This window comes from Plecotus auritus, assembly GCF_963455305.1.
Source record: "Plecotus auritus genome assembly, chromosome: 2".
In the NCBI taxonomy this organism is placed as follows: Eukaryota; Metazoa; Chordata; class Mammalia; order Chiroptera; family Vespertilionidae; genus Plecotus; species Plecotus auritus.
In genome coordinates this window covers 20536212-20598558 of record NC_137771.1, presented here as the reverse complement: position 1 = coordinate 20598558, position 62347 = coordinate 20536212, and the positions used below count along the sequence as shown (strand labels likewise).

At 47.7% G+C, this 62347-nt stretch overlaps 2 protein-coding genes across 2 annotated transcripts; one reads left to right on the top strand and one right to left on the bottom strand.

The window, feature by feature from the left end:
• Positions 1 to 19358: 19358 nt before the first annotated feature.
• On the bottom strand, positions 19359 to 19643 carry LOC308243178 (cytochrome b-c1 complex subunit 9-like; the record flags this gene model as incomplete). Its single annotated transcript, XM_080658446.1, has 1 exon — positions 19359 to 19643. One exon carries the CDS (start codon positions 19641 to 19643, stop codon positions 19455 to 19457), a length of 189 nt encoding a protein of 62 aa, XP_080514572.1. The 3' UTR covers positions 19359 to 19454.
• A 14939-nt stretch (positions 19644 to 34582) lies between these two features.
• On the top strand, positions 34583 to 60466 carry SPOCD1 (SPOC domain containing 1; the record flags this gene model as incomplete). The annotated part of the gene is made up of 14 exons (XM_080657104.1): positions 34583 to 35932; positions 46015 to 46056; positions 46859 to 47035; positions 47544 to 47604; positions 47868 to 47943; positions 49123 to 49282; positions 49390 to 49506; positions 51026 to 51151; positions 57050 to 57359; positions 57587 to 57737; positions 58094 to 58214; positions 58762 to 58851; positions 59117 to 59303; positions 59811 to 60466. The coding sequence occupies 14 exons, from the start codon at positions 34583 to 34585 to the stop codon at positions 60464 to 60466; spliced, it is 3624 nt and encodes a 1207-aa protein (XP_080513230.1).
• Positions 60467 to 62347: the final 1881 nt, after the last annotated feature.

The window sequence follows — 62347 nt, the reverse complement described above, 5'->3', positions numbered from 1 at the left end:
CGCAGGCAGCAGATACAGAGATGCAGGGGGCTTTGAAGACACGGGGTTTCTCCAAAATCTCCTTCTGCTTCTCAAGCAGCAGATTTTCAAAGCGCTTAGACTTTTCTTCTTCTTTTATTTATTATTACTATTTTACGTCAGAATGAACATGGCCAGGGCCTTCTTTTAATGCCGAGGAAAAATACAGACAACTGGAAAGGCAATGGAAAGGAAACAATGTTACCAGATATATTTAAAAACGATGTTACCCAGCCAGTGTGGCTCAGTGGTTGAGTGAGAGGCCCATGAACCAAGAGGTCCCTGGTTCGATTCCAGGGTTGCCCACTCCATCCCCAGGAAGGGGCTTGCTGGAGGCAGCCAATTGATGTTTCTCTCTCATCCATGTTTCTATCTCACTATCTCTCTCCTTTCTCTATTAAATAAAAAAAACAACTACATATATATTTTAAAAAGTAAGTGAAACCTCATTAAAGAAAATTTAAAATCTTGAAGGATAGAGTAAGATATTTTTGAGAGTTAACATACCACCACATAAAAAGTCCATTCACTCTCAAGAGAGAGAAAGAAATAGCAGGCCATGAGGACTGAAGGGTCCCAGGTTCGATTCTGGTCAAGGGCATGTACCTTGGTTGCGGGCACATCCCTGGTAGGAGGTGTGCAGGAAGCAGCTGATAGATGTTTCTCTCTCATCGATGTTTCTAACTCTCTTTCCCTCTCCCTTCCTCTCTGTAAAAAAAATTAATAAAATATATTAAAAAAAAAAAAAAGAAATAGCAGGCCAGTGTCAGGGTCAAGAGTAGCGTTCTGCCGCAGCTGCATGTAGGTGAGGTTCTAGTGCGTGCTGGGGTTGAAGTTTCCTTCTTCTTTTAGATCGAAGCTCCATAGCGGTGGTGCCAAGGTGGCTTGTTGCATTTCCCATATCATCCCCGCCTTCCTCACTGTGGCTGTGATGCGGAGCGGCAGGATGGCAGAGAGGAGAGAGAAGAAGCCACCAGAAGGGCACTGGAGACAAAATAAAACCCCGTGCTCACTGCAGCCAGGGTTGGGGGGCTTGCCTGCTGCTTGAAGCAATTCCTAACCGAAACACTTCTCTGTGAAGTCCACCGGCTCCTCCGAGGCAGTTACGTAAAACCACATATTTTCTACGAAGTACAACTTCAAAACAAGACCCCGGGGCATCCTCCCACGACCAGATCGCTGTTTCCAGGCCCCCAGATGGACTCTGGAGCTGCCCTTGTGGTTCCAGGTGTGTCCCTTCTGGCACATGCTGCGCTCCCCTCCCCAGTGACCCACCAGGGGGAACCCGGAAGACGTTTCTCCTGAACCTGTCCCTCCACAGGTCAAGGCCTTTATGTTGAGAAGATAGCACAGTGTGGGCTTTCAGGCTGTGGTCTTGGCCCTGACACTTTAAGCATCCTGGGGAAAGTTATTGGTTTAATTATCAGTTTTCTCATCTGTATAATGGGGTTCAACACTCCCAGTGTCACAGAGTTGATTGCTGTGAGGATTAAATGAGAACCCCCCCCCCCCCCTGGAGTAAGTGCTCAGTGGGTATTAGCTCTTACAGACAGTGCTTCAAAGAAAGTCATGGTCCACATGTTGCACCCGATCATTTCTTTAGGATAAATTCCTAGAAGAGGAATTTCTGGGTTATAGTTTCTTCTAATTCAGAATTTTGACAGATACTGCTTTCCAAAAGGACCTCAACCAATGTGAGAATATCTAATTTCTTCAGAACTTCATTGGTATCATGTATTGTCATTTAAAACAATGTTTTTATTGATTTCAGAGAGAGGAAGGGAGAGGGAGAGAGAGATAGAAGCATCAGTGATGAGAGAGAATCATTGATCAGCTGCCTCCTGAATCCCCCCACTGGGGATGGAGCCCGAAACCTGGGCATGTGCCCAGACTGGGGATTGAACTGTGATTTCCTGGTTCATGGGTCAATGCTCAACCACTGAGCCACACCAGCTGGATGTCATTTTCTTTATCTTTGCTGCTTTTTCAGGCAAAATAGTCTCTCACTTTTTTCTCATTAATTTTAAATAAGATGTATAATTCTATATAATAAAAGGCTAATATGCAAATTGTCCCCTCAGGAGTTAATCTGTAGTTCGGTCGCTTGCTATGATGTGCGCTGACCATTAGGGGGTGGCAAGGAACATGGCGGGTGGCCAGCAGCAGTGGCAGGGCGTAGAGGGAGGAGGCAAAGGAGGCTGGGAGGCGGGGAACCTGATCGGCCCTGATTGCCGGCCAGGCCTAGGGACCCTACCTGTGCACAAATTTCGCACACCGGGCCTCTAGTTACCAATAAGGTTGATGACTTTCTCATGTTGGTCATTTGTATTCCTTTTGCAAATTCCTGTTCTTACCCTTTGCCTATTTTTCTACTGGAATGTAGGGGTGAGGGGGGGGTGTGAAGGTGCTGAAGTTGATTTGGGTGATTTGGTGGCAGTGGGACTGATGATAAGTAGGAGAGAAGTTTAAGAGGCAGACCAGATGGTGTTTCAGATGATGGCTTGCATGTGGATGAGAAGGAGAGAAGGCAGTTATGAATGACATCAGATTTCCGGTTGGAATGTTCGGTTAGATGGCGGTAGCATTTTCTGAGATGGGAAAGGTTGGGAAGATGAGGATGATGTTTTTCCTTTTGGTCATTTGAATGTGAGGTGCCCTATGGAACATTGAAGGCTAGCAAACAGTTGGATTTGTAGGGCTGAAGACAGATATAGGTGGGAGAGTCCTTGATCTGCCCATCGAGGCTGTGAAGGGGGGCGGACATACCAGAGAAATGGGCTATATTTGCATTAAAAATTTTAATATACGTTCTCATTATAAAATAGACAACCATGGCCCTGCAGTTAGTTGGAATATCGTCCCGTACACCAACAGATTGCGGGTTCGATTCCCGGTCAGAGCACATACCTAGGTTTTGGGTTTGATCCCCGGTCAACGCTCTATGTGTTAATGTGGAAAACTGTTCGTGTATTTATCATTTAGTAGAAAAAAGTGCTGAAGAGATGGACAAAGGAAAAAGACTGGGAAGGATAATGGAACAAGTAAGTGGAAACCCAGAGGTAGGAAGGGCCAGGTAAGCTAAGGGAAGAGGGTGTTTCAAAAAGGAGGAGGTGGTAAGCAGCATCAAAGAAACTGAATGAGGCCAAGACTAAGCATGTCTGTTTGAGCTGCGAGGTGAGGCAAGAGCAGTGTAATGGCGTGATGATGGCAGAAGTGACTCCAGTGGGCTGAGGGTGAATGAAGGGTGAGGAAGCAGATGCTGAGGGTCAGGTCTCTGTGGGGTTGGAACCATTGAGGAAGGGGCTGGTTAGGGTGGTCATGCCCATTTCCCCACCCCCTCCCCAGTAGTGGCTTTGGTCAATTTTTAATCTTCACCTATAGGCATAAGTGCCTTCTCGCTTTTATTTTCTTTTATTTGATTATCGGTGCAGTTGCCTGGTAATTTGTTTTTCTTAAAAAGGTCTTCCCTTCCCAGGGTTGCTAGATTTAGCAAATCAAAATACAGGATGCTCAGTTAAATTTAAATTACAGGTCAACAAGAAATACACGTTTTAAGTGTAAGTATGTCCCAAATATTGCATGGGGCATACTTATCCTGTATTTTAGCCGGCAACCTTCCCTGCTACCCCAAGGCTATAAAAAAAATTCACTAGTACATGTTTCTAGCACATTATCTTTTCATTTAGGTTTTTAAGTCATCTTACATTTATTTAGTGAGATATGGTTCTAACTTAATTTTTTCTTAAGTAGTTAGGAAGTTGTCCCAACACTATTTATTGAATAAGCTAACAATTTCTCATTGATTTGGAAAATGATATTTATCATATAACAAATTCTTTTAAGCACTTTGGTTTTATCTTTCTTTTTTTGCTGTTGGTCTGTTAATCCTCACTGGAGGATATTTTTTCCATTGATTCCTAGAGAGAGTGGAATGGGGTAGGGGTGGAGTTAGCAAGACAGAGGGGAGGGGAGAGAGAGAGAGAGAGAGAGAGAGAGAGAGAGAGACATCGATATGAGAGCCTAGGGTGGGCTGCCCTAGCTCTCTGGGAAGTCAGAGAAAAGGGAGCCTTGGGGACAGGTTCAGGGGTTAGCCTGGGACAAGCTGCCACTGCCCATTGATCCCCTGGTTGCAGTCTTCGTGGGGTCCCTTAGAGTTACAGGGGTAGGCAAACTTTTTGACTCGAGGGCCACAATGGGTTCTTAAACTGGACCGGAGGGTCGGAACAAAAGCATGGATGGAGTGTTTGTGTGAACTAATATAAATTCAAAGTAAAGGAGCGGAGGGGAGAGCAAGAGAACCCTCCGCTCTTTTGGCTCTGCGGGCCGGATAGAACAGCCAAAAGGGCCGGATCCGGTCCGCGGGCCGTAGTTTGCCCACGGCTGGTTTAGGAGATGCATGCCTGTGGGGGGAAATATGGGGGAAGTAGAGGGGAAGAGGAATGGCGGAGGCTGGTCTCCAGAGGGAGAGCATGCTGGGTCCTTTGTCTTGAGGCTTTTATTTCTTTTTTTGTAGGCGGGAATCTTAGGAGAGGGTTTCAGCAGACTATCCGTCAGTTCTCTAGGAGTGAGCCTCAGGTTGTGGTCTCCACTGATTGGTCAGTGTCAGGGCAGAGGGTCCTTAGTCATTGCAGCTGGTTCTGGCATCGCCCACCTGGTTTTGCTGCTTTTCTGGGTCTGGAGCTGAAATACAACTGAGGCCTGGATGTTATTTCTAGGAGGTGACCTTCTGTATCTGCTGTGAATGGCTCTGTCAGTTTGTTCAGCTATTTGTCTCAGTTTCCCTATTCCACTTGTCCTGGCTGACTGGCTGTCTCAATATTAACTTTAAATAATGATTGTTTTGCCTCTTTTTTTTCTAATATTTAAACCTCTTTTCCTGTAGTTCCATAATTAAATCAAAGAGAGCTTTCAGAACTATGTTAACTAAGAGTTGTTCCTTACCTAATGGGTCTATTTCTAGTTTCATTGTGAAGCATAATGCTTAAAGTAAGTTTCAGACATTTAAAAATATAGTCATAAAGAAGGACATTATTTCTATTTTACTAAGATTTAAAAATGTAGTTATGGATAGTAAATTCATCAAATGAATCTATTACTTTTTAATAATATTTCATGGTTTTCTTTTTGTACTTATTAATAAGATAAATTATATTAATACATTTTCTAGTATTGATCTATTTTTTTATTCCTGTAAAGAATACCACTTGGTTGTGGTATATTTTTCTTTTAAGCCATTATTGTAGTCTATTTCTAGAACAAGTTATATTAATAGATTAATTAATATTGAACTATCTTAACATTTAAAAAATAGATACCACTTGATCCTGGTATATTTATTCCCTAATACACTATTAGGTTCTATAGATTCAATTGCACAAGAAATGCCACATTTCTCATTCGGTCATAATTTTATTCAGAAGTTTTGCATCAATATGAGTAAGCGAGGTTGGTCTATCTTTTTCCTTTTCTGTACTATCCTTGAGTTTGAGAGACAGGATCTTCCTAAAGAAAACCAGGACTATGTTCTTCTTTCTTTGTACCTGCTGTCCCTGTTAATTCATGTAAACCGCCCAATATGTAGGGTACATTATTTTCATGTTATACCAGAGGAGACTGAGGTTCAGACCTGCCAACCTTAGGCCTGGTATCAAGGTCACTGGGAGGCAAACTTCATCAAGAAAGGCCATGTAGCCTGGTGGTTAAGAGTTTGGGCTCTAGGGCTAGGTTAACTGGCCCGTGACCTTGGGCAGAGTCCCCTACCCCCAGAATTCTTATGAGAATTTAACAAGATGATTGCGTATAGATAACAATGCCTGGCACATACTAAACACTAAACAGACAGAACAGAACGGAACAAAATCCAGAAGGTTATTGGATGAACCAGGAATGAGGCCAAGGGAGGACAGTCCCAAGGATATCTTCTTCCAAGCGGAGGAGAAGCCTCAGGAAGTTTCTCCGCCCACAGCACACGCCCTCTGAGGACCCACTTCCCATCCGCCTTCTGGATTCAAAACCCCTTGCCAGGATAGAACTGCAGGGGTCCTCCCAACAGGAAGCTTTCTGCCTGGAGACTCCAGATTCTCCTGAACCAGGGCTCTGCATGGTCCATCCTGGCCTGGGGTTGTATTAGAACAAACACTGTTTGGCCACCAAAGTAAAAGTAATTCACTTTTTACTGGCATGTCCTGAATAACGTAGAAGGGGAGTCAATAAAGAGTATTCATCCCTGAAGTTGACTCCTTCCCCTCTGAATTGGTCTCACTCACAAACCTTCCAGTCGCCTTGAAAACTCAGTCCTTCACTTTCAACTTCCACCCCAGCTGGGTGACCGTCCCTCTCTCCGTCCAACCCTCCCACCCCCATTCCCTCTCTTCTCCACACTGTGCCCCTCTTGGCGCAGCCCTCAGCATGGCCCTCCACAGCCAGGTAGTTTATCTTGGACTCTGCTTCTCCCGAAGGAAGCAGCCATCTCCCCGGAACTTGTTGTTGTTGGTCGTCGATGCCCTTGAGGATGATTTTTGTCTGCATCAAAGACTATTAAGAAGGTTTATTTTGGGTTTTAAAAACAGAGTCAATTTATTAAAAATACATAATCAGGAACATTGGTTCTTCTTCAGCCTTTTATGTTCAGTTTACAAGTCTTATTTATTATTCTATTTAGGGGCCTAATTCATTTTAAGAATAATTTTTAATTATTCTTTGACTTTGAATAATGTTTGGTTCCATTTACGAACTCAGCTAATTAAACACCATCACCATTGTAAAACTGCACTGATAAATTTAAATATGTTTTATTTCTTTTTAAGTATTTCAATTTTCTCAACAAACAAAACCTCTCTAAGCACAAAATAATTCTTATCAATCTATAAAATTAAACTATAAATATGGTGAGCCTAAAACTCAATGAGGTGTTTCAATCTTTACTAAGATTTCAACTTGTAATCACACATCTTAATCAATTACTCAATTGCACATATACATTGGAGTTACATGGCTGTCATTCTGATAGACCAAATAAGAGAGAATACCAAACATGAGTAGATTTGTTCTTATCCCAAGATTGTGAATGCTATGGTTTTGATTCTCTTAGGCTTTTCAATACTTAATTTTCAATAATAGTAGCTGAAAATCATATATTTTCTATGTGCCAGATTCTACTCTGTTTTTCATATATTATATATTAGCTCTTGTAATTCTCATAGTTGGTTTTTTTAAATCCTCACCCAAGGATATTTTTCCATTGATTTTAGAGAGAGTGGAAGAGAGAGGAAAAGACAGAGAGAAATATCAATGTGAGAGAAACACATCAATTGGTTGCCTCCAGCACATGCCCTGACCAGGGCCCAGACCAGGGAGGAGCCTGCAACCAAGGTACATGCCCTTGCCCAGAATTGAATCAGGACCTTTCAGTCCGCAGGCTGATGCTCTATCCACTGAGCCAAACTGGCTAGGGCTAATTCTCATAGTTCTTGACTACAAACTTCAAGTGGGCCCTGAAGGCTGCCTGGCCATCACACTATATGCCAACAAGCCCTTCACCTTCACATGCTTTTATTTATTTATTTATTTATTTATTTATTTATTTATTTATTTATTATTAGTATTAATTTTAATCCTCACCTGAGGGTGTGTTTATTGATTTTTAAATTTTAATTATTATTATTTAATATTTTTATTGATTTCAGAGAGGACGGGAGAGGGAGAGAGAGATAGAACCATCAATGTGAAAGAGAAACTTTGATTGGTTGCCTCCTGTACTTGCCCCAAATGAGGACCAAACCTGAAATCCAGGTGTGTGCCCTGACCAGGAATGGAACCTGTGACCTTTTGATGTACAGGATGATGTTCCAACAAACTGAGCCACAGTGGCCAGGGTTCTCCCATGCTTTTAAGTGACTATTTAATACATTCTGCTCTCTTCTCAGTCTCCCAATACCTCCTCCCCATTTCATTCTCAGCAGTGACCTGTCTCACAATGATTCATTGGATTATTTCCATCAGCAAACAAACATTGTGATTACTCCCATCTTATAAGATAAAACACAATAAACATTTTAAACTGGATTTTCTCTGCCAGCTATCATCCCATTGTAAAAAAACTCACCTTTGCAGCCAACTCCCCCAAAGTGTTTTTTGTCCTTGCTCTCCATCTCCCCACCCCACCCCCACTCCATTCCAGTCTCTTCTAAACCCTCCCCAAGGAGTTCTTCTCTCTCACCGCTCACCTGAATCGCCCTCATTCATCTTTACCTGGCCCATCGGCAGCATTTGACACAGCTAATCACTCTTTCTTCCTGGAGACATGGCTCCCAGGACATCGCTTTCTCTGGGGTTTCCTCCTGACTCCTTGAGATGTGGGGGCAGGGGGAGGGGCCCTATCAATCACAGGTGCCCCAGCTATGACAGTGGGAATTGTAACCCACCCCACCATTCATTTGACATTGTTTCTGCAAATGTTGACTCTGACTAATATGTAGCTTGTAGATCAACAGCATTTATGATAATAAAAGGGTAATATGCAAATTGGTCAGGATGCCCTCACTGAACAGCAGGTTGCATGGGGCGACCAGGCCGGCAGGGGGGTTAGTGAGGGGACGACCAAACGACTGAACAGCAGGCTGCGTGGGGCAACCAGGCTGGCAGGAGGGGCAGAGAGGGGTGACCAGGCCAGCAGGGGGGGCAGTTGGGGGCGACCAGGCTGGCAGGGGAGGCAGATAGGGGCGAGCAGGGCGGCAGGGGAGGGCAGATGGGGGCGACCAGCCCAGCAGAGGGGGGCAGTTGGGGATGACCAGGCTGGCAGCGGGGGCAGTAAGGGGTGACCAGGTTGGCATGGGGGGGCAGTTAGGGGTGATCAGGCCAGCAGGCAGGTGAGTAGTTAGGAGCCAGCGGTCCCGGATTGTGAGAGGGATGTCCAACATTGGAGAGGGTGCAGGCTGGGCTGAGGGGACCCCCGTCCCCCACCGTGCATGAATTTTGTGCATTGGGCCTCTAGTGTTTGTATAAGAATCCTAGAAACTAACTTCAGGAGATACAGACTCTGGCCTTCAGTTATCCCAGTTCCTGGAGATTTGCTGACCTTCAAACGTAGAACAAGGATGAGGGAGACCAGGATGACCACACCAGACCACCACTTGACCAGTTTCGAGATCCTTATCGGAGTGGACTGTGCTGGTCTGCACGCAGAGAACTTTCACCCTCTCCCCTTGATTTCTTTGTTCTGCTTTGCCTCTCCCTCCTTCTAAAAACCTCTACCTGGGCTGAGATGTAAAGATGGGCTTTGTGACAAGAGTCCCCCATCTCCTCAGGTGACCGGCACTTGAATAAAACCTCTTTCCTTTGCCACCAGCATCTGTTGAGTGAGTTGGGTTTCCGTGGCGGCAGGCGGCAGAACTTGGGTTCCTTACACAGGCACTGTAGCCATGGAGCAGAGCAGCGTGGCCCAGGCAGCCCCATCCTGTGACTGACTGAGCCTGCGACTCAAGCTGGGTAATCAGTCAGGAGGTTTTGTTGTTGTTGTTGTTACCATTATAATTAACAGGACAGGTGCACTCTTCCTTACGTTTTTTTTTTTAATTTCTTTATTGATTAAGGTATTACATATGTGTCCTTATCCCCCCACTCATGCCCTCACCCCCCTGTTGTCTGTGTCCATTGGTTAGGCTTATATGCATGCATACAAGTCCTTTGGTTGATCTCTCCTCCTTACCCCCATCATAAGGTGAAGGCTGTCAGTGGGGGTCACCTCTGAGGTCACATAGAGACTGTGTAACATGAGGGCATGAAGCCAACATATGAATAAAGAAAGAGAGATGAAGAGGGAGAGAGAAAGCGATGGGGGAGAACTCTGCTGTGTTTTAATGGTAGTTCTTTAATAGTCTTTTAAACCTTTTGTTTGATTATCGGTCTGTTCAGCTTTCTACTTCTTGAGACAATTTTGGTAATTTGTATGTTGTGGATTGTTATCATCCTGTGCACTTACATGTTTGTTGTCATAATTTCATTTTTAAATTCTTTAAGCCACTCTGTATCCATAGTTCTATCTTCTTTTTCTTTCTCTTGCTTCCTCCCTGCTAGTGATTTAAAAAATATTTTCAAAGAACCAGTTTTAATTTACACCTTTGACTGCTTTTTATTTTTTTCCTTTCTGCTTCATTACTTTATTTTTATTAATTTTCTTCTACTTTTTTTTTTCTCTTTCTAGGTCTTAGGTTGCATGTTTTAGTTCATTTGTTTTCAACATTTTTAAACAATAAAATAACTTGAAGTTATAAATTATCTTCTAAATAAAGATGACTGTACCCAATAAGTTTTGCTATAAAGGGTTTCTCTTTTCCTTAATTTGATTATTGTAGTTTCTGTTTTTATTACTTTATCCAGGTATTTTCCTCTACCTCCTTTTCCTGGCTAATTCTTACTTGTTCATCAGATTTCAGCTTAGATATTATTCCTCAGGAAAGTGTTCCTGACCACCCCCCAAATCAGGTTAGGGCTTCTTCTTGTAAGATTGACACTTGCTCCTTAATATACATCACGAGCCATCACTCTCACTTCCTTACCAGAGTGTAAGTTCCTGAGTGCAGGGGTTGTGTTTATCTTTTTAACTGTTTCGATATGTGTTTATTAATGAATGACTGAGAAATGATTATTAGGGAGAATGCAAAATAGTACAGCTCTTTGGGAGGGGACCTTGGCAATACTTAAAAAAATCCATGATTACTTATATATTTACCTTTGGTCCCATTTCCAGGTTTCTAACCTAAAAATATGCTGGGAAAAAATGTTAGAATGATTTATGCACAAGGTTATTCATTGTGGCATTATTTGAGATAAGAAAAAATTGGAAACAATCCAAATGGTTATCATAAGGAGACTGGCTGAACAAGCTGTGGTCCGTGGACACAGCGGGACCCTATCCAGCTGTAAAGAGAGACGGCAGGTGCAGTGAAATGGTCTCCGAGAGGGATTGGTAAGTGAAAAACACAAGTGCGCTACCTTTTGTGTAAGAGTGGGGCGGGAGATGGTATAAATATGTATATGAATTGTTTATAGTTGCAGAAAGAAACACTGGAGGAATAAACAAAAGAACTCCCACAAAGCCCTAACCGGTTTGGCTCAGTGGATAGAGCGTCGGCCTGCGGACTCAAGGGTCCCAGGTTCGATTCCGGTCAAGCGCACGTACCTTGGTTGCAGGCACATACCCAGTAGGGAGTGTGCAGGAGGCAGCTGATCGATGTTTCTCTCTCATCGATGTTTCTAACTCTCCATCCCTCTCCCTTCCTCTCTGTAAAAAATCAAAATATATTTTAAAAAAAAAGAACTCCCACAAAAACAGACTAATAATAAAAATGATTGTTTATGGGGAAAGTACAGGGCAGAGGGACAGTGACAGAAGCCCAATTTTCTAAATCACATGATGTGGTTCTGACTTTAGAATCAGATAACTATTTTACACATTAAAAAACCGCATTAAATAAAAAAGAAAGGAGAAAATGCATCTCTAAAATTTGAAAACAATCTGAAATGAAGGACCTTAAATGTGTATCAGGTTGGCAATATAACCACTCAGTAAAGATAATAATCTCAAGTGTCTTTACAATATACTGACTGAACATACTTTAATAAATATTTTTGTCTTTTTTTTTTAAATACATTTTATTGATTTTTTACAGAGAGGAAGGGAGAGAGATAGAGAGTTAGAAACATCAGTGAGAGAAAAACATCCATCAGCTGCCTCCTGCACACCTCCTACTGGGGATGAGCCCGCAACCAAGGTACATGCCCTTGACCGGAATCAAACCTGGGACCCTTCAGTCCGCAGGCAGATGCTCTATCCACTGAGCCAAACCAGTTAGGACAATATTTTTGTCTTTTTTTAAAGAAATATTTTCTTTTCTTTTTTTTTTTTTTTTTAAGAAATATTTTCTGGACAAAAAGAGCTGCAAAGAAATCTCAAAAATGCGTTTGGAAGTCATAAACTATTTTATATAAACATCAAGATAATGTAAACAAGTAATTATGTTAATGGTAGAATCCAAGATTTTCAGTGTATGAGAAAAGAGATATGAGGATAAGATAAAAAAGTTAAGTAAAAATTCTGAAATCTTACATTTGAAATATTAGCTGAAACTCAGTCTTTTGGTTTTTCTGTTCAAAAATATGTATTTTCCAGCTCTGTTCACTGAAAAATTTAGTAGCAGTGATAACCTGCCATCAATGAGCACATCTAGTGTCAAGGTTGTGTCCACTAACTTCCAAGAACAAGGGCTCTTTGGAGGAATGGTTGATTCCGGTCTGGAGCCAGAAATAGACAATGTGAGCCTGGGACATCTTATTGGGTCAGAAATCAAGGACATTGTCAAAGGGTAATGAGATCACATCCAAAAGACATTTAGGAGCCAGCAAGAAGGGATGCCCACTGGTTGAAGATGGAATAATTTGAGCATCAGAAATGATAATGACTGATAATGATTGAAACACACTGAATATAGAAATACTCATTTGTTCATATTGATTCTGAGAAAGAGAGAAAGAGGGAGAGACAGAGAGAGAGAGAGAGAGAGAGAGAACCTCAAAGTAAACAAATACAATTGGAGGTAACTATGGCACCTCATCCTGAGAATTAGCAATGAAAAGGAGAGAATTAAAGCTTTCTCCTGTCATTCTTCTATTTCATCTCAACCTAAAAGTTCTAGTTTATGAGGGAAAGTTCCTTACCAAAAAAATTCCAACTAATAAATGTGAAAGAATTGGTGATATATATATTTTTACAACCCTTAATACAATAATGGGTCCGGGCAATAATCACCAATGGATGAAATGATTATATGAAAGGTTGACGGGAAGTTTTATAATGGAAGCATCAGATTGTCACCTTGCCTGGGCCCGCTGATCAATCTCAGCCCCACTGAGTGTGTCACACCACTGATGTGATGTTGTATGATGTGCACAGCCCCTCCTATGAAGGATCTGCCTTAGTTTGGATTCTCCCCAAAACAGACCCCAAGGAAAGGATTTGGGTGCAAGTAAGTTTATTTGGGAGATGATCCCAAGAAGTATCTTTAAGAGAGTGGGGAGGTGAGGCAGGGAAGTAAGAAAGCCAATAAAAGTGAATTAATGCGGGGGTCACCACTCAGGTAACTGGGGCCATTTCCTCTGGGGACCCTTTGAGACTGTGAAGAACATGTCAGAAACTCCTCTGACAGGCAAGGAAGCTGGGGTATTGAGCCACCAACTCCTACCCTGCACTGATCCAAGGCCGCTCCAGGGGCATTAATATCCAGCTCCTCTCAGCACGTGGAGATACTCTCAGGTTGCAAGACTCAGAAGAACATGGGTCCAGCACGTGGGCAAGTGCCCTCCAGAACTGGCCAAGAGCATTAGCTGGGCGCCACACCACCTGTGATGGTGCCTTGCCAAAAGAATTGAACTTGGGGCTCACTTTTCTTTACAGAGAATACAGGAGATAGAGGAACAAGGTAGGTGATACCACAAAGAAACAAGCAGATGAACCCAGAAGGGGGGACATTCTATAGGACGATTTTTTGTACATGGGTGTTCTCTGAGCTGGTTATATGCAACAACCGGGCTCAACTCCCTGGGGTCCCTTTAAGGAACCATGAGGGATAAGCCTCAGAATTGTTCCATTTCAGGCCAGAAAGCTGAGGCATTTATCCAGGACCCTAGCCCCACTGTTGAGGGTTGCCCCAGGGACATCAGCTTCCCGCATTTCCAAATTGTGCCTCCTCGGGGCCAAGTGGGCTTCGGAAGCTAAAGAGAAATCCCTGGGCAAAAGAGGCAAGGGAAGCCAGAGGGCCCTTTTGGAAGGGGGTGGGAGCAAGCTGCATAAAACTAGCTGCCACATCATTGGGCCCAGGGGATGTTGGGAGCGGCACCACCAGGTCTGTCTGTGTCTTAGCGGATCTCACCTGGGCTCAAAACAAGTTCCTCCTGCCCGGTACTGCTCCTGCCCTGCTGCGGACCTTCAGCAGATACCCCCGCCTCCAGCAGGTACCAGGATTTCTCTGCGCAGGCTGTAACAGATGTGCGCGCCCTCCGTGGGGTGTGACCGCGATTTGTACCCCCTGCTTTGCTCTCAGAAGTACCAGGTGTTTCTCAGAGCGTTTGTGCTGGGTCCAGCCCATTTCCTCCTCACCGATGTGGGCTCTGTGAACGCTCAAATTCAACCCTGTCACTTCCTTGCTGAAGTGAGAAGCAGCCACAGAGGGTTCCTGAGATGCTGGAATGGGGCTGGAGGATGGGTTGACAGAGGTACTGAGGGCCTGATGGGGGTATGATGCGGGTGTGACGGGGGGTGCGGGGCGGAGGGGAGTTTGAGGCTGGGGCTCTCCACAGGCGTATACAGTGCCTGACCTCTGTCCTGGGCCCCTGTCATGGTCACCATCTCTCCTGTCTCACTCTTTCCCCTTCTCTGTCTCTCCCTCTCTCCTGCCCATCCCTGTGTCTCTCCCACCTCAACACTGGTTTTTCTACCAGGGGCCCTATTTCTGCTTCTGTCTTGGCCCCTCACCTCTACCTCTAACGCCAGTGTTCTTTGTATACTTCCTCCTCCTTCAGAATAGTTTTCTGCCTTCTCATAAGGATCCAGTTAAAAAATAATATAAAAAGATTTTAATCACAAACATACTATAAAGAGACATTGAAAGTTGGATAGAGGAAATAATTAATAATTCCTTCATTCTGACTTAGCAGCTGTGGTCAATTTTGGTTATTTCCTTTCAGTCTTTTTAAAATGAGTTTTTTTTGGAAGGGAGAGTGAAAAAGAGAAACATTGATGAGAGAGAAAAATATTGATCGATTGCCTCCTGCATGCTCCCTGGCCGGGATTGAACCCACCCCCTTTTGGTGTATGGGACGATGCTCCAACCAACTGAGCCACAGTGGCCAAGGTCTGCTTCTTAATCTTCTTAAAATTTATTTTATTATTGATCTCAGAGAGGAAGGGAGAGGGAGAGATAGAAACATCAACGACGAGAGAGAATCATTGATTGGCTGCTTCCTGCACGCCCCCAACTGTGGATCTAGCTGCAACCTCCGAATGTGCCCTGACCAGGAATCAAACCGTGACCTCTTGCTTCATAGGTTGATGCTCAACCACTGAGAAACACTAGCCGGGCTGCTTTTTAATCTTAATCATAAATCCCTCCAGTGATTTCCAGTCTCAGAGCAAAAACCAAAGCACCTTTATGATGGCCTACGAGGCCCTACATCAAGCTTGTCAAACACAAAGGCTAACACGGGCCAGATAAACAAGGTGTAAGTCTGTGTGGGCCGCAAAAAACAAAAGCTTCAATTTTCACAGAAACGTAGGTTTATTTTGATACAGACATGCTGAATACAAAGGGCTGAAATAAATGAGTAATCATTAACATAAAATAATAGAACATTTTAATAAAAATTATTTTTTCTTGAACATTAACTTACCAGACACTGAATAACTGCACAAATTAATAAGCGTAACGCAAATAAACCTATTTTTCTTGTTCTCCGAAAGCGAAATATCTCCTGTTGCGCACACCAAACAAGTCAGTACAAGACTAATGACGTGGCAATCGGCTGCTAAAATATTCGCTGCTAGTATTAGTGGAGAGAAATGGTGCACCTGCGTGTAAGATGCATAAGGGAAATGAATGCAACGTGATTATAGCAATCAGTCATTAGTGAATGTTGTAGTTCGTTATTAATAATTATGTATAACAGGATATCGTAAAAAGTAAGTTATGAAATTTTTATTAAAACGTTTCTTACCTACCGTTATATTGGCTGGGCCGCAAAAATATTCGTTGTGGGCCACATGCGGCCCGTGGGCCACAAGTTTGACATGCTTGCCCTACATGATCTGCCTGCCCACTCCACCTCTTACCCAGAACCCTGGTGTGCCCCTCCTAGACCCCTCTTCCCTGTCCCCATGACTCTGCTCCAGCCACAATGGCTTTCTGGCTTTCCTGAACACACTAGGCATGCTCCATCCTTAGGGCCTCCACAGTGGCTGTTCCCACTGCCTGGAATGTCTTGTCCCAAAAGTTTGCATGGATTACTTCTCAACACTGTTAAGGGTATACTGAAGGATCTCTCTCTCAGTCAAATAAGAGACAACCATCCCACCCAAATGGCAGCACCCCCAGCTGCACTCCCAATCTGTTACCCAGCTTTTCACTAAACAATGTTGCAAACAACCCTACTGCACACATGTTTGACAGACCCCTCTACTCATGATTTTCTCAGCCATCCCCTAGCGCAGTGGTCGGCAAACTGCAGCTCGCGAGCCACATGCGGCTCTTTGGACCCTTGAGTGTGGCTCTTCCACAAAATAGCACAGCCTGGGTGAGTCTATTTTGAAGAAGTGGCGTTAGAAGAAGTTTAAGTTTAAAAAATTTGGCTCTCAAAAGAAATTTGAATCGTTGTACTGTTGATATTTGGCTCTGTTGACTAATGAGTTTGCCGACCACTGCCCTAGTGGGACATTTTGGTTGAGTGGAATTGCTGGTTTAAAGGTGTGCATTTAAAGGTGTACATTTAAAATTTCTATGGAATTGCCCAATTGCCCTTTACCAAGGGTTCGCCAATGGCATATGACAGTGCTTTACAATGCTTATTTGCCTTTTTAATTTTTGCCGATTTGCTAAGCCAAAAGTATCATATTATTTTAATTTGCATTTTCCTAATTAGAACTGACACTGAACATCTTTTCATATACTTATTAGATGTTTGTATTTCCTCTGTGAATTTTATTTTTCATATCCCCTGCTCACATTTCTATTAGATTATTGGTCTATTTTGACTGATTTATAGGAGCTTTTAAAAAATATACTGTATTTTGGATCTATTTAGGCAGGGTAGATTTTACCATTATCTAGTTCTAGTCAAATACAGGTTGCAGGGGGTCTTTCCTTCCATACTACCACCTCCTCTACGGGTGTCAGAGATCCCACCCTTTGGTTTGGGAGCTGATGAATGTTCTGAGCCATTTGAAAAGGAGCAGCATTGATAGTGTGGATGGGACTCCTCAGCCAGGTCTCAGGACAGTGAAGACCTGAATGGCTAATGTGGCATCCCTGGTAGTGGTGATGAAGGGGGTTTGGCAGTCTCTGGGCACTGACTCTCTTCCCCTCCTTGTGGTCCTACAGGTCAGTTCCTTATCCCGGGCCCCTTGACCTCTTCCAAGGTCATGCTGCATCCCACTGGCTTTTTATCCCTGCCCAGGGACCCCATTCACCTCCCCAGGTGGCACGTGGTCTGGGCCGGCTCTGTTCTCTTTTCAATAGATAATTAAGGCATAAACTCTATCTCCAGCTTTTTTCACTCCTCACCCTTAATTTTCAAGAGGATTTTCTCCTCTCAGCAAAAGCAGCCTCTTGCAAATCAAAGGCTCTGCCTTTGAAAAGCGTGGCTTCTGATGTGGGCTTCCGCTGACTATCTGGGAATTTAAAAAACAACGACATCTGAATGTTGGCTGTTTCTCTCACTTTATATTCCTGCTACAAAGGCACGAATTCTCCTGGAGGTAAAATGCAACCTCTGATTGATGTGAGGAAGTGGGAGAAATAAAAGCAACGTGTTTATTTTGAGGTGTGTTCTTGTTGCATTCCTGTATGTCTGTGGCAGATTTGCTCTCCCAGGCTATATTAACTTTGCTCACATAGTCTTCTGTCATTCAGAAGTTAAATTCTTTTTTAAAATATATTTTTATTGATTTCAGAGAGGAAGAGAGAGGGAAAGAGAGATGGAAACATCAATGATGAGAGAGAATCATTGATCGGCTGCCTCCTGCATGCCCCTCACTGGGAATAGAGCCCACAACCGGGCATGTGCCCTGACAGGGAATCAAACCTTGACCTCCTGGTTCATAGGTCAAAGCTCAATCACTGAGCCATGGCAGCTGGGCAGAAGTTAAATGTGTTTTTTTAAAAAAATACATTATATATATATATTGGTTTCAGAGAGGAAGGGAGAGAGATAGATAGAAACATCAATGATGCAGGAGAATCACTGATTGGCTGCTTCCTGCATGCCCCCCAGTGGGGGGAATGGAGCCTGAGCATGTGCCCTTGGGCCAGAATTGAACCTGGGACCCTTTAGTCCACAGGCCGACGCTCTATCCACTGAGCCAAAACAGCTAGGGCAGAAGTTAAATGTTTTTATGTTGTCAGACCTAACTACCTTTTTTATTCTTTTAATGCTTTTATGGTTTTAAAATTTTTATTTATTGCTTTTTAGAGAGAAAGGAAGGGAGAGAGAGAGACAGAGAGAAAGGGAAATATCAATCCATTGTTCCACTTATTTATGCAATCATTGGTTGATTCTTGTTTTTGCCCTGACAGGGATCGAACCTGCAACCTTGGTGTATTGGGGACGATGCTCTAACCCAGTGGTCGGCAAACTCATTAGTCAACAGAGCCAAATATCAACAGTACAACGATTGAAATTTCTTTTGAGAGCCAAATTTTTTAAACTTAAACTTCTTCTAATGCCACTTCTTCAAAATAGACTCGCCCAGGCCGTGGTATTTTGTGGAAGCGCCACACTCAAGGGGCCAAAGAGCCGCATGTGGCTCTCGAGCCGCAGTTTGCCAACCACGGCTCTAACCAACCAGGGCCAGTGTGCCGCGCTCAGCACGGCCAGGGGTGAACCTGAGGTGGGGGCGGGGGGGGGGGGCGGTGGTGGTGAAGGATTAAAGAAGACAGACAAGAGAATAAAGCTGGGGCTAGGTAGGACACTGCTCTCGGATGGAGAGACAGTGCCCTAGCCTGCAAGCTGAGTCTTTATTTTATAGCAGATTCCACGAGGCAAAGTAAGGGCGTGGTCAAGATGTTTACAAAGTTCTTGCAGGGTTTGAATCTACTCAATTACATGCATCTGAACTCTATCAAGCTTTGTTTTGGCAGCACGTGCTGTACCTCCCACAGCCCATATCACTCAGCCATGTGGGACCACAGGTTCGGACCATAAGGTCAAGCTTACAACTATAGCCTTTGGCTATAATTGTGCTGGGAGGGCATTGCCCTCCAAGCTGGAACCTGCACGTGGCTTTGCCATGAGAGGACCGTGCCCTCTCATTAGTCCGAGGCTTGAACCTGTCCAAATGCTGTAGCTGCTCTCCACAGGCCACGCTGTGTTTCTTTCTTCTTTATTTTTTGTTAATCTTCACCTGAGGATATTTTTCCATTGCTTTTATTTTTATTTATTTATTTTTTTGCAGGTCTCAAGGACAGCTTACATTTATTTGCTGATGACTCGGACTAATCATACTTCAAACACAGCAGAAGTTAAGAGTCTGTCAGGTGAAGGCATTTTGTAACAACAGCTAAACGTGGTCCGGACAGTGCTGTGAGCATCTTCTTACGCTGAGGCCCTGGCTCCGGGCAAACAGCTGGCGGGTGGACCTGGTCCATCTGGCCTTGATGGGCACCTCCGAGGAACTAGTTCTCATCCTTGTGCTTGATGTGTTTCCACAGCTTCCCCTGGTTGATGTGTTTGTAGATTGCATCCGCGCCTTGATCGAAGGCACCCTCGAAGAACAGGGCACCCACGGCGATGGTTAGGGCGAAGGTGGAGGTTCTGCAGAATAGCAGGGAATACAGCTTCCCAGTTATTGTCGGAGCCGCCATGTTTCCCCACCGCCCTCCATTGCTTTTAGATAGAGTGAAAGGGAGGGAAGGTGAGAAAGAGAAAGTGTGTGTGTGTGAGAGAGAAACATCGAAGTGAGAGAGACACATGGATTGGTTGCCTCCCACACCCACCCTGACCAGAGCTGGGGATCAAACCTGCAACCCAGATACGTGCCTGCCATTGACTGGGAATCAAATTTTTGACCCTTTGGGTTTTCGGGCCAACACTCTAACCACTGAGCACACTGGCCAGGGCAGGGTTGTCTTTCTTACATTTCAGTCTTTAAATCAAAGGCACTTTGTATGTGTGTCTGGTGTGGGGTAAAGGTCACATTTTATATATTTCACATTGGGGAGCCATTTGACCTAATGTCATTGATTAAATAGCCTATGTTTTCCTCATAGATGCAAAAATGCTATACTTATGATAATAGATAGATAGACACTTACACGGTATATGGGATTCCTCTTGTTTTATAAGTATTTTTATTTATGGCTTGATAGTTCCTTCTCATTTTTATTCATTAATTTATTTTTCTTGTGGGAGAGAGAAAAATGGGAAGTTATTGTTTAATGGCTACAGAGTTTAAGTTTGGGATAACAAAAAAGTCCAGGAGATGGATGGTCGTGATGGTTGCACAACAATTTAAATATACTTATGTCATGAACTGTACACTTAAAAATAGTGAAAATGGTAAATTATGTTATGTGTATTTTATTATATTAATATTCTATTCTTTTGTATATTTTCTTCCAGTTTAACTTGAGAATCAGCTTGTCGAATTCTATGAAAATACCTTTGCTATTTTGATTCAAAGCACATTGAATGTATCCATTACTCTGGGGCAGTGGTCGGCAAACCACAGCTTGCGAGCCACATGCGGCTCTTTGGCCCCTTGAGTGTGGCTCTTCCACAAAATACCACGGCCTGGGTGAGTCTATTTTGAAGAAGTGGCATTAGAAGAAGTTTAAGTTTAAAAAATTTGGCTCTCAAAGAAATTTCAGTCGTTGTACTGTTGATATTTGGCTCTGTTGCCTAATGAGTTTGCCGACCACTGCTCTGGGGAGAACTGACGTCTTTACAACACTGAGTCTTTCCATCCAGGAACATGGTGTGCCTCTCCATTTCTTCAGATCTCCGTTTATGTCCTTCAGTCAAGTTCTATAATTTTATTCACATCGGCTTATTCCTAGATGTAGAGGCTTTATTCGCCTCTGTGAATGGAATAGCGAGTCAAGCTCAGGAGGAGTCCCTCAGGCCTGTCGCCAGCCCAGCCCTGGGATGAAGGACTGCGTGCAGAAGACACGAGACAGGAAGTAAATCGCGTGAGCCATTTCTCTAAGAGCCTCTGCATGAGGCAGCAGGTGGATCCAAGCGAGCTGAGCTGAGCTGAGCTGAGCGGCGCGGCAGGGCCGGCAGGTCACGGGGAGGGAACCTCCAGAATTAGAGAAGCCTGAGTTTATCATCACAGGGTCAGGAAGAGGGAGAAACGGAGTGCTGGGGATGGACTGAAGCTCAGCGTGAATACTGATGTGGCTAACATGCCTCTTTCCTTCTGCAGAGCAGATTGTGGCGTTGAGGCCAGGAGACCCGAATCTGAACCCTGACCCTGTCACTCACTAGCTGTGTGGCCTTGGGCCAGTTACGTAGCTTCCCAGAAACGCTGCGTCCTCACCGGTAAAATAAGGGTAAATTCTAATTATATATTTAGTTGTTTAATTATTGGTCTGTCTCTCACTGGACTGTAACTCTACATGGTCAGGGACCATATGGTTTAGTTCATGAATGTGCAGGGCTGCTGCTAGCCATACGGTGTTTTTGAGGGAAGTTAGAAAGTGGCATCCTTTTGAGCAGACACAGCTCTGTGAGCCCACAGTTTGGTGATTGGTCTGTGGGCTGCATTCTGGGCCCACTTGTCCCTCAACTGGGTGCCCTTGTGCAGTGAGTGACCTGCCCTGGTGTGTATACTAGTGCTTAGCGCACACAGGCCGAGCACATGGGAGGTGCTCAAGAAATGTATTGAATAAATAGATGATTAGATGTGGGGGTTTAGAGAGAAGAAGGTGGGGGGGATTTCTGGGAAGCCCCGAGGGGTTCTCATTTGTGCTAAAAAAAAAAAAGTCCTCTGTTTCCAGTACAGAATAACTTGGAATTTTCCAAGGGCTTTATTTCTTGTATTTCTGAAGGGGATGGTTAGTATCAACTAGCACCCAGGTTGCAGCGCTTACAGGAATGGGCAATCTGCTGATCTGGTTCTGGTTTGGGTAGACACGCCAGGGTTTATCTGCATGGGGCCCAGGGAGCTTCCAAGAGGCATCCTCCCTCGGGGAGAGAGCCTGACTTGGCCATAGAACCTTGAGCAATCCAGGGAAGCAGAGATAAAGCTAGGTAAAGAATAACTGGGGAGGCTCTCTGAGGAAGGGCGTGAGGAGGAGCCAGCATGTCTGAAGAGCAGAGGAGAGTGTTCTAGGCAAGGGGGCGGAATGTGCAAAGGTCCTGGGGTCCCTGTTGCTGAGGCACGCAGAGTCCCTGGGGTACCTTGGGGAGAAATAAGGGTCACAGTGAAGAAGATGGGGGAAATGGCAGGTGCCTCCCCAAGGGTTTTTAATCCAATGAAGAGGGACAGAAGATTCAGCCGGGTTGTTTCCTGGTATTGTTTGGGCAGAACCATGGGTGTTGGCCGATGGCAGGGTGGGGCTCTGATCCATGGACTCTCTGGAGGGACAGGAGCTGAACTGCCTTCCTGAGACAGCTTGGGTTGTTCTTTTAATTGTGTTTTGATTGCACAAGTGACATTTAAACAGCACTAAAAGCAATATTTAAAAAGAAAGAAAAACCGCTGGACCCCATCCATTTTACACATCTGATGACTTGGAAAGATGACTGGACTTGGAGTCCCACCCTCTAGGGCTGGCATCCTTCTCTCCCAGTTACTGGCTGTGCCCCCTCAGCAGGTGATTGCCCCTTCCTATGCCTTAGTTGCCTTACCTATAAAGGGGAACAACTCCAACCTGGTAGGGATTTGGGGAGATTGGGAAATTAAGTGAGATCATGATGTAGAAGCCCTTGGCATAGAGTCTGGTGTATGGTGGGCACTCCATAAAAATTTCTCTTCTTTATCAAGGCAACTGTTTGCATTTTCTTGTATTTTCTGCCAAGCTGTTATCAAATCCGTTTTGCACACGTGGTGATCATGCTTTAAATTTAATTTCACAGTCTGCCTGTAAACTTACTATAGCATAAGCACTTGTTTCAACATTTTCATAATTATTTAATGGTGAAAAACCAGGCCATTGAATCAATGAATCATTAATTATGTACCATTCTTCGGCTACTGGACCTTTTTGAGTGTTATAAATAGTTCGGTATTGAATTCTGTTTCTTGTTGCCTTCATTTGTGTCTCATTTTTATTTCTCCTGTTGAAGGTTGAACAGTCTTTCATGTTTACTTACTACTTCTATTTCCTCATTTGAATTGCCTGCTCATGAACTTTGTCCGGATATCTCTTAGCAGCTCGGGTATTTTATATTGGTGTGCATGAAATCTTTACATAATGTAGACATTAGCCATTTGCCATTCTCCCCACTTCTGGGTGACATTTTAATTTTAGATTTTAGTTATTTTTCTAATATACAAACTTTAAATGTTTTACCTATCAGTCTTGGCATTTGTGATTTCTCTGGTTGAGTTAATCATTTATCCAACCAAGTGTGTGAGCACCCAATTTGTATACCAGATGCATGGAGCGGTATTGGGGGGGGGGGCATATAGGATCCCCTAGTTCCTCATTTCCAGAGCTCTTAGTTAAGTTGGGGATGTAGACAGGAAAACAATCATAATATTGCCCAGATAAGCACTAGAATGGCAAGGCTTGCAACAGCAGCAGCCAATCAAGTTATCTCTCTGTGCCAGTTCTCACTCTCCCTTAGACCCTGTTCTAAGGACTTGCATACACTATCTCATTTAAACCTCACAACAACTCTGTGACTTAAGATACTACAGCATTCCCATTTTATAGATGAAGAGAATGGTCCTAAGGCTAATTACATGACTTAACCAAGCTTCAACAGCTAGTAAGGGCTGAGGCCAGTGTTTGAAATCAGCCAATTAGAATGTAGAGCTCACCTTTATAACCACCATACTACTAGTAAACTACCGTAGCTCAGGGCGTTTGAGTTGTGCATTAAGGAAGGCCTCCCAGAGGAGGTGAATTAAAGCTGAGAACTGAAAGGTGACGATAACTTCATTAGGCAAAGGGTTGTGGAGGAATGCATTCCATGGGGAGCAGCTTTTCCACAGGCATGGAGCTACAGTCTCCTGAGACTGTCAGTAGGCCAGATGCCTCAAAGTATAGGTGGCTCTTTTATCACCCACATTTGGTTTATCTGTTTATTCATCCCAGGCTCCATGTTAGGTGCTGGGAATAGAGAGGTGAACAAGACCTTTAAGAGACCTGCCCCATGGAACTTTGATTCACGGTGGGGGAAATAGATGAGAAAAAAGATGGATTGAATGCTTGTCATCCATTGCTGTCCAACAGCTTCAAAAATCCCTGTCTACATTTTGAATATTCCTTGTAGCTTGAGTTCCTCCTTCTCAAAACAGAAGCCAGCCTCCCTTGTGGCTAGTGTGCAGGTGTGTGACCTAGTTTCCTCCAATCACACTCACCTGCCTGAGGTACCGAGCAGATGAGCTCTCTGTGGTAATGGCTGCAGAGGGGCATCCCTTTCGCTGGCCTGGGTGGTGGCCATGTCAGGGCAGCAGCAGCAGCTCCCCCATCAGTCCGATTCTGCAGCTGCTTCTTAGAGATGCTCCCGAAAGCTGCATGTAGAGGCTGCTTCTCCACCATCCCTAACCACTTATGTGAATTCCTCTTCTCCTTAACCTGGCCAGAGAGGACTGTGGTGTCTGCAAGCAGGAATACTGATGAATATGCAAACAAACAAACAAATAAATACACACTGAGGAAAGTCAGGGTCTCCTACGGTAGATCTGAGATCCACACTCAGGAGGCTGAGAACCCAGAGCCCAGACTCTCATTCTAGATGCTGCTGGATGGACACCGCCACTGAGTGGGGTCAGTCCTACAGGCTGGCTGGCACCCTGAGATGAGCATCCCGCCTTCCTCCTTTCACGCTCAGCCTGGGCAGAAGGACACGGATTTCCTCTCCCCTTGTCAGGGGCACAGGCTGGGTAGAGAGTGTTGCACATGGTGCCCTGGCCCAAGGCTCATGATCTCTTGCAGGGACCACTATACCATCCTCCTCCCTGGAGGACTGCAACGTGATGGGGTTGTATATTTTTATTAAATGTCATTGTCATGCAATTCTGAATCCATCTCATGGTCAGAAATGAGCAAGGGGCTGGAGCCTCACTGGACCTGTCCCAGGAAGGGAAGAAAGGGAGACCCCATCAGTGTGTGTGGCCGTGAGGCTGTGAACCGTCTGAGCTCTGCATGTCTACAGTGGAGGAGCTGGGTCGGTGCCCCGGAAGCCAGACTTATGCCCTTTGACGGCACTGTGAAGACAAGCTGTAGAAGGAAAATGGGGCCTCCTGTCTGCAATTGAGGATCTTCTTTAATTAAATCAGCATCTTGTCCTGGGAGATGAGACAACTCTACAAGAGCACCAAACTGATGGCAGGGAATGTCCATCACCCAGAAGTGGTCTATCCGCTGGCAGGGCCAGCCTGCTAGCAGCTCAAGACGAGAGGTATTTTTCTTGTTGGATGCATTTTTTTTTTTTTTTGCATTTCCCAAGCCTGGTGGATCGATAGCTTACAAGCAGCTCAAATAAATTTCTGTTTCTGCTCTCACATGGGGAGATGAGCCATTAGATGACTCAGGTTCCCATCAGGCGATACTGCTGTCAGCGATTGCTGTCCATGACCTTTCTAGGCCCTCACCACAGCCTTGTAAGGTCAGGGCTACTGCGCCTATTTTAGAGATCTGCAAACTGAGGCTCAGAGAGGGGATGTCATTATTCAGAATCCCAGAGCTTGTCACTGGCCTCGAGGCCGCTCTCTGTGCATGTAAGCTGCTTGTTATTCCAAACTATGTTATTACCATTGTCAGTTTCGAGGCTAGAGAATAATAATGATCCTCAGAGAGGGGAAGTTGCTTGCCCAAGGTCACAGAGCCAATGAATGGCAGGGCGGGAGTTAAAGGCCAGCTGGTCAGCTTACAAAGCCCTCTGCTAGGATTGCTCATCAGCCTGGTCTGGGCGGGTGGCCTTTGCATGCCCCCCTGCCCCCCACCACCACCAATGGGAGAAAGGCCAGAGGCATCAAGATTTATTTCTCTGAGAGGCCCCTGGGGGGAGAAGCAGGCTCCTTCCCACCCACAGCACCAAGGGCGTCAGTTCCCAGCTCTGGCAGGACCTGCTCCTCAAGGCTGCAGCTCTATTTTTAGCCTTGAATCCATCAATAACCGGAGCCTGGCAGAGCAGCCAACTCCTGGCTGCCTGATATTAATAAAAGGGAGAAAGTGGCCATTTATTAAGCATTTTCTGGGTGCTGGGCATTATGGGAAGTAGTTTACATGGGTTATCTACTTAAATCTTTACAACATTCCCACAAGCAGCCACCCAGCTGATAAGCTCCAAATGCAGATCACACCCAGGTTTGTGGGACTCCAGGTCCATGCCCTTTCCTCCTTACCACTTGGGGTAATAAAACATGACACTGACCTTTGGGTGGCCTGGTCAGTGAGGGGGGGCCTGGTCAGTGAGGAGGCCTGGTCAGTGAGGGGGGCCTGGTCGCTGTGTGGGGGCCTGGTCAGTGGGGGGGCCTGGTCAGTGAGGGGGGCCTGGTCAGTGAGGGGGGCCTGGTCAGTGAGGGAGGCCTGGTCAGTGAGGGGGGCCTGGTCAGTGAGGGGGGCCTGGTCAGTGAGGAGGCCTGGTCAGTGAGTGGGGCCTGGTCAGTGAGGGGGGGCCTGGTCAGTGAGGGGGGCCTGGTCAGTGAGGGGGGCCTGGTCAGTGAGGGAGGCCTGGTCAGTGAGGGGGGCCTGGTCAGTGAGGGGGGCCTGGTCAGTGAGTGGGGCCTGGTCAGTGAGTGGGGCCTGGTCAGTGAGGGGGGCCTGGTCAGTGAGGAGGCCTGGTCAGTGAGGGGGGCCTGGTCAGTGAGGGAGGCCTGGTCAGTGAGGGGGGCCTGGTCAGTGAGGGGGGCCTGGTCAGTGAGGAGGCCTGGTCAGTGAGGGGGGCCTGGTCAGTGAGGGGGGCCTGGTCAGTGAGGAGGCCTGGTCAGTGAGGGGGGCCTGGTCAGTGTGGGGGGCCTGGTCAGTGAGGGGTCGGGAGCGAGGCAGACACATCAACATGTAGGGAGGTGCCGTGGGGCAGGAAGCAGCCACACGCTCCAGCTGGTTGGTTGGTTCTGTCACTGAGAACGGAAACCTGGAACTGGATGTCCCAGATGGAGAAAGGCTGGACAGTCATTGTGGGCAGAGGGAACAGAACACGCAAAGGCAAGGAGGTGTCAAGTGAGGCCTGCTTGGGGGACAGTGAATAGTCTGGTGGGATTGGAGAGGGAAGGAAGATGAGGCTAGGCACAGAGAGCGGGGCAAGATTCCAAAAGATCTGGAATTCCACGGGGTTTCTAGATTCTCAAAGGATTGAGCGACGTCCTTACGTCTGAGTTTTGGAATAGAGATTGGATCCGAGGGAAGAGATGGGTGAGGGAGATAAGTGACTACAGGAGTCTTTATTTTATTTATTTTAAAATCTTTATTGTTGAAGTGTTACATATGTTCCCCTTCCCCCCCCCCCATCAACCTCCTCCAGCCCACCCCGCCCTCTGCCCCAGGCCCTCACCACCCCACTGTCTGCGTCCATGGGTTACGCATATAGGCATACAAGGTCTTTGGTTGATTACCTCCCACCCACCCACCCTGACTACAGTATTCTTTCTACTAATAGTGATAATAGCTTCCTTTTGTTGAGCACCTACTGGTATGTTAGGCATCATATTAGGTGCTTTTCCTAAGTTATCACTTAATACACATAGCAGGCGCTCAATCGGGAGTGACTTGGAGGTTATTATTATCCCTCTTTTATAGGTGAGGAAAAGGAGGCTTTGAGAGATCAAGTGACAGCCCAGGGCCACTAGGCTTGGAATCCGAGTCTGGCTGACTCCAACGACCTTGATGCTACACTGGCCAGATGGGACCGTGTGTGATAAAAACAGCCTCAGGCAAAAGGACATGGATCTGAAGTCCAGGAATGGAGAAGATAAGGTCGGTCTCAAAGATAATCTAGAGGCAGATTTTGTTTTTGTTTTGTTTCACCCTTTAAGTAAGTTTATTCACACACATGGAGGATATAGTTACATTCCTAAGGTTACAAAGCTTTTCTGGAGCCAGAACTGGGCAGACTCCACTGGGGGAAAGGGCACCGTTTCTACAGGGCAGTGGCCGCGGGAGGGAGGAAAGGGCAAGGTCTAAAGTTCAGTGTGTCCAGCAGCTCCAAGGTTCCCCATGAGGCCCAGCCAGGGCTTGGGGTTCAGAGGCCCAGCAGGAAGTGGCACGATGCCTCTGAGTCTCAGCTGCATCGACACCTGACATCAGTGGGGTCAAAAGCCTCCAAGGAGGTAGGAAATGTGACCCGCCCCCCAAACAATAATGCCAAAATATCAAAGAGACACAGGAGCCAAGGAAAGAGCTCCCTATTGCCAAAGCTGGAAGAGTTTGAGCAACAAAGTAAGGGAAGTAGCATTGCGTTTCCACCCAAAGTATAAAATAGATATCCATGAGCCCATACTGATATAAATACATGATCGGGAAGAGTCAGATCTTCCACAGAATATTCCAAATAATTGATGCAGATCTTATACCCTCAAAGAGGTGGGGCATACCCCCCACTGCTCACGCGTGGGCTGCTCATGGTGACTTCTGTCCTAAGAGAAGAGTGTGGCAGGGAGGGGCAGAGGAACCTTCTCCACGGGCATTTCTGACAAACGCCACCTCAGCCAGGTCATCAGGTCAGCATCAGCCCGATAAATCAGGGTGATATGCTGTGTCCATCGGCAGCCTTGGTCAGGGCGCCAGCAGCCCCTGGCAGCCTTGGGAAAGGCCCGTTTTTCATAAACACAAGCATATCCACAGCTCCCGTTTACTCCTGGCTGTCTGTCCATGACCTTGTGGGGTGGGGACCAGGAGCTCTGGAGCACCTGCTGTCGCCTCAGCTCCTGAGAGCTCAGGGGCACAGGAAGTCCGATCACTGAGGCCCAGGACTGAGAGGGAAGCCACAGTTCGCGGCATCGAGGAGGGCTCTGTCAGAGGCCCCGCTGTGCCCAGTGAGTTTGTCGGGGCCCAGCTATGACCGAGTTCGCATTGTCCAGAGGCAGCGAAGAGCAGCAGTAGCATCTAGGGCAGGCCCAGCAGCTGGGTCAGAGGGACACCGGCACCCGGAGGCGCCAGCAGTCCGGAGGTGGCCCTGAGGTTAGCAGTGTGCATCTTTAGGCAGAGACTGGGACTCGGAGTTGCTTACAGCATGTTCTGAAATCTCTTGCCTCGGGCCCAGAGGGTCTGCTTCTGTTTTTCCAGTTCATGAGGTCAACAATCTTGAACACGTCCTTCAGCAAACCAGAGAACTCCCATCAGAGTCAGGTCCACGCTTGTCTCGGTGACCTCTGGCCGAGCAGCCTGCTGCTGACTGGCCGTGCAGGGGGTGCTTCTGGGAAGGCATGGTTCCCAGTGACTTTCTGTTCTCCCCCACAGAAGGCCCCTGGCTGCTCAGTGTGGTCCAGATCAGCCTCATCTTTCCCTTGACTCCAAAGCTGGGGTGAAGAATGTGCTCAAAAGCATCTGTGGAAAATGAACATTTGTCCTCTCCCCCCTCCCCATCAGCGGGAGAAGCCAATTTACAAAAAACAGTCCATCTCAGGGAGGCAAGACTGAGTGCTTGCCCCTTGTCAAATCCATGTCGACTCCAGTGTTAAGTCCATGCTTAGCATCATATATGACACTTTGTCCATCTCATTAAATATTCTTTGAAAACATTACCTCTTTCCATCTTAAAACTCTTTTGAAAAAATATTTTTATTGATTTCAGAGAGGAAGGGCGAGTGAGAGAGAGATAGAAACACCAATGATGAGAGAGAATCACTGATTGGCTGCCTCCTGCACGCCCCCTCACTAGGGACTGAGTCTGAAACCCAAGCATGTGCCCTTGACCGGAATTGAACCCGGGACCCTTCGGTCCACAGGCCGATGCTTTATCCACTGAGCCAAACCAGCTAGGGCCATCTTAAAACTCTTAAAGCAGTAACTCTGCAGTGGAGAAGTCTGGAAAATACTATCTTACCATGTGATGAAGGTTCCTCTCACCTGTGATGTTGTGTGGCTATCACATGCCCCTCATCTGATGTGGGGAGAAGGCATTTCCCCGCTGTGGCATTCTTGCCCCAAACCCTTAAGACCAGTTCAATCAGGAGAAAAGCATCAGAGTAACCCAAACTGAGGAACACTCCACAAAACACTGAGTGTTACTCCTCAGAGCTGTCAAGGTCATGAAAAGCAAGGAAAGACTGAGCAACTATCACAGGCCAGAGGACACTGGGGAGGCCTGGCAGCTGAATTCCATGTGTAACCAGGGCGCCACAGAACAGGTAAACACAAACAGAAAAAAAGACATCAGTGAGAACACTGGTGAAATCCAAATAAAGTGCGTAGCTTAGTTAATAGTGACGTACATGATAATGTAAGATGCTAACAGTGGAAGGAAATGGGTGAGGGTACATAGAACTCCATGTATTATATTTGGAGCTTTTCTGGGAGCCTAAACTTATTTCAAGAGAAGCCATTTATTAGAAGAAAACACCCTCCACAAAAACCAAACACTCTCTCCTTGGCTTCCGTGATATTGTGCCAGTATATTCCTCCTCTGTGTGTGTGTGTGTGTGTGTGTGTGTGTGTGTGTGTGTTCTTACTTACCAAACGACAGCTACCACATTAGGTATTGTGAATAAGGAGGCCAACAAGGCAAACCCAGTCTGGTTCCTGCCCTCATGGGAATATAGTTCAGAGCAGCGGTCGCCAACCTTTCGGACCTCACGGACCACCAGTGGTGACTGCAGGTTTAGAGCAGGAGCTTTGAATTGAGTCGGACTTGAGGTTGAACCAGCTCTGCTCCTCCCTAGAGACTGCATGATCCCAGCTAAGTCCCTTCATCCACGGAAACCTCAGCTTTTCTTCTCTGTAGAAAGTGAACAAGGACGTCTACTTTGTAGTATCGCTGTGAAGATTCAATGAGATAATATACAAAAGTCCCAACCCATAGTAAGTGCTCAATAAACACTCACTAAAGGAACCACTGACACCTGAATCATGTCTGCAGCCTCCCATGCAGTTTCTCTGGTTTCATGTCTATGGAAGGAGTTTAATGCAAGAAGCAACCAAGAACAGCAACAACAAAGGTGAACCCTGGTGATAAGGAAGCACAGGCAGAGGCGCTGTCATGAATAAATGGAGGAATCGGCAAACAATTTTGCGCAAGGCATTGGGCCAAAACCTGGTTAAAACCCTACTTTGATTATTTTTTATGACAATGAGACATTTTAGAATATCAGGAGATAGAGAGACTGGCTGGCTTCCTAAACCAATTCTACCACTTACTAACCTTGGCAAGTCACTTAATCTCTCTGCTTATTTCCTCATCTGTCAAGTAGGGACGATAACAGTACTCACCTCATAGACTTGCTGTAAGGATTAATATAGGTAATCAAAATAGGTAAATATAGGATTAAGATGGGTAAAGCATTTAGACCAGTCCCTGGCTCAGTGTAGCTCTGTATGTGTTATCTGTCGCTGCCCATTTGCTCCCAATGCCGTGTGATGCTAACAGCACCTTACCCAACGGTGGGAGATTTCCATTATCCGAATGGACCAGAATAACAGTTCACTTGGTCTTAGGGGACCTGGTCAGGCCTCTCCCACAACGACCAGAATAACAGTGGGAATTGTAACCCAGTCGGCCATTCATTTGACGTTGTTTCCATAAATGCTGACTCCGACTAGATAAACAGCATGCTTGTATAGGAATCCTAGGAACTCACTTCTGAAGATACAGACTCTGACCTTCAGTCATCCCAATTCTGGGAGATGCTAACAGTGGAAGCAAATGGCTGAGGGGTAAATAGCTGACCTTCAAACCTAAAACCAGGGTGACGTAGAGGCAGGATGACAAAGACCAGGATGATGCACATCAGACCATCACTTGACCGGTTTCCAGGTCCTTATCGGCATGGACCTCGCTGGCCTGCATCTAGGGGACTTTTCCACCCTCCCCCTTCAGCAGCAAGACCCTTTCCATATGAAACTAATCTCATAGATATAAGATTTAAAACTAACAGGGGAGGGGGGAGGGAATAGGGGAGGGGCACATAATAGAAACAGAATCCCAGTTGTTTAATAGCAACTCACTATAAAGAAGAGATTTTCTTACAGACCCTGGGAAACTGAAGGACGTGTTACACGAAGGAGCACAGGTCCTGGAGATAAGGCAACCCGGAGCCCAGATGAAGGACAGAACATCTCTGAAGGGAGACAGCATTCCAGGGCTAATCTTTGCAAGGACAACGGAAGAAGGCAGACCCTGGGAACTCACTAACTTCAGATTTTTTCCCACCCACTAACCCTATACAAGAGCTTGAAACGAAATGTCAGAGCACTCTTTTTCAAGGTGCTATCCTGCTGCTCTCTCAGGTTGCCTGCTATCTGATTAATAAACGCTCATAAAAGATTCGGCCTTGTCTCTGCTTATTGGCTTAGTGGCGAAGGCAGTAACGGACCCGTTGTGCCCAGTATCACCAGGACGTTTCATAGTGGGAGGTCTTTTCACGTAAAAAAGTTATTTCTTGAGAGCGTTGGTTGGATGTCACTGGTGACATCAATCTCAACTCTTACCTCATTTGGGACCCTGACAGCCAGATCATGATAGCTTTTAATATGGATTACACAACAGCTTCCTGTGTGTGTGTGTGTGTGTGTGTGTGTGTGTGTGTAGTAAACCTTATTTTTAAGAAAATATTTAGATTTATAGCAAAAAGAATTGAAGATTAGTACAGAGAGTTCCCAAATACCTGGCGTTCAGTTGCCTGTTATTAACATTATCTTGCCTTTTAAATTCAACACGATGTCTTTGAGATGCATCCATGTTGATATGTGGGTCTAACTTATTCATTCTCACCGCAGCATTCCATGAACCCGGAAGCTACTCGTGGTGTCCCATGGCCCAGGCTTTAGTGCCCGGAACTCCATCTTCCTCTTCATGAGCGTGGCAGTGAAAATACTTACATGGCAGTAATGTTATAAAATGCCATCTGGTTTTTCAATGTTAAGAATCATTCTACAGGCAAAGTATGGCAAACAGAACCACCTTTTACGGCATAGGATGTACGTACTCCAAACCTTCACAAAGGCAAAGTAAAAATTGAGTTGATGGAGGAAGGCAGAAGTGGGGCGGGGAAATTATTCATTTCACACAGAGGAAAATCAAAAGATACAATCTAAGGAAGAAACAGACAGTTAAAACTATTATTCAAAATTATAATTGTAACCAATAGAAAAACTAAAAATATGAATGTAAAAAATTTGGGAGGAGAAAGGGGGAAAGGATGGCTAATGAGATCGCCACAGCAGGGAAGCAGTAGATACTGCGAACACTAGCACGTCAAGTACCAGAGTGTGAGGACATTATTCACAGTTATGAAAGTGACATAAACAAAAAACTAAAATAACAACCTAATTAAAAAAAAAAAAGGAGAAAGAAAAAAAAGCAAGGTTGCCCCCTGAGTGGGGAAGTGAGAGGACATTTTAAAGTTTTGATGTCTAACTTTTATATTTGGCTTCCATGTGCATTTTTATCTATGAGAATTATATTTTTATATTTGAAATAATAATTAAAATAATAACTAATTAGGCAAAACTGTAGATCTGATTCTGACATTTCCCTAGGGCTTCCGGCACGTTCAGTAACTCCCATCACCCTGGGAGCAAGTTTACACTCTCAGACCATCAAGGCCCTTGGATGACCTTTGGCTTCAGACACCCACCCACCTACCTACTTGGCTTCAGACACCCACCTACCTACCTCCTCGCAGGAGCCCGAGGGCTAGGCACCGCCCCTGGAAAGCCCTCTGGACTGGAGGGAGAGTGCGCCCTCTGCTGGTGCCATGACGTCAGCACGTGCAGGGTGCCGTCTTGGCGTCTCATTGGAGACTGCGCCCCATCCCTCACCCAGGGCTCCTTGCGTCACGTGATTCCAGCCCCTTCCCAGGTGGGGGTGGAACCCTGGAATGGGGGCGCCGGGGGACTCCGAGTGGGAGCTTCTAGACGGTTTGGAGCGGAGTTCCCTGAGTGGTAGGAGACTGTCCTTGTCAGGTCTGGGAACCTGGCTGGGGTGTCTCCCAGGACAGGCCCGATGTGAGGGGGCTGGGCAGGGGATGGGAGTGAACCCCCTTGGTGTGTGCGGAGTGGTTTAGAGCTGGGCGTTAAGATGGAGAGAGGATACCGGCTCTTCCACTCCTATGTGCCGTCCTTGGGCGAGTCACTAAACGCCTCCATATCTCCGTTTCCTCACCTGTGGCTGCCAGTGTGAAATGAAATAATGCTCAAAAACAAGTCATTAGTAACTGGTCATTGTTAATATCTCACCCCATTTGAGCAAAAGTGTAAACCCTCAGAGATGGGAAGGCCTTATGGTGGCTGTAGCTCAACCCTATGTGGTGGCAGGCCTCTGCGCCCTCCCCTGGGGCTGACATCGCTGACCTCCAGGCCTCAGGGGCGGGCAGGGCCGGGCGGGCACCTGGAAGGGAGGCTGAGAGTCTCCCCGGTCCCCGGTGGCCTGGTGTCCTCACTGGGCTGGGGAGTCAGGCCTCCACCATGAAACCTCTCTTCTCTCCTCACAGGGCCCGCACGCTGCTTTTGGCCCCTCTAGGGGGACAGGCATGTCTCAGGAAGGGGCTGCCAAGGGCTCCGGCACAAAGGGGCCTGTTCTCAGTCCCCGCCGCAGCTGTGGGCTTTTCCAGAAGGACTTGGAGGAAGCTAGCTCCGTGGCAGGCCTGGCACCACACCTGCGGGGGGCGAGCTCTGGGGCCCAGGTTTCAGCTGGCAGAAGGAAGAGGGCGCTCAGGGAGGAGGCCCATCGAGGTGCCAGCTCCCCGGCTGAGGGTGCTCCTAGGGCCAGCGTGAAGGCCAAGGCCGACTTGGTAGTCCTGGAGCTGCCAGTTGCGGGACAAAGCCAGGACTCGGTGCCTGGTCCCAGGCTCCACACCCAGCTGGCCACAGTGCCTGCTCAGGGAAGGCCTCCGGCCTCTAAGAGGCTCCAGATTTCTCTACACAGCATCTCAGAGGAAGATTGGGCCAGCAATCTTTGTAGCACGTCTGTGGGTCTCCCAGAGAGAGCTCTGGTTGGCAGGGAGAGGCCAGCGGAGGTGGAGAAGGCGAGCTGCCCCAGGCCCAGAGAGGTTGGAGAAGGTGGGAGTTCTCCAGGGTGTGATGGGAGAAGCCCTGCCCTCAGTAAAGAGGAACCCCCCAAACGGGAACTGGCACCATCAATAGGCTCAGCCCCTGTTGGGGCGAGAAAGAAAAGCAGGAAGTGTGAGACCTGCTCAGAGGATGGGGAGGGGGTTGGCCAGAGCCCTGGTGGGGACAACCCCCAGTGGGTGGGAGACCCCCCACAAGGAGCTGACTTGGAGTCCTTGGGAGGCCTCTGCAGTCCTCTTCCTCCCAAGGACACTGGGTCTGGGCCAAGAGATTCAGATGGAAGTTGTGTGGGATGTGCCTCAGGGACTAAGTTCCGATATTTGCCCGACGTGGAGGATGGGGCCCAACCAGGCAGCCCCTACGACCCTGTCGAGTTCCCACTGCCCAATGGAGGGCTGTCCCTCAGGCCAGCTGCCCAGGATCCTCCCCAGAGCCCCGCACTGTGCCTGGGGGTGTCTGGGAAGGCGTCCACAGAGCAGCAGGCAGCTGAGCAGGTCGTCGTGGGGGCTGGCGGTGAGGATGGCCCTGCTGCCTCACCCAGCCAGGAGGAGCTGGAGGTCAAGGGTTGGCCAGTGTCCATGGGGAGGCCCGGGCAAGGACTCCCTGCTCTCACTGACACCCCTGCCGACTCCCCAGAGTCTGCAGCCAGCAAGGCTCGCTCAGGTTCATTCATGGGGCAGAGAAGATTCAAGTGTGCTAAGCTGGGGAGGGGCCCAGTGCCCCCTGCCGAGGACCAGGGCACAGACAGAAGCTCCGACAACTTCAGCCAGGACCCGCCAGCAGCATCCCGCCCACGAGGCTTCCCCAAACTGGTAAGTTGAGCCTGAGCGGTTGGGATAGGAAGGACCAGGCCAGTCTGTCAATGCCATGCTTGGTGTTGGAATTTAATAGAGCTAAGCTGGATGGACTCTTAATGACCTTTGTCCAGCATGCCCATTTTGCACCTGACTAAACTAAGGCCCACCAAGTCAGGAGACTAAAAGTAAACCACATTTGCTGACATCTTGTCAATGGTCGGTATCTTTTGGAGTTGGTAAGTCCTGGGTTCAGATTTTACCTCTGCCCACCTCCTAGCTGAGTGACGTTGGAATATTTTTTAATCTCTCTGTGTCTTCATCTGTAAAAAGGAAATACTAATTCCAATTTAATGGGTTTCTCCGAGGACTAAATGAGATGATGGTATAAAATAATGTGCCTAGCACAGCAGATGGCACAAGGTAAATTACCTAATTTATGTCAAATTGGCTTTTGCTTTGGTGTCAGCAATTGCCGTATAAAGTGGGCACTGGCTCCGTGTTTCCAGATGGGGAAACGGAGGCTCAGGGAAGTTCACAAACTTCTCCACGCTCACACACAGCGAGGGAGTCAGTGCCTATCCATGTTCCCTGGATTGTTCTTTTACTTCTAATGATCGCCGTTTTATTAATAATCATAGCGAACATGTTTATACGAAGGCAGGAGATGGCACTACCTGTTTTTGGTGTATGCTTCTCCCATGGTTGATTTTTATCCCACTTGTTGAATATGTATCGTGTGCTTTTGATTGAATTTTCACACCAAGCCCGGAGAGGTAAGCTAACAGGTCCCAGGTCCCACATCTGGTAAATGACGGAGCCAGGATAAAAACATAGGCAGTCTGTCCTGAGAGCTTGCGGCACGGCCTGCTCGTGCATCTTCCCTGCTGGGAGGAGTGCTACCGGGCAAAATTACTACCGTTACGACCAGTAATAGTACCTGGCCTGCCTACTGTGTGCTAAGCGCTGTTCTAAGCACTTTACCTTCAATTTTCCTAACCACCCTATGAAGTAGATGCCATTGATATAAACCCATTTTACTGATGTGGATACTGAGGCTCAGCAAGGTGAAATGACTAGTTCAAGGCCAAACTGCAAATTAGTAGCACTGGCATAGGAAGCGGTGAGCTGCCTGTGTGACTTACTCCCACCTGGCGCTGTCATTACATTAGAATGCGGTTAATTGTCTTTGTAAGCATCACTCAAAAATAATAGTTTTTAATAATAAAAAAACAACACACGAATGTGTGTTTATCATAGAAAATAAAGAAAAAATAAAAATCCCCATAATGTCAACATTCAGGGCTATCTCCTGGTGACATTTTTAAAAAATTTAATAAATCTTTATTGTTCAGATTATTACAATTGTTCCTCTTTTTCCCCCCATAGCTCCCCTCCACCCGGTTCCCACCCCATCCTCTGTCCTTACCGCCCCCCCCCCCGACTGTCCTCATCCATAGGTGTATGATTTTTGTCCAGTCTCTTCCCGCACCCCCCACATTCCTTCCCCCCCGAGAATTGTCAGTCCACTCCCTTTCTATGCCCCTGATTCTATTATATTCACCAGTTTATTCTGTTCATCAGATTTTTTTTATTCACTTGATTTTTAGATTCACTTGTTGATAGATATGTATTTGTTGTTCATAATTTTTATCTTTATCTTTTTCTTCTTCTTCCTCTTCTTAAAGAATACCTTTCAGCATTTCATATAATACTGGTTTGGTGGTGATGAACTCCTTTAGCTTTTTCTTATCTGTGAAGCTCTTTATCTGCCCTTCAGTTCTGAATGATAGCTTTGCTGGGTAGAGTAATCTTGGTTGTAGGTTCTTGCTATTCATCACTTTGAATATTTCTTGCCACTCCCGTCTGACCTGCATAGTTTCTGTTGAGAAATCAGCTGACAATCATATGGGTGCTCCCTTGTAGGTAACTAACTGTTTTTCTCTTTCTACTTTTAATATTCTCTCTTTGTCTTTTGCTCTTGGCATTTTAATTATGATGTGTCTTGTTGTGGTCCTCTTTGGATTCCTTTTGTTTGTGGTTCTGTGCACTTCCTGGACTTGTAAGTCTATTTCTTTCACCAGGTCAGGGAAGTTTTCAGTCATTATTTCTCCAAATAAGTTTTCAGTATCTTGCTCTCTCTCTTCTTCTGGTACCCCCATAATTCGGATGTTGGTACGCTTGAAGTTGTCCCAGAGGCTCCTTACACTATCTTCATATTTTTAGATTCTTTTTTTCTTTTTGCTTTTTCGGTTGAGTATTTTTTGCTTCTTTGTATATCAAATCTTTGACTTGATTCTTGCGATCCTCTAGTCTGCTGTTAGATCTCTATATAATATTTTTTATTTCAGTCAGTGTATGCTTAATTTCTAGTTGGTCCTTTTTCATATCCTTGAGGGTCTCGCTAAATTTATCAGCCTTTTCTAGAAAATTATTGAAAAACCTTATAACCATGGTTTTGAACTCTACATCCAGTAGTTTGCTTTCCTCCATTTCTTTCATTTGTGATCTGTTTCTTTGTCTCCGCATTTTGGCTGCTTCCCTGAGTTGACAGAGTAGCTTTGTGTACTAGGTGTCCTATAGGGCCCAGTGGCTCAGCCTTCCCAGTTACCTGAGGTGGACACTCTTGGTGCACCCCTTTGTGGGCTGTATGCACAGTCTTGTTGTATTTAAGCCTTGATTGTTGTTGGTATCACTGGGAGGAATTGACCTCCAGGCTAATGGGCTGTGAGGATCAGCTTTGTCTACGCTGGGAGAACTTCTGTGCTGGAGACACCCTTATGAGGCAAGACTTGCAAAAGCCTCTGTGCTCAGCTTGGATGGGGTGGCGTCTCAGGGCTGAGCAGACAGCATTGGTTTCCTGTCCGCCCTGCCCTAATAGGCCCCTGTGTCTCAGTGTCCTGTGGTAATCGCTGCAAGCACCTCTGAGAGAAAGCCGCCCTCCAGTTTCGCCCACTGCAAGACTGTCCAGTTTCTCCCCGAATGAGTCTGGGTCCCCAGAGTCTCACCCAGAACTAGAGTTCAGTGCAGTTGGGAGCTTTTGTCTCCCTCCCACTTGAGAAAGCCAGCTGCGTACTCAGTTGCCCGCCCTCTCTGCACGTGCGCCTTGGTACCTCTGCCTTCCGTAGTTCCTCTGAGTCTCAGTGTGCTTTTCTCTTTCCTGACAGTCCAGTTTCACCCCGTATGAGTCTGGGTCCCCAGAGTCTCACCTGGAACTGGAGTTCAGCGCAGTTGGGAGCTTTTGTCTCCCTCCCGCTTGAGAAAGCCAGCCGCGCACTCAGTTGCTAGTCCTCTCTGCACACGTCTCAGTACCTCTGCCTCCTGCAGCTCCTCTGAGTCTCAGTGTACTTTCCTCTTTCCTTCTAGTTGTAGAAATTCCACTCAGCCAGCCTTCCTGTGGTTCTGGATGATGTCCGTTTTGTCTTTTAGTTGTAGTTTTGAAATTGTTTTGCGAGGCAGCAGTTTAGGTGTTTACCTATGCTGCCATCTTAGTTTTCTATCTCCTGGTGACATTTTGGTATATGTCCTTTCCCCCCATCTTTTTCCTATGCATATATATCTTTTCTTTGCCTAGAAATGGGATCATGTGTGCCAAATTTTTTATAAGTTGATTTTTGGTATTTAACTTTCCCCCCACAATTAATTGTTAGCACAGAACGAGGAAATCCCTTTGAACGCCTCCAGGCCCCTTGCCTTGAGTGGAGATAACCACTGTTAACTGTCTTTCCTGTCTGCTTTCTACGAACGTCTATACATATGTGAACACCTACACATTGTGCCTTCCTATCTGTAAGTAGGCTCATCCTACGCCTCATTGTTCCAGGACTTGTACTTGTTTACTTTTCACGCGCTGGCTGTGGCATTTGAAGATTTTTCCAAGTTGGTACCTATTGTTTGGCGAATCCCTGAGCCTGCATCGTAGCAGCTACAGACATACTTGTCACAGGCCCAGCTAGGACTAGAGGATGGGCCGGGACTTCCTTTTCTCATTTCCTACCTCTGGAGTGTGGTTCAGAGCATGAGGCCTGGAGGCCACCAGACAGGCATTGGGTCCTGGCTTTGCCACTATCTGAGTGACCCAGGCAATCGACTTCACCTTCTGGGACTAATTTCCGAGGGTGGAGGTGAGGAGCATGAGATGACGTGTGCTTGGCATTTAGCAAGGTGCCTGGTGCGAGGACAATAGTCAAAAACATTACCTGCTGTTGACATACAATTTTGTCCTGCCCTGAGTCATGCTGGGGTGAACATCGCTGCGCATCTGGCTCTTCCCCATTTCACATTAGTTATTTGGGTCAGGTGCCCAGCATGGGGATTCCTGGGCCCCCAGCTTTTTGAGGGGCTAGATTGAACTTGGTGGCAGAGCCAGGTGCCCGCCAGCTTTGACTGGAAGCAGCCCATGGCTGCTCTCGCCTCCAGGCCCCATCCTTGACTCTGTAGCCCAGCCCAGCATCCCACAGCTTCCCAAATAACCCGTTGCCATGGCAACTGGTGGCAGCTGCAGGAGAATGGAGGCTGGGCATGACAGGGACGGGCAGGTGGTTGAGGACAGGGCTGAGTGGGGCGTGGGCATAGTGCCCGGCTGGTCTGGAGCCCCTCTTTGGGCCCTGGCACCTTCTCCCGGAGGCAGCCTGGCTTGTGCCAGGGCAGACAGATGGGTTCAAGGTCAGGCTCTGTTTCTTACTTCGGATGAGAGATGTCTCTCGTCTGAATCTTAGTTTCTTCCTCTACAAAATGGGGGAGTCAGCTGGGACCCAGAACTGCTGGGAATCTGGGGTGTGAGGTCGGTCATGTTGAATTCCTCTGGCTTGAAGTAGAGACTCTTGGAGGAGTGGGGAGGCGGGTGGAGATGCCATTTTCTTCTGTCCTGAGCCCGCAGTGGCCAGGGAGGTCTGGAGCTGCTCTGTGGAAGGCAGAGGATGTGGGGAGGGCAGCTCTGCCAGAGTTTCTGGCTCTGCCCATCCCAGCCAGGGAGGCACAGAGCTGCTCAGGCCCCACCCAGGTTCCCAGCCTCAGGGGTCCTGCATAGATGCAAAGTGTCAGAAGGCGTGTGAGGGAGGACTGTGTCTTTCCCACAGATGGACAGCCTAAGAATAAATAGCTCCTTGTTTTGAGTTCTTATTGTATATAAGGAGGTTCACATATATCATCATCACATACTGAGCCCTCACCACAGCAGCAGAAGTCAGTGTTAATACCCCTGCTTTGCCAAATAAGGAATCTGGGATTCAGAGAAGGTATGTGGCCCACTCAGGGTCACACAGCAAGTGAGCGGCGCGGCCGGCATTTAAATCCAGGCCTGTAAGACTCCAGAGTCCGTGCTCTCAGCCAGGCTGCCAAAGGCCTGGCTAAGGAGTTTGGATTTGCATGGGGCTTTATTATAATTTCTGCAACAAGCGGGAAGTGGGAGATAGGTCACCAGAGAGTCAAGAGACAGACTGAAGTCCAGCAGACCCTAGATACCTAGAGGGCAATTGAGTCTTCCCTGGGGGGTGGGGGGGTGTTTAAGGTAGCGTAGGGCAGAGGAGGGGCTGTCTGAGCTGGGCCTGGGCAAAGGAAGCAGGTGTTCAGCAGGTAGACAAAGTAGGAAGGGTGGACTAAGCATGTGCAAAGGTCTAGAGGCAGGAGGCAGGTTGGAGCCTTATGTAGTACGGTCTTTGCTTCTGTTATTTATTTTTTAATCCTCTCCCAAGGATATGTTTAGAGAGAAGAAGGGGGGGGGGGGGGAAAGAGAGAGAGAGAGAGAGAGAGAGAGAGAGAGAGAGAGAGAAACATCCATTGATCAGTTGCCTCCCCAACTGGAGATCAAACCTGAAACCTAGATATGTGCCCTGACCTGGAATTGAACCTGCAACCTTTTGGTATACAGCACAATTCTCCAACCAACTGAACCAGCCAGAGCAATTCTAGTTATTTTTTGCCTGTTTTATCTGATATTAATATAGCTACAAACCTGTATTTTGGTTGGTAATTGCCTGTTCACATATTATTCCATTTTTTCATCTCAATCTTTTACGTTGCTATATTTTAGAAATGGGTCTTATGAACATTTTATAATTGGACTTTCTTTGTTAAAGGTTTGATAATTATTTTTATTTATCTGAAGTATTTGTCCATCTACATTTGTTGTAATTACTGATTTATTTGAATCTAATCCTACTGTCTTATTTTATGTTTTACATATATCCTGCATTTTCTATACTTTTCCCCCTTTATTGCCTCCTTTTAGATTGATGTTTTTTCTTATTCTTTTTCTGTCTCTTTAGTAGATTGGAAGTTTTCTATGCCCTGTTTATATTCTTTTGGTGGCTATTTTAGAAATTTTAACATGAATACCTCACCAAAGTATAAAGGTAGTTACATCTTTATCTTCTTCTGAAATGATATAAGGATCTGGGATGCTTTAATTCCAAGCATGAACCTTCCCAATTTTTTTTTTTAATCCTCACTCGAAGATGTTTTTCCATTGATTTTCAGAGAGAGTGGAAGAGAGAGGGAAAGACAGAGAGAAATATTGATGTGAGAGAAACACATCGATTAGTTACCTCTGGACATGCCCTGACCAGGGCCTGGGTCAGGGAGGAGCCTGCAACCAAGGTCCATGTCCTTGACTGGAATCAAACCTGGGACCCTTTGGTCCGCAGACGAACGCTCTATCGACTGAGCCAAAGCGGCTACGACGAACCTTCCCAATTTATGTGCTATTGTTATCCAGCGAGTTGGTCTTAAGTTATTTTTTAATCCCACAAATTACACAATGTTATTATAGTATCATAAGTCAATGTTGGCTTAGATTTAACAACATATTTATAATTTTCTTTGCTCAAGATTCCTCCTTGCATCTCAGCGTTTCTACCTGGGATCATTTTTCATTTCTTCTGCCTCAAGTTCATCCTTTAACATTTTGGTTATTGAAAAAAAAAATTAAATTATCAAGAAAAACAATAACTCGCTTTTCTCTACGGTGTTTTTATTATTATCCTCATTCTCAGAAAAGATTTTGTCTGAGTCCACAACTGATAGTTATTTTCTTTAAGCTCATTGAAAATATCATTCTGCTGTGTTTTGCCTTCCACATTACTATTGAGAAGTCAGCTGTTAATCTAATTGTCTTTCTGTTGTAAGTAAAAGGTCTTCTGGTGAGAGGCATGATGGAGTAGTGGTTCAAGGTGTGGCCTCTGGAGTCAGACTGCCTGGATTTCAATCCTAGCTCTTTGGTTTACCAGCTGTGCGAGAGTGGGCTAGCTGACTAACCAACCACTCTGTGCTTCAGTTTCCTCTTCTGAAAAATGGGGACAGTAATGGTACCAGGACTAGCTCACAGGGTGTGGCGAGGATTGACTGACCTAACGCGTAAAGCATGCCGATCAGTTAGAGTGCATTGTCAGTGGTAGTTCAGTGTTAGCTGTTATTTTTTTCTCTTGATGCTTTTGGGATCTCCTTATCATTGGTGTTGAACAGTTTCATTATGATTTGTCTAGGTGTGGATTTACTTTTACTTACCCTGTTTGAAATTCACTGAGCTTTTTGAATCTGTGAATTGTTGTCTTTGATCACTTCAGGAAAATGCTTAGCCATATATCTTCAAATATTACCTCTGCCCCATTCTCTCTCCTCTCTCCTTCTGGGACTTCAGGTTAATTAGTCATTTTCACTCTATCCCTAGTGTCTCTTTGATGGTGTCTCACAGTCTTTGTGCTGTGAATAGTCTCAGTAACTTGTTAAATCTATCTTCTAGGTCACTAACTTATTTCTGTTGTGTCTAATATGCTATTAATCCTATATATTGAGTTTTTCATTTTAATTGTTATCATATTTTTCATTCTCAAAATTTGTGTTTGATGCCCAACTAAGTCTGCTTGATCATTTTTAAATTCCTCACCCAAGGATATATTTATCAGTCTTAGAGAGAGAGGAAGGGAGAGAGAAGCATAGTTTGCTTCCTGTACACACCCTGACTGGTGTTTGAACTCGTAACCTAGGTATGTGCCCTGACCGGGAATTGAACCTACAACCTTTCAGTGTACGGGATGACACTCCAACCAACTGAGCCACACCAGTCACGGCATGCTTGATCATTTAAAAAATATATTTCTTTTGCCTTTTGCCTTTTTTTTTTTTTTTTTTTTGGTTATGTTTGACTCCTTTTATTTTGTTAAACATGTCATATATATGGATTTTGCATTTTGGTCTGACAAATCCAGCATGTAAAGTCTTTGCTGGTCTGATTGCTGCGTTGTTTGGAGCCTCCCATTGCTGCAGTGCGGACCCTGAGACGGGGCCAGCCAAAAGGTTTTAAATTGTGAAGGGCTGTCCTTAATATCTTTCCTGTTTTCCTTCCCAGATGTCCCGTTTTCTCCCCCACCCCCTTTCTCAGTTTATTTTTTTAAAAGGCTGATTCATTCCCATGATTTAAAAAAAAGTGAAAAGTTTCCTTCCCAGCTCCCAGTCCCTTTCCTATTGGCAGCCTCGTTTTTATTAGGTTCTGGTGGATACTTCCGGCGATATTTTATGCAGAGTCAAGCAAATACAAATTTAAAAAGTCTTTTTCTGTCTTTTTAGTGCAATGGTAGCACACGACACACATTGTTCTGAACTTGTGTTTCAGTAAAAAAAAATATATATATATGTTTCTGATTATAAAAGAAATACGTGCTCATTTTGAGTAACATAAATACCCAAGTGCCTATATGTGGAAAGCAAACCTCCCCCTGCAATTTCATTCCCTAGAGATAACCTCTATTATGCAACTATAACTATGTATTTACATAAATGGGCTTATGCAACAGATACTATTCTGTCAGCTATTCTTATTCTCCTAATAGTACAGCATGACATCTTTCCGTATCAGTCAGTGCTGCTGCATAACTCAGCAGTTTAGTGCCTGAGCTTTGAGTCAGACAGAACTAGGTTCTGATCCTAGCTCTGCTGCTTAGGAGCTATGGGACTTTTCAGATCCTCCCTGAGCCTCAGTTTCCTAATCTGTAAAATGCGGATAGAAATAGTACATACCTCATAGTGTTGTTCTGAGACCTTCGTAAGATTACATGTGATGTGCTTCCTCCAGGGCCAGTTACCTTCTAAGCACCTGATGAATAGTAGTTTATATTATGACTCACCTTTTTAAAATATATATATACTAGAGGCCCAATGCACAAAGATTCGTGCAAGAATAGGCCTTCCTTTCTCTGGCTGCCGGCACCGCCTTCGCTCCGGCCTGGAGCTGCCTTCCATCTCTTGCCTTGTCACGTCAATTTGCATATTCCCTCCTTATTGGCTGTGGGTGCTGCCATCTTTGTTGCAGAGTTATGGTCAATTTGCATACTCCATCTTTATTAGATAGGATATATTTATTGATTTCAGAGAGGAAGAGAGAGATAGAAACATCAGTGATGAGAGAATCATTGATTGGCTGCCTCCTGCACCCAACTGGGGATTGAACCTGCAACCCAGGCATGTGCCCTTGACTGGAATTGAACCTGGGACCCTTCAGTCTGCAGGCCAATGCTCTATCCACTGAGCCAAATCAGCTAAGGATATGACTCACCCTTTTTAATGGCCACATAGACTCCATAGTATGACATGCCACTTTTTATTACCCATCCCCCTTTTAAAATTTATTATTCTTTTAAATCCTCACCTGAGGATTTTTTTAAATTGATTTCTAGAGAGAATAGAAGGGATGGGGGAGGGGAGAGAGAAAGGAAGGGAGGGAGGGAGAGAGAGAGAGAGAGAAAGAAAGAGAAACGTCGCTGTGAAAGAGACACATTGATTGGTTGCCTCCTGTACATGTCCGACCAGGATTGGGGAATGAACCCAAAACCCAGGTATGTGCCCTTGACCAGGAATCAAACCCGAGACCCTCAGGTGCACGGGCTGATGCTCTAACCACTGAGTCCACCGGTCAGGGCTTAACCATTCCTCTTTGATGCACATTAGATCGTACTCAGAATTTTTTTTTGGTTATAAATACCAATGCAGTGAACACTGACTGTATTGTTCTGAACTTGTGTTTCAGTAAAAAAAAAAAAAAAAATGTTTCACCTCTGTGGGTCCCTAGATCCTCTGCTTTCTAATCTCTCATCCTCTTTCTCTTCAAGGAGGAAATGAAAATGCCCCACGGGGTGAAGCGTGTGTGCTATGTAGGTCTTTACTTTTTATTACATCCCTTCTTGCTCCCTCCCCCAGGTGTGGCGGGATGGGGGCTCCTCCACACTAGCGGCAACCCCAGCCCCCTGGCCTGCCCCCCGCCAGAGCCCCTGCGTGCTCCCACTCCCTGTGATGCTGAGTCTCAGACTTCCACCTTCCCCCAGACCTTGGAACCTGACCATTCATGGCCATTTATTCAAGGATTACTTTTCAGACCCATTTGCTTTCAAAACAATTCTCCATACTTTGCAATAAAGCAAATGATCAAAACATACTCAAAGCGGGATAAAAGCCTAAAGCAAACAAGAAAAGGGGAAGGAGGAAGGGAAATCTTGTTACCACAACTCCTCCCCCTCCCCAATCTTGGAAAGGTGTAACTGTAAGGCTCCAAGCGCACACTGAGCTTCCTGGCAACCACAGCGACCAGGAGAGCAGGACAGATGCTTAGCTCATTGGAAGACCAGAACCCCGCTCTGACCTCCAGTTCCCCCGATGAGATGTGTGTAGAATCAGGAGGGTGGGAAGGGTCCAGTTAACTCTGAATGTGTCTGGGAGTGAGCAGGGAAGATGAGAGAGAGGTCGGAAAGGAGACAGGCTCCTCTCCTGTGACACAGGCCAGACAGTTAGCAAGCCATTATTGAACCCTACTGTGTGCCAGGCCTTTAGCAGGCCTTGGGGATACAGTGTTCTCTGTCCTCATGGAGCTTAGAGTGCAGTGGGGGGAGCGACAGAAGCACAAGTGAGGTGAGCGCAGCCCGCAAGGCTCCGTTTTGAAGGGCTCTTCTCCCCCTGCAGCTGGATTCCGGGGCAGTGATCCACCTCCTGGGGGCCATCAGTCCCGGGCAGGCAGGGAGGTCGCAGCCTCCGAAGCTGGAGGCCCTGGAGAACATGATGGAGGTCAGCGCAGCCTCACCTGCCCAGAGGCCCAGAAGGAAGATAAGGCGCCAGGCCCACGGCCCCACTTGGTGCCAGGTACAGAACACGTGCTTTTTATTCTTATAAATTAAGTGTGGCTCTTTCCTTAGGCGATGTCTCTTAATCCTGTTGAGAGAGACACCCTCACACTGATGCTCAGAGTGGCCACTGCAGCCCAGAGAGACACAGCAAGCAGTCGCCAGAGGGTTAGGCCGCCACCTGGCCCGCGCCGGGGGTCTGTGCGCTCTTGGCTCCTGGCCACCCCGGTTGCCTCCCTCAGGAGGGACAGAGTGGGGCTCTGGTGGCGTCGCTGACCCCTTCCGCCATCTGGGACCCCACTTCTCCTCCACATGCTCTTTCTCCTGCAGGAGGGGCTTCCTGTTCAGGAGGCCCGTGCCCAGTGGCCAGGGGTGAGTGCGGCTGCCCCTGTCACACGGCCTCCTTCGCTGGAACACGGGTCAGGGAGAATGTGGGAAAGGGGGTGTGGCTGGGGGGAGCTGTGTCCCTGTGGGGCCACGGGGCTGGGCCCAGCAACGTGGCCTCAGTTCCTCCCCCTCCCCCACAGTCCAGTCCAGGGGAGTCTGAAGAGGAGGAGCCTGAGGACCAGGACTGGGAAGAGGACTCAGGTGAGGGGCCGCCTGTGCCCAGCAGCCCTGGAAGACAGGATGTGTCTTTTCTCCCCTCACCCCCCAATCAGCTGTGGTCCTTCCCCAAAGAGGTAGGGGCTGACGGCTGCCTGGGCTTCGCTCTCAGACACATGGGGGCGAGGGGGACGCGGTCCCTGAGACTCGGACCCCTCCTTGGCCTGCCTAAGCCCCTCAGCACAGAGTCACTTCCTCCCCTTGCCCCTGAGCATCCCCTGGGCACCCCTGACCCTTTTTCTCCACAGCTCAGCTTCAGCTCCAGAAGGACATTAGGGTACGGCACACTGTGGTCCGTGTCATGCGGAAGGTGCTGTGGAGTCGGTAAGGCCTTGCTCCCCACGTCCCTGACCCCTGATGGCTGCCACCTCCCCGGGCCATGCCATGTTCTGAGGCAGGGGTGGGGAACCTTTCTCCAAGGGCCATTTGGGTATTTATAACATCATTCGTGGGCCATACAAAGTTATACTTAAAAATTAGCCTGCTGTAAAAAACATTAGCCAGCTCTATTTGGTCAGACATTTAATTAACTCACCGCTAATGCCTTGGCAGGGCCGGACCAAATGATTTCGCAGGCCTGTACGGCCGGGGGGCAGGATGTTTCCCACCCGCCTTCCAAGGGCTTTTGTGTGTATGACAACCCCTTCTGTAGCCGTGAGGTCACTGCCCACACACAGAGTGAGAAGAGAGGTGAACTTGACCCTGGGTCTCTCTGGCTTCAAGGCTGCGCTTCCCCATGAAGCCCCTGTGGCGCCAGGTCTGCTCAGGTCCTCGTGGGTGTCGCCCACAGCAGATGTTTTCAGATACAATGAGACTGTGGTGGGATCTCAGAGATCTGCGCCCAGAGCGCTCACTTCCCAATGGGGAGACCACGGCCCAGGGAAGGCGGGACTTTGCAAAAGCCACCCAGCAGCCCTTGCCGGTTTGGCTCAGTGGACAGAGTGTAGGCCTGTGGACTTACCATAAGGGTCCCGGGTTCAATTCCGGTCAAGGGTTGTGGGCTCCATCCCCAGCAGGGGGCGTGCAGGAGGCAGGCAATCAATGATTCTCTCTCCCTCTCCCTTCCGCTCTGATAGCAATAAAATAAATAAAAATAAATAAAAAATAAAAAGCCACCCAGCAAACCAATGGCAGACCTAAGGTTTCACCCAAGGCCAGGGCTCTGTCCTCTGCCTTGGCTGATGCCTTACCCGCCCCTAGGCTGTCTCCCCTTACACTTTCCTCAGTTCCAGCGGCCAGGCCTAGAGCGTGAGCCGAGCAGTCAGATTTTGTTTGCCACTAAGCATGTGGCCCTGGGCAAGCCACTTAACTTCCCTGAGCCTCAGTTACCCCTTCTGTAAATGGAGAGTGATAACACTTATTCCTCCGAGAGTTGGGCTGAGAATAAACGTAGGAAAATGCCCAGAGTCAAAACACAGTTGGCCCGGACCCTGCCTCCCACCGTCTCTCTCCCCGCCAGCCGAGCGCCTGGACAGCCTCACACTCAGGGCCTGTCCCCCACAGCCTCCGGGAGCTCCCAGACGTGGCGCTGAGTGAGGACGTGGTGGAGGGCATCGCTGCGGGCATCGAGGCAGCCCTCTTCGACCTGACACAAGCCACCAACTGCCGCTACAAGACCAAGTACCGCAGCCTGCTGTTCAACCTGCGTGACCCTAGGAACCCCGTGAGCGGGACTGTGGGCTGGGCCAGGCCCCCTCCGCGGCACAGAGCCCTGGCCTCTGAGGTGGAGGCTCTGAGCGGTGTGGTGCAGCCCCTGCCCCTGCCCTGCAGGACCTGTTTCTCAAAGTGGTTCATGGAGACGTCACCCCCCACGGCCTGGTGCGGATGAACTCAATCCAGCTGGCCCCCCAAGAGCTGGCCCGCTGGCGGGACCAGGAGGAGAAAAGGGTGAGGTTTGGGGTCAGGTCAGGATAGGTGACAGGATGGGTGGCGGTGTGGAGGGGTGATCCGAGTATGGAGCAGGAAGAGAGAGACAGAGCAGAGGGAGGAGGAAGGTGGTGAGACACGAGGAACACAAGACAGAGAGAAACATAGAAACGAGGAAATGAAAAGAGAGAGGAGGCAGATAGGGAGAGTCAGAGAGACTCCACCAACGAAATGAGGAAAAGCGGCAGAGACGAGAGGGATTAGAGATGGAGAGATGGTAGAGGAGTGACACCCCCGAGAGGTGTTGCCTTCCACTTGTTTTCCTGTGAAGCTGGGTTGGGGGGGTGGGGGTGGCTGGGGATGATGGTCCAGACTCTAGAGTTTATGATTGACATCTGCCATCCATGGGGAATAGACCCCTCGGGTGCCCCTGTTCCCATTCCTGCCTCCTGGTGCCCCAGACTGGGTGAGAGACCTCCCTACCCCCACACTTCACAGTTATATCCCCATATGCCCTGTGTCCATGGTCTCCCCTCCCTGGGACCTGTTCAGGCGCAGGGAAGGTGTGGGCACAGCTGGCTTTGGGGATTTGCGTAGCGGTTTTTGTGGCCCAGTGAGAGAGGGAGGGACGGATCTAGGGAGTGGGGCCATGGGATGGGGTGGGTGCTAAGGCTCCCGTTCTGGTAGACACTGATTAGAATTAATAACTAGAATCCACTAGGAGAATCTGTCCACTATAGATTGAACTTCTGTCCAGGCCCTGTGGGGATCAGGGAGCGGGACCAGGTGCATCATCGGTGGGGCCAGTGCTGAATGAAAAGTCAGGGCCCTTTGTTCAACGATGATTAAGAATTTCAAGATGACACCGGCATTAAGCATGGGGCCCGTCTAAGCACAGAGCCTGCGCAGCTGCCCCAGAGCCTCGCCCACGAAGCCAGCACTGCCAGAGAGGACAGGGCCTCGGCCCTCCAGGGGTGGTTAAAAAGGGAGGGACAGGCTTTCAGGAAACACTTCAGATAGGAAGGCATTGATCAATAATAAGAGTCACAACTAGCCTTTACTGTGAACCAGGCTCTGGCTAAGCACTCTACGTATGCTGTTGAATATAATGCTCTTAGTTTAATCCCTGGAGAAGAGGAAAAATGATGCTTAGAGCAGTAAAGCGCTTGCCCAAGGCCACTACCTTGTGGGTCTCTTATATTAATGGCCCAGCTGGCACTCCAGAGCCTGCACGCCTCCCAGGACAGACGGTGGGGTGCACTCAGGAGCAGCACTGACTGTGCTGGTGCAGGCGAAGTTCAAGGCGTCCTGGAGGAGCAGGGCTTGTGCTGGAGGGTGGATGAGTGGCATATGGAGAGGTAGGGCTGGGGTGGAGGGCTTTCCAGGTGAGGGGAATGGCAAACGCAGAAGTGTGGGGAGGGAAGAGGCTGGCGTGGAAAGGACCACAGGAGAGGGGCCTTGAGGGAGAACAGTGAGCGTTTGGGTTCTTGGTGGCCAGAGACCCTGAATCCGGCTGAGCTAGGGCTGCTCCACCCCCCAGGGCCTGGAGATCATTGAGCAGCAACAGAAGGAGCTGTGCATCCTTCCGACCTCCAAACTGACCCACAAGGGGGAAGTCGAGATCCTGCGGGATACGGACCAGATGCTGACCCTGGAGGATCTGGTGGTAAGCGGAACCTGACCTGGTGCTGGGCAGGGCCTGTGCCCGGGATCCCACTCCTTACCTCACCAGCTGTGTGGCCTTGGGCAAATCACCTGACCACTGTGAGGCCCACAGTCTTCATTGTCAAGCTGGGTAATGATCTACCACGCAGAGTCCAGGTGAGCATGGGGCCAGACAGCCCCCGACCCAGGGCCTGGCAGCTCCTCCTCAGTGCTGGTCCCTCTCCTTTTGACCTAACCCTTAGGGACTCCATGTGAGTGGTCCTGTCCCAGCAGTTCCCCCCAGATACCTGGTTGGGAAGCAGAGGGCCACACTGTTTGAGGCAGTGTCTTTGTGCATGTAAGGAGCAGAGACCTGCTCTATTCGGCAGAAGGAATTAGGGGTGCTTCAGGCAGGGAGTCACCCAGATCGCAAGGCAGTCAGTGCAGAGTATCCTCTTATCGCTGGGATCTGCCTCGTCCTCCTCTCCATCCTGCTCCTTCCTCCTGCTTAGCCCTTCCGTCTTGCACATGGCCTGACACGGTGGCTCAGCAGCCCTCCATCCCAGTCAATGAGCCAGCCAGCTCAGCCTCCTGCAGCTGTCAGAACTCCCCTGTGGCTCCCTTCAGTCACTCTCAGAGGTGGCTCCGGCTTTTGTTGGGTGTCTGTGGGTCAGATGTTCGCGCCAGTCTAATCAGCCGTGTGTCCAGGATGGGGAGGGCAGGGAAGGTCCCTGGAGTCACATTCACTGGGGAAATGGCAGTGAGCATGACAAACAAAGTCCCTGCTTCTCCCAATCAACATCCAGGCCAACAACCAGAGCTGCTGCTGTGCAGAGAGGAGCCCGCAGGGATGTGGCTGCTCTCCAACCAAAACCAATCTGTATTCCCTGAATAGATTGAATGTGAGTGTAGGGGAGGAGTTAGGAAGACCTGGAGAGGAGAGAGAAGGGAAGAGTAGGGGGTGGCAGAGTAGGGGAGGGAAAATAATACACAACAATCTTTACTCCTTGCTGAAATGTACTCCCGGATGAGGAACCTGAAGCCATTTGCCCAGGTCACCTAGTTGGCAGCAGGGAGATGAGATTTGAAGCCAGGCTGTCTGACTCCAGAACCTGAACCTTGGCACTACTCTGGAAATGGTTTTTAGGGCAAAAGTAGAGGTTAAAAATCTTTTTTAAAATAATTTTTTAAAATATATTTTTATTGATTTCAGAGATGAAGGGGAAGAGAGAGAGAGGAGGAGGAAGCGGATCAATGATGAGAAAGAATCATTGATCGGCTGCCTCCTGCCCACCCTACACTGGGGATGGAGCCCACAACCTCGGCAAGTGCCCCAACTGGGAATTGAACCGTGACCTCCTGGTTCACAGGTCCACATTCAACCACTGAGCCATGCTGGCCAGGCAAAGTTAAACATCTTCTTGACTCTTCCTAAAACAATGTTTAGTTTGTGTTTAAAGCTGTTTCTATTATGACGAAGGAAGGTGATTTGGCCATGGGCATCAAGAGTCTTAAAAAGGTTCATTCTCCCTGATTTCGTCATCAGCTTATGAGAACTTGTCCTAAGGAAATAGTTGAAAGTTTAGGCAAATATTTTCTCGCACAAGGATGTCCTCAGTACCATTTGTAATAGCGAAAACCTGGGACTGACCCAGTCATCTGGCCACCGAGGTGATGCGGACACTGCCACGCACCTCATCCGTGTAATATCTACAGGGACTATGGGACGTGGCAAATGCTGCTGCTGTCATTCGGGGACAAGACGAGGATATAGGCAGACCTTGTTTTATTGCGCTTTGCAGATACTGCCATATTTTATTTATTTATTTATTTATTTATTTATTTATTTATTTATTTATTTATTTACAAATTGAAGGTTTGTGGCCACCCTACGTCAAGTAAGTCTATTGGCACCAGTTTTCAACAGGTTCAGATGATGGTTAGGATTTTTTTTTTTTTTTTATAAATCTTTATTCAGATTATTACAATTATTTCTCCTTTTTCCCCCCATAGCTCCCCTCCACCCATTTCCCACCCCACCTTCTGCCCTTACCTCCCCCCACTGTCCTCATCCATAGGTGTATGATTTTTGTCCATTCTCTTCATGAACCCCCCACATTCCTTTCCCCCTGAGAATTGTCAGTCCACTCCCTTTCTATGCCCCTGATTCTATTATATTCACCAGATTATTCTGTTCCTCAGGTTTTTAATTCACTTGATTTTTAGGTTCGCTTGTTGATAGATATGTATTTGTTGTTCATAATTTTTCTCTTTACTTTTTTCTTCTTCCTCTTCTTTAAGAATACCTTTCAGCATTTCATATAATACTGGTTTGGTGGTGATGAACTCCTTCAGCTTTTTCTTATCTGTGAAGCTCTTTATCTGCCCTTCAATTCTGAATGATAGCTTTGCTGGGTAGAGTAATCTTGGTTGTAGGTTCTTGCTATTCATCACATTGAAAATTTCTTGCCACTCCCGTCTGGCCTGCATAGTTTCTGTTGAGAAGTCAGCTGACAGTCGTATGGGTGCTCCCTTGTAGGTAATTAACTGTTTTTCTCTTGCTGCTTTTAATATTCTCTCTTTGTCTTTTGCTCTTGGCATTTTAATTATGATGTGTCTTGGTGTGGTCCTCTTTGGATTCCTTTTGTTTGGGGTTCTGTGTGCTTCCTGGACTTGTAAGTCTATTTCTTTCACCAGGTGGGGGAAGTTTTCGGTCATTATTTCTTCAAATAGGTTTTCAGTATCTTGCTCTCTCTCTTCTTCTGGCACCCCCATAATTCTGATGTTGGTACGCTTGAAGTTGTCCCGGAGTCTTCTTACATTATCTTCAACTTTTTGGATTTTTTTTTTTGCTTTTTGCTTTTTCGGTTGAGTGTTTTTTGCTTCTTTGTATTTCAATTCTTTGACTTGATTCTTGTGTTTCTCTATTCTGTTTCTGGGTCTCTGTATAATATTTTTTATTTCAGTCAGTGTATGTTTAATTTCTAGTTGGTCCTTTTTCATATCTTCGAGGGTCTCGTTATATTTATCGGCCTTTTCTAGGATATTCTTAAAAAGTCTTATAACCGTGGTTTTGAATTCTATATCCAGTCGTTTGTTTTCCTCCATTTCTTTCGTTTGTGATCTGATTCTTTGACCCCGCATTTTCACTGATTCCCTGCGTTGGTAAGGTAGATATTTGTGCTAGGTTTCCAATATGGCCCAGTGGGTCTGCTTCCCCAGTTAACCTGAGGTGGACACTCTTGGTGCACCCCTTTGTGGACTGTGTGTACAGCCTTGTTGTAATTAAGTCTTTATTGTTGTTGGTATCACTGGGAAGAATTGACCTCCGGGCCAGTTGGCTGTAAGGATCAGCTGTGTCTATGCTGGGGTTCACTGCAGTCAGAACTGGGGCTCAGTGCAGTCAGGATCCTCTGACTCCCTTCCACTAGGGAAAGCCTGTGGCAACCTCCGCAGCCTTTGTGCGCACTGGCCCGCGTGCGCCTTCAGACTTCTGCCTTTCCCAGCTCGAGTCTCCGCCCGAGAGTCCAGACTCCCCCCGTAAGAGCGTGGGTCCCCAGGGGTTTGCCCGGAACTGGGGTTCAGTGCAGTCAGAACTGGGGTTCAGTGCGGTCGGAGGCTTCCTTCCCCCTTCCGCCAGAGAAAGTCAGCCAGGCTCTCAGCCGCCCTTCCTCTCTGCGCGCAAAAAGCCCCTTTGCCGTACCTCCAATTCTCTGTGAGTTTTTCTCTTTCCTTCTAGTTGTAGAATTTTCACTCAGCCAGCTTTCCTGTGGTTCTGGATGGTGTCCGTTCTGTCTTTTAGTTGTAGTTTTGAAATTGTTGTGCGAGGCAGCAGTTTAGGTGTTTACCTATGCCGCCATCTTGGTTTTTTTCGATGGTTAGGATTTTTAAACAATGATGTTGTTTTTGTTTTTTTATTTGGGGGAGCCTAATTTTATTTTGGTGACACTAAGATTTGTGAAATGTTGTCTTCCTATATTTCGTACTTTGTTCTAGAAATAAAAATTTTTATTGAATTTATTGGGGTGACATTGGTAATAAAATTATATAGGTTTCAAGTGTATGATTCTATAATACATCATCTTGTATACTGTATTGTGTGTTCACCACAATAAAATATTTTTAATTAAGGTAGGTACACTTTTTTTAAAAATATATTTTTATTTCAGAGAGGAAGAGAGAGGGAGAGAGAGATTGAAACATCAATGTTGAGAGAGAATCATTGATCGGCTGCCTCCTGCACGCCCCCCACTGGGGATCGAGCCTGCAACCCATTGCATATGCCCTTGACCAGAATCTAACCCGGGGACCCTTCAGTCCGCAGGCTGATGCTCTATCCACTGAGCCAAACCAGCTAGGGCTAGGTACACTTTTTTAAATTTTTATTTATTGATTGATTTTAGAGAGAGAGAGGAAGGGAGAGAGAGAGAGAGAAACATCAATTTGTTGTTCTACTTATTTATGCATTCATTGATTGATTCTTGTATGTGCCCTGACTGGGGTTTGAACTCTCGACCTTGGTGTACTGAGATGATGCTCTAACCCAGTGGTCGGCAAACTCATTAGTCAACAGAGCGACAAACCACGGCTCGTGAGCTGTATGTGGCTCGCGAGCCACAGTTTACCGACCACTGCTCTAACCAACTGAGCTACCCAGCCAGGGGATACACTTTTTTTTTTTTATATACATAAGGCTATTGAACACTTAATAGACTACAGAATAGTGTAAACACAACTTATGTATGCACTGGGAAATCAGAAAAGTCATGTGACACTATTGCAATATTCGCTTTATTGTGGTGGTATGGAACGGAACCCACAGCATCTTAGAGGTATGCTCTAAAGGCTGATTATATATAGGTGCCCCCCCAAAATGTATACACACTTTAACAGCTGATAACTCACTTAATTTTCACTCCTTTTCAGGTTTAACTGATTTGAAATAATGGGTGAAGCCAGACTAAGTTTTGAACAAAGAACATTTATCCTAAAGCACCACTAGACGTTTTTTAATGGGGATACATAAAAGATAAAAGTTTACGGTACAAAACCTGGCAACAGTCAACGAATTGAGGGCGCACAAATACCGAACAAAATGATTCTTGATGTTTGCGATTCCATTGCTTCACCTTATCAGCAGTGCCTGGACCAGAATAGTCATCAATTTGAAAACAGGCAATGACAAAACAAATTTATTAATTTCTGTAGATTCTTTTAATTTTTGAAAGTGAACTGTATATTAATAAACACTGAGTTTATAATCATTCACAGTGTGTACACATCTTTTTGGGACACCCTCTATATGTATATTTTTAATACTCATCGGAGGATATGTTGTTGTTTTTAAATTGATTTTAGAGAGATGGAGGGAGGGAGAGAGGGAGGGAAGGGGAAGGGAGAAAAGGAGGGAGGAGGGGGGGGGAGAGAGAGAGAGAGAGAGAGAGAGAGAGAGAGAGAGAGAGAGAGAGAGAGAGAAAAACATAGATTGATTGCCTCTCATACACACCCAATCAGGGATGGAACTTGCAACCTGGGTATGCACCCTGACCAGGAATCAAACCTGCTACCTTTTTGGTGTGTGGGACAACGCTCCAACCAATTGAGCCACCTGGCCAGGAGTAGGTTGAATATTTGACCCTAGCTATTTTAGTAAAAGATCCCTAAAACCTGGGAATATAAAAAAAATTATAAAGGAATACCCAGAGTATCAACAGTTGTCTCTAAGTGATAGGACAGGGGTGATTTTTTTTTTTTAATTTTCAAAATTTTCTAATTTTCTTTAACAAGTCACAGTACTTTTGTAATAAAGAACACATTACTTGGAAGAATAAAGCCACATCCCTGAGGCTTTCCGCTCATGGAGGGCTCCTGACTTCCCCAGCTGCCTTTCCAGTCCACCCCCTCTCCCTGTGCCTCCCAGAGACCCATGGTGTCCATAGACTGCAGCCCACTGGCCCTGCCTGCTATGTCTGAGGACCCCACGGAGCAGCAGGACCCCACGGAGCAGCAGCAGGACCCCACGGAGCAGCAGCAGGACCCCACGGAGCAGCAGCAGGACCCCGCGGAGCAGCAGCAGGACCCCACGGAGCAGCAGGACCCCACGGAGCAGCAGGACCCCATGGAGCAGCAGGACCCCACGGAGCAGCAGCAGGACCCCACGGAGCAGCAGGACCCCACGGAGCTGCATGAGCACCACTTCTTAGACTCCAGCTGCCACGTCTTCAAGGGTTGTGGGAGACACAGAAGGGGCACAGAGGCGGGGGGCGGGGGGCAGGCTGGGACGGTGAGGTTAAGTAGTAATAGGGATGTGTGGCCTGGGGAGAAGGTGGCAGGGTGGGAGTGCCTGGGCCCCAGGTCACTTCAAAGATCACCTGCTTCACACCCTGGCTCTAAAGCCCTGGCTGGCTTCAGCCTGGCTGCCTGCCTCTGTTTCAGCTCCTGCCTCTGCTGTTTGCAGACGGGAAACCCTCGTGTGAGCTACCAGGCTTCTCCAAAGCCAACAGGAGGGTGGAGGACAATGTCATCCAGAGAACCCCAAGCCCAGTCCCTGTGTCCTCTCCAGAGATGCTCCGAATCTTGGAGAAACCTCCCATGGAGCCCCAGGACAGGTAGGTGTGGGGCTGGGGGCAGGGAGGTGGCGGAAGCCACCCGCTGGGACAGCAGACAGGCATGGATTTCTGGGACAGCAGACAGGCATGGATTTCTGGGACAGCAGACAGGCATGGATTTCTCTTTCTGTGTGGCCTTGGAAAAAACGTACCTCTTCTGTGGGTCTCAGTTTCCCCATCTGTGCGGTAGAACTAATCATCCCGACCTACTGGTTCACGCCTGCATAACACCATGCTCGGACCAGTGTGCTACACCCACAGTGCGGACACGGGACCTTCTTGGAAAAGTAAGGAGATGCTGGGGAAGCCCTGATGACCTGTTCTCCCTGGCCCTCTCTCTCTGTCCTTCCCTCCAGGCTGCAGATGTCTGCGGGGCCCACAAAGCCCCCCTGGGAGGGGGCTGTGGCCATGTTCTCCATCAAGCAGTTCCGGGTCAAGGCCCAGCTGGTCTCAGGACATGGCTGTCAGCTCATCATGGTACTGCTGCCCTATTTACCCGGGTGTCCCTCACACACTGACCAGCCCAGTCAGTTACTCACACCCTCATTCATTCATTCATTCATTCACTCACTCATTCTAAGACCCTCTCTATGCCTGGCCCTGTGCTAGACATGGGGACAAATGAGATGCCCACCCCACTCCTGCAGAGACACACACGGGTAAAGGACTCCCTGTAACCCAAGGCATAAAGCAAGAAGGACCCAGGAGAGGGGTCTGTGCTTCCCTGGCTCAGAGGAGATTTTAGAAGTGATTGTTAAGTGACTAATGATCAGCTGAAGTGTGGGACGAAGGTGGAAGGTTAGAGGAGGGAGTGAGGGCCTTCTGAGAAGTTGTAGGAGATTATCCAGGACAGAATGTAAGCCTCCAGGGGCAATTAGGGCCTCCTGGGCAGCCCCTTGGGGTCCTGATAGACTAGTTGCTCATCCTCTTCGTCACAGGCTGTGGCTTTCAGGTGGCTGGTGTCGAGTCTGCCCTAAGTGGCTAGGAATCTTGGGGGCTGACTGGCCATGCTACCTGCCCCCAGACGCTGCCCGAGGTGATCCGCTCAGCAGGCTGCATCCCCCGCAACACCACCTGGGACCTTCTGGCCAGCATCTGCCCAGCCAAGGCCAAGGTAACCACCCACCCTTGGGTATCACCTCTCCTGCTAGCACCGTACCCCCAGCCCTGTGCTCCCTCTCTCTCTGCCTCTGGAGCGGAGACCTGGTGTACAATAGTTGGGTCGAGTTTCCACTGTGACTGCAGGCTTACAGTGTGACCCTGGGCAAGTCCCTCTGTTTCCTTCTCCGGAAAATGGGGATGCACTTCCTCACAGCAGGGGTGTTTGCACGAGTGAAGTATGACTGGTCCTAAAGCTGCTGTCCTTTCTGCAACTACAGGACATCTGTGTGGTCAGACTGTGCCCCCAGGGGGCTCGGGACACCCAGAACTGCCACCTGCTCTACTCCTACCTCAACAACAAGCAGTGCCATGGCTTGGCAGCTGTGGAACACGTGAGGGTGGTCCTGCTGCCCCTGCCTGCCTTCCAGCCCCTGCCCACCAGACTGCGCCCTCTTGGAGGCCCAGGTGAGTACACCGATGCCCATACCAGACCCTGCCTCCCTTCGCTTGGTGACACTGTCACCCATGTCTCTGTGGAGACAGGCACCTCTCAGGAGGGAACTCCTGAGACAGGAAAATGTGATAACAATGACGGTAGCTCATACTTGTATATTGTTTACTGCATGCCAGACAGTGTTCTAAAAGCTTAAATTAATTCGTTTCGTCCTCAAAATAACCCTAGAATGGTACTATTATGTCTTCATTTCACAGATGAGAAAACTAAGGTAGGGTCAAACCATCCATGTCTACCCTCAGCCAGGTGAACCCTTTCCCATGTTGAGAACAAATCTTCCAAGGCAGGTCCACCCTCCCAGTTACTTTTCCCAGCATCTCCTGGGCCCCCATCGCATTGCTGGAAAGCTGTTCTTGGGGGTCTAACCTCCAGACTTCCTGCCACAGCCAGCATACAGCTTCTGGAGGGCTGTGCACTCTCTCCTACAAGGCCTTTGGTCTCTCCCTGCCTCTCCCCAGGCCTGGAAGTCACTCACCCAAGCCTGCTGCTGGCTGTGCTGCTCCCCACAGCAGGGTTTCCAGACACAGCGGAAGCCAGCCCCTTGTTGGAGAAGGTTCGCAAGATGGTCTCCTTCAACAAAAAAGTGGAGATGAGATGCTACCAGCAGAAGGACAGGAGGCTGGATGTGGCCCTGAAGGGCTCCCCTCCCCCAGGGGGTACCCTGCAGCAGAGCCAGGGCAAAGGCAGCCTGGCTCCAAGGGGAACCTGTGCTTGGCAGAAGCCCTCTAGAGGTAGGGGGAGACTGTGGGAAGAGCCTGAGACCTGGCAGGGTCCTGGGCGAGGGGAGTGGCCCATAAGACCAGGCTGGTGCCAGTCCTGGCATCCCTATTCAGCAACACCAGCTGGCCGGGGCCAGCACCTCCACAAGGCATCCTGTCCCCAGCAAGCCCTACTCCAGCATCTTGAATCCCTGGTGACTATGAGCCACCAGCTCCAAGCCTCCCTGAGACCCCCAGGTCAGGAGCTCCTTCCCCAGTCCCCTGCAGCCTGTGGAATCCTTGGACTCCTTTGCCGGCCTCCTGCAGCTCCAGAGCCCCCTGGCCCAGCCCCTGATTCCTCTTTGGGCCCAACAGATGGAGCTGGCTCTGAGTGTCCTCTCCCTGGAGCGACCTGACCCTAGAAGAGGGGCTTTGACTCCCTCCCCAGTGCTGAACCCTGAGCTGTTCCAGGGAGATATGGGGGCAGAGGAAGGGGAGGGGCAGCTCAACCCACCTGCCCCTTTTGATTTTCATGTTTTGCAAACTGTTTAGTGTTGATTTTTTGGTTCAATAAAGATTTTGACAAAGTTGAGACTGCATGCATCTGCTGGCTGGGCAGGAGAGACCCTGGGCCTGGCCAGGTGTGGGTTGGGGTGGGTGTGTCTGAGATTTTTGTGCACAGATGTAGTAGCAAAGCTAAAGTGCTGGGATGGAGGGGCAACTTTGCCAGTTGCTTGTCTGAGGTCCTTAACTATTACTATGTGCCAGGGCACGGCTGTCGCCATGGTGGGTTCTGGGAGCATTTTGCAAGTAATCTGAACTAGGGGGAAGAACAGGTAATGGGAGAGATGGCAGGAGTAGGGAGGGGGAGAGAGAGAATTCGGCTTTTGAAGGGGCACAGGCACCTAGAGATTTCAATGGTTTTAAAAATTTTCTGTTACCAAGAATGTTTTTTCCTTTGGATAGTTGGGGTGGGGGTGGGGCTACCACCATAGCCCCTATGTGTCTCTGTGTGTGCATCTGGCTGTGAGCATATGTGTGGGTATCTGTGTGTGTCTGTTGAGGAAGTCGGGAGATCCATAAAGCACGACTCCTCTCTGTATCTCTTGCCAACTCCGGGACATTGGGACTGGAGAAAGCCAAGGGTCTTGGCCTGGCAGGTGGACATTCAGGCTGGCGTTAGGGCTGGATGGTGCTGCTTTGTCTGGGGCCTGGAGTGATGTAACAGCAGCTACAATTGTAAAGCATATCAGTGTGGAGTGTCCTTGGGAAAACTGAGTCTGGGGACTGACCTGTGAACTAGCTGCCCTTGGCTGCCTAAGCCACACGGAGAAGCAGGACCTGGCTTGGAGAACTTCTGATAGGACCCTACCCTTCTCCCCGGGCCTGAAGGGTGTACCCCTACTCACCCCTTCTCGAAATCTACCTATGTGCCAGCCTTGTCCTGGACCATGCTGGAAGGATGGGGTATCGGTTGTTTGGGGGAGTTTCTTCTCTGCCCCATGAGCTCTGCTGCTGCCCTACCCGCGGACGTCAGCAGAGGGGGCCCTCGGCCTTGGGATGGAGGTCGGGGCTGGCAGGGCTAGAGGCTGAGCTGGGGGTGGGGCGAAGTGTGGGATTTTAGCCGAAGGGATTGGAAGCAGGGACAGGGGTGGGGTGCGGGGTGGGACAGGGAGAAGGGACAGGTGAACCTGCAGACGGGTCCAAGCTCCTTTGGGAACTTTTCTGGCCCGAGCGGCTGGTGAGCGCCACAATTTCCGTGCCATATGCAAATGACACCAATTACTATGCAACCTACAGCTCTATTCCGAGCCGGCAATTTGGGTCATTTTCCTAACGCAGTTGAAGAAGGAGGAGTTGGAGCAGGAGACGGCTGCGCACCCCCTCCCCCAGGTGCAGAGCGTTCGCTGCCTTCCCAGGGCGCTCCGGGAAGAACAAGCTCTGTACTCTGCGCTGGGGCTTCCGTTCAGCTTTCACCTCTGCGGGGAGAGGGCTGTAGGCGGACCCCGAGTCTTGCGGCCTGCTTCGAGGCTGGGGGCTGGTCAACCTGACATCCACCCACCTTTTGGCCCTAGTCCAGCGGTCGCCAACCTTTCTAATCTCACGACCACCAGTGGTCCGCGGACCACCGGTTGGCGACCGCTGCGCGGCTAGTCCGCCTTTCTCTTTGGCAGAGGAGGCCCGGACAGTGCGTTAGGCGAGCTGTTGCTAGGGGGCGAGGCCGGCGGTTGCTAGGCTCGGTGAGATGTTGCTAAGCAACGCTGGGCGGGGCTCACGTTGCTAGGCCAGAGTAGGAG